At 34.9% G+C, this 72,089-nt stretch overlaps 1 protein-coding gene and 2 pseudogenes across 8 annotated transcripts; 1 reads left to right on the top strand and 2 right to left on the bottom strand.

Annotated features, from left to right (window-relative positions):
* Window positions 1-1,553: 1,553 nt before the first annotated feature.
* LOC129305456 (transcriptional corepressor LEUNIG-like) lies at window positions 1,554-35,924 on the bottom strand (annotated as a pseudogene).
* LOC129306171 (uncharacterized) lies at window positions 7,838-16,960 on the bottom strand. Of its 8 annotated transcripts, none has more exons than XM_054946596.1 (5): window positions 16,757-16,960; window positions 16,068-16,158; window positions 15,690-15,905; window positions 10,523-10,585; window positions 7,838-8,006 (listed from the first exon to the last, which is right to left on the bottom strand). In XM_054946596.1, exons 1-5 carry the CDS (start codon window positions 16,862-16,864, stop codon window positions 7,984-7,986), a joined length of 501 nt encoding a protein of 166 aa, XP_054802571.1. In that variant the 5' UTR covers window positions 16,865-16,960; the 3' UTR covers window positions 7,838-7,983. The 8 variants fall into 8 exon arrangements, with proteins under 8 accessions (XP_054802571.1, XP_054802570.1, XP_054802572.1 ...); XM_054946595.1 differs by lacking the exon at window positions 7,838-8,006 and adding an exon at window positions 9,935-9,975; XM_054946597.1 differs by lacking the exon at window positions 7,838-8,006 and adding an exon at window positions 15,213-15,311 and having other exon boundaries at window positions 10,330-10,585.
* On the top strand, window positions 16,974-22,839 carry LOC129306170 (transcriptional corepressor LEUNIG-like; annotated as a pseudogene).
* Window positions 35,925-72,089: the final 36,165 nt, after the last annotated feature.

Below are 72,089 nucleotides of genomic sequence, written 5' to 3' on the forward strand. Positions count from 1 at the left end.
TCCTCACCCTACTAAAAAAATCTTTTAAAGCCTTCTTAAACTTAAACCTCCAACCTCTATTACTTTAAGAAAGTGAAAGTTAAGTCTGATATTATTGAGTCAGTTGACAACACAAACTTAGGGAAAGCTTAGCGAAAGCACACTGATTGCATGGACAACAATTAATGAGAAAATAGGTGTAAAATATTGATTTTTGGAAGCTGAGCCATACACCACGGCATGTGACCACCTCACGTCACTTTACTTGCTCCCCTTCTCTACCCAATTTTACTTGCTTCTTTCCATGCTCACAACACATACTTGCACACTACCGCAATGACAAATTCATTCAGATACTTCTCAAAACCAATTAATTAATAAAAAATAATAATAATAATTTTTTAAATTATATAAATAATAATTTAATCTTTAAAAGTCATAATTTTAATAAAATTTTTAAAACTTCTTTGTCAATAATTCTTTCAGTAAAAAGAGTTTTATTATTATTGAAAATAATAAATCCAATCAAAACTTTTATTTTGTAAATTGTAAGAGTTGAATAAGTAATTACAACTTATCAATTGTAATTTTTGTTATTAAAAAATAAACCTCAATCACAGCTTTTGCTTTAAAAATAACAACTTTTATTATGTAAATTATAATAGATAAACAAGACATCACAATTTATTAAATGTAGTTTCTATTATTGAAAAACAAATTCTCAAAATAATAAACTTCATTTATAACTTTTATTTAAAAAATAACAACTTTTTTTAAAAAAAATTGCAAAAAAAATAAAAAATTAAAAATTGTCACTAATGATAAAATAGTTTTTTTTTTTCAATTTGAAATTTATTAATAAAAATTTTTTAAAAGACTTCATTAAAATTTTAACATTTTAAAAGATTAAATTATTATTTATATAATTTAAAAAAATTTTACTATTATTTTTTTTAATTAATTCTCACTACCCTTGTTTGCCTTGTTTAGGAAGAGATTATTTTACAAATATCTTGCTTCTAGAATGTAAAATTTCCGCAAAGCGTAGCTCAGGTCGGTGGATGAATTATCTGAAAGGAGAGATGGTGATTTTTTAAAAGACTCGACTCAGCCTACGTACCCTATTCGTAAGCTATTTCTAGTCATTCCCACTGCTAATACACATTGAAGGTACCTCTATGGCAACTTTTTTGGGTGCTTATCACAGTAATAAATATCATGTTCATCACTGTGATAAAATTTAAACCATCTGAACACACTCTGATAAAATTTAAATCATTCAAATTTTAATCTAAATGATTCAAATTTAAATCATTATTACATGTTATATTTTTAAAAATAAAAATTTATAAAAATTATAAAATAATTTTAATAAATTTTTTATTTTTAATATACTCTAGACTTAATTTGAAAAGTTTAATATAATATTAAAATTTTTATAATTGATACATATTAACTATCCAGATGCATTTTAAACTGCAATAATGACATAATATTCCCACAGGTTTCCACAAGAAAATAAAGTAACATCCCTCAAGCACATTCATGTGTAGCTACAAGATTAGCAACTCAGCTGAACGAACAGAAAATTCTATTAAACCAAATAATTTACCAACCAACTGCCAAAAGAGTTTAATGAGCAGCTGATGCAGGATGGAAATTTCTTGACGTGAATACTAATGCAAGAGCTAAACAGGTATATAATATGGATGGCAATAAAACAGGTTCTTATCCAAGAGAGGGAGAAGAGGAAGGTAGGCTTAATAAAGCATTTAAGGGCAAAATTGGTACAGCCTAGTCCTGTATAGGAAGTAATGCTAGTTGGAGTTGAACACAGAATCATTCAGTCTACTTCCAAAGCTTAACAAACTTGTCATGACTAGCTGAAGCAACCAAACCAGTTACATTTGAGGCTGCCAAGGAAGCAATTAGTCCTTCGTGTGCTGACAAAGTCATTGCCCTGTTCTCGGCCATGTTCCAAAGTTCCAAAGACTGCACAATATATTATGGATTTAAATATCATTCATCAGGGATATGAAGCAGGAAAAACAGAATTACAAGGGTTAGATTTAACCCCATAACCAGCCAGATGATGATATAACAAATACATACATGGCATAAAGTATAGACAGATTAAACTTGTTTGCCCTAGAAGCACCACCAGAATTGTCCTGCATACTCATTTTCTTCTGTGCTTTCTTTTCTTCAGATTAACCACATTACCAAATACAGGTGGTCAATGATAGCATGTGCTCACACAAATTTAAAAGGCATGAGAGGCACGTGTGTTTAATCCTTCAGGAAGGACGCCCCTAGTGCTGTGGGACTCAGTTTCTAGATGCTAACCCTCTAAAAGTTAGTTAGCATTTGACCCTCACTTTTTTTTAAAAGTTATTGTTTGTTTTTGTTGCATCCCAGACAGGATTAGATAAGATAGGTTTATTTAAGGGTGAAAGTTTTGCATTTATAAAGAGGATTAGATGGGTGGCTATGACTAACAGTCCTTCCTATTTATTATTATTATTTCGGGGGGGTGGGGGGTGGGGAGGCATCTTCCTATTTATACTTTTGCTTTCTGCATTTCAAGATAATATGACTTCAAAGTTTCAATTGCTCTGAACTCCATCTTCTTCATTAATAGTAACCAGCAGTCCATCATTCTCCAAGGAGTACTATATATTTTTGGGTTAAACTAGCAGTTAAAACTTGATAAATTTTCTCCTTCTAGGTACGATTTTTTTTAAAAGAATAAAGAAAAATCTGTGCATATAAGATTCAAGAAACTGTTAGCAAATAAGTAAAGACAAACACAATTAGCCAAATTCATGGACAAGGGTTAAAAAAAAAAAAAGACACAGAAAGGGTGTGGTTGACTTGCCTGGTAACATCCAACGACCAGCAATGAAAGATATGTTGGATGGAAAACACAAGAAAGAAATTTACTCCCACTAGAGCTTAGCTCATGGACACATTCCCCTTCACTCCCTGATCCAAGAGTCCAAACCCTGACAGAGTCCTCACTGACAGTTGCAAGCAACGCCCCAGAAGGGTCCCAGCAAACAGAATCTACTGGCTTTGTATGTCCCTACAATCATAATGCCACAACCAAGGGGCGTTTAAAAAATCCTCTTGGGACAGTTTGTAAAACATACTCAAATAGGCTGTTTGCTAAGTGAAATTTAAATATTACTAGAGCATTAGTATAGATCATTTACAATGAGAATAAATTTTTGCCAGGCTCAGATCAACTGAGCTATAACTCTGCAAACTGTAGTTTCCACACTCGAGAAATTACTATCTAGAATATAATGAAATATTAAGCCAGGCCAATCATCAATCTTAACTCGTTAGCCAAAAACAAAACAAAACACATTAAAAAACGACTTTGGAAGGATCACAAAAATTTTAGTTTATACCCAAACGTACTATGGTGTAAACCAACCTGTATGAATATTGGCATGTCTGTGTTTCCACATCCAGTATAGAGACAACGTTCTCCGCAGCTGCAGCAAGATATCTCCCTAGGCGAGGTTGAAACCTCACCTGGGCAGTACCACCCTAATCAGCACAAAAAATTGTAAGTATGGCAGACAGTGATACTAATAAAACCAATCATTTTCACAAAAAGAAAAAAATATCAATCATGGGCCTTTCACTAATTACTTGAGCTTTTAGTCTTAGAAATATCAGTGAAATAACCACAGGCCTTCTCCAAACAGCTTAAGCTTGTGGGATGAATTGGTTCCCAAGATTGGCAAACTAAAATGAATGTACAATCGCTCTAATGCACTCACAAAATAAAACAGATATGCTACAAAATGCAAAGGAAATTAAGATTCTACCCTAGAGACTCGACAACAGCTGCCATTATTCATGCTCCAATATCGTATTTCACCATCACCATCACAAGAGCAGATAAGATCATCTTTATTTGGATGAAAATCTAGAGACATAACAGACGCAAAATGTCCTGTGAAGGTGCGAAGCGTATATCCAGGCTGCATGGGTAAAATATCTAATAAGCTCAAGCAAAACAGCAAATAGAATAACAATGCAATAAGATCCAGACTTAGAAAGCAAACTATGCTAGCACACAATTATTGGTGTGCTAGCTCACAGGTACAGCTGACATTCAAAATGAGGAAAGCCTTTCTACAAGCAGTGTAGATGTGTAAATTAACTGTTGGATCTCTGTAATTCTGACAGATACAAAGAGAGAAAGAGAGGGAAAGAGAGAGAAGAACAGAAGGTAGAGAGAATTCAGAGAGAGAATAGAGAATAATAGATAAGGAGTGAATAGTGCAATCATTATCATTAGAATAGCATAGGATAAAAATGTGTCTCACAGTATTTATAGGCTTCTAATCCCCAAACTATCCTAACGGCTATATTATTTAATCATGACTAACAGTAACTAACTAACTAACTAACTAACAATGACAGAAACTAATATTTCAATATTACAATTATATAACATTAAACCCCATAAAAACTATCGTGCTAACAATCAGAAAATTGAGCTAAGAAGATACGATCCGTTACATGAGTTATTTTATTCAATGACAATGAAGTTTATGTTGTGATATAAATCCATGTCGGACACAATGCCCAATCAACAAATGATTCAAAATCATTCAGCAAAACTGTTCGAATGGTTGAATAGAAGAAAGTGGTTTTAGCTGTTAAGAGTCATTAATGACAAAATAAGTGTGAAAGAAGTTATTAAGAAGTTCTAATAACTAGTCCTTGTAAAGTTGTATTACACTATTACAGATTGAAGAAACTGTTATGCCAGTTGATGAATTCTGAATTCCGATTCTCCCTCTCTCTCCTTCCTATTCTTTCTACCTTCAATTCTCCTTTCACCTACCAACTCACAATCAACAGAAATTCCTAAGCTTGCGAACTTCTAAGGCTACACCCGATTAATCACTCCTATCATGCCTATCATGAAAGAATAAAGACTAGCTTCCTGACAAAGCTTGGGTGAAAAACAGTAAAGCATGCAAAGCACATGATCCCTGCCTCCCTGTTAACTACCGAGGAACTGAAATTTAATTTTTGAGGATCAGAAACCCTGCATCAACAGTCTTGAAGAACCAACTTCATTGTAAACTATCATAGCATTATACTGTAGAATGGTAAAACTGAATCTGGAAACTCCTCTCCCGGGAACACTATTATAAGATGATATATATCTTGAGGTACGGCATATTTCAAGCTTAGGCTGCTAAAGGATAGATTTATTTAAGACACTAAACTTCTTTTTCTCACTGTAACTAAAATCCCATGGAACAATCACACAACTCAATTTTATTATCTCATGTACAAATTTTCAGTGAAAGAGGAACATCCATACTTCTTCGTAACTTCTCAGTGAGTGTGTCACACACTTCAAAGACAGCATGAACTATATCCTTTGATGTGACCAATCCAAAATAGAATTAGAACCCACAGAGCGTACTTCTCAAAAAGAGTATACTAACAGAGTAAACGAGGAAATGAATCGACTAACATTGTCAACATCCCAAACCCTGACGGTTTTGTCAAATGAAGATGTTGCAAGGCGAGGCATGCTTGGACTAAAACGGACATCAGTTATCATAGACGAGTGTCCTTCAAGAGTAGCTTTTGCCGTTAGAGAATCTGTGAACCACAAGACAACCTGCAATGCAAAACCATAAAGAGAAAAAGGTCAAACATTCTATATATATAACAAATGATACAGAAATCAATCTTTTTCTTGTTTCTCAAGTCAAACATTCTATATATATAACAAATGATACAGAAATCAATATTTTTCTTGTTTCTAAAGTCAAAGACATAAAGCTGCAGACAATATCAAGGATTCGGTTGACCACTTGAAGTAATATATCGAATATGCCTCCAGACTAATCAACTAACCTTTTTGTCATGGCCACCACTTGCAAGCAATTTCCCGTCAGATGAGAGGTCGCAACAGACAACTTTGCTTGTACTAGCTCGTACAGAATTGAATTCAGCAAATGAGAAGCCTAAAACCAAAGCAAGTCATTGGCCTCAGAATAAATAGATTTTACTTCAGTTTCTGCATTGGCATCTTGTTAGGCTAGTCAAGAAATTAAAGGACAACAAAGCAGCCCCAAACAAAAAAGAATAGAGAAACATGCTCCTAAAATTGTCCGATAAAAAATGATACTTGCATGCAGAGGGAAAAAATATTCTGAACTGCATTTGGAGAAATATAATATGTTATTTGAGTTTTTAAGCAAGTCTCTGAGAAAAGAATTTTCCATTTCACTGCAGTCTAGGATTTAAACTACATCTTCATCCTAATTAATCAATAACAGAAGACATTTTCTAAAGAGACAAAATTGCACTCTATTGCACCTTAGCAATTCTTTAAAAAAAAAAAAAAACATTGACATACATCTGAAAACCATATAGCTAGGATGAAGCCAAAGAAAAAAAATTATGATAAAAAAAATAATAGTGTTTGCTGCACCTTTGTTTACATCCATACAACGACCAACACCATCTCTAAGGTCTGCATCATCATGGGATAAAAAAGACTGAACATTGTCATCAACAGATCCATCGCCAACAAATCGATCCATGTCAGCAGCCTGCAATTCAAGATCCTTATCATCCCACTGCCAAAACAGAATGGCCATGAGTCTTCATGCAAGGAATTTATTATTCCTTCCATCAATGGAAATGTTCAAAAAATATTCCAGTTACCAATTGGTTTGAAGGTGATGTAAGTAGAGATGGGAATCTGGACAAGCCTGCCCCTAAAGGCTTAGGCCTTAAATCTCGGTTACCCAAAATTTAACCTAATGAGACATGGCTCTTACCAATAGGGCTCAGGATCAGGCCTGTAAGCCTTCTTTCTAAGGGGAAAACAATCCAACATTTTAATTCAACAAGCATAAACCACATAATCAAAATAAAAAATAAGCTGAGGCAGAGAGACAATTAAAAAGATTATATGGAGAACTGTAAGAAAACAATTAAAAACCAAATATTAGATTATATGAAGAATTATAAGAAAACAATTATTTGCTCAGCATTTTGGCACAGAGCTTAATCAAAAAGGCAAGCTTACATCCAATGAAACAGAGGACAGTAGGCATCAATAATCACCTTCAATTTGCACAAAATCACACTACGGATCTAATTGAAAGAAGGTGGAAGCAATTGAAAAGCAAGCTTGGAATTTTAAGCAAGACAACAGTAACATTAAGGATTAAGTTTCAGAACCCACACAATTAATCTTAAGATCAAAATCCACCACTACTCAAAAATACCAATTGAACTTAAAGCCATAATAGCACTGCCGAGAGATCACTATTAAACTGGTCCCTCTCATAAACAATTCAAAATACAATGACTGAGAAAAGACGATATAGCGACTTCGTGTGAACGCCAAAACCAAAATCTTCGAAAGACCATAAGTCCAATTCCCAACTCGGACCAACTTGCTTTCCCTTCGTATTTCAGCTACAAACGAAATATAAAGGAGAATCAGAAGAAATATGTCAGAACCCATGAAATTTTACCTTCAAAGCTAACTCCAATCCTCTCGGATTTCTCTCCCTGGTTTGTTCCAGCAAGATTGCTTTATCGCCTCAGCCTATCCCGTAAGTCCTGAAAGAGAGCTCTCTCTCTCTCTCTCTCTCTCTCTCTTTTGACTTTGTGGTAGCAGAATCAGCTTTTACACATGCGAGAGGCGAGAAGGAGAGCAGAATCTGGTCCGTCGGAGAGACGAGATGCGAGACGGTGAGGGAGAGACGAGCAAGGAGAAGCAAGAGGCGATCGCAGGACCAGAGCTACTGGCAGGACGAGAAGAAGACACAGGCTGCTTTCTGTTTCTCCCAGTCTGGTTTTTAAAGCAGTCAGAAACACCCCGCAAGGATCGTATTAAAGAAAACTCTCAATGAGAGAATACAAAAATAGACCAAATAATGCCCAGCAACATCTCGGGAGACCAGCCATTACAGGGAATAGAATCTTCTAATACCTTTATTCAAGTGGGATGGCGTGCTCTACAGTACATAAACAGTCGTCCAGTAAATTACAAAACTTAATCCAATTCTAAACAGTAAGGGTTCAGAAATTTCAATATTCTATCCAATATAGTAGTTTAAATTGAACTAATGTAGTGGCTAAAATATTATACACTGTCGATTATTCGTGCGTTTTCACGAAATGGGATATGGGGGGGTGGGTTTTGATTTTTTTTTTTTTTGACCAAAAGGTAGGTTTTGATTGAGTTTTGCCAATTTCAATTTTATGGTCATCTTCGTGTTGTGAGTTCATGCCACCAGGGGTGAAGTTTCAAAGTCCTGGTTGCTCGGTTTGAGATGTTGCCCGATATGATTTTGCAGTGTGCGGAATATCATCGGAAGGAGTTTTGTCATCATTTTCTTGGGTAGTAAAAAGACTAAATATATATACCAAAACTACCAATAAATAGACTTTCGGATTCAAACACTAAACTAAAATCCAAATTTATCAATTTTAAACTAAAATCCAAATTTTTCAATTCAAATACTAAACACACACACACACACACACACACACACACAAACTACCAATAAATAGACTTTTTTTCAGCTATAAACATGCTAAAAATAAATGAAAATAAAGGGGAATCAATAGTGATCAAATTAAGAAATAAAAAATGCAATTAAAATACCATAACAAATTAGAAGCAACTCTTAATTAAGTTATCATTGAAATGGAAAGTATTAATTTGTTTAAAATGAATAATAAACGATCTCAATAAATGTTGCAAGACTTAAATTTAATAATGAAAAATATAATATTACTTTTAACCATCAACATTTTCCATAGGGTTAATTTGAAAGAAGAAATACCATCATTGTATAGGGTTATCAATAACTTTTTTGGTAATCAAGGTTAGTTATAATTTATTGAAACATAAAATTTACTACAATTGTGAGATATTTTAAATTAATATGCATATATAGTTTCCCTAATTTTTAATTAATATGTACATTTTAAATGTGAAATAATAAAATGCCTTCAAAAAATTTTTTTTAAAAAATCCCATCAATTACCAACAAAAGCAATCATCTATCGAATTTCGTTCAACATCGTCACTGGTAATAACCCAAAATAATCAACAAATTAGAAACCACGAAGACAAACTGAGCACTACTAAACAACCAAACACCACTATTGCATAAACCAAACTCTTATAAAAGACCTAGGTCCTCAAGCAAATTTCAGATACCTTGCGAAATTTTAGGCAATTTTCCCTTTAAATAATGTCAACAAATATGTAGATTTTAATTTTGGAAAAGTTAGATAACAGTTTCTCCTTAAAATAACAATAAATATGTAATATCCTACTCTAAAAGACCAATGTATATCAAATCAATACTACAAGTCGGACACGCCAAAAAATTATATGTAGCTACACTTTGATCAGCATTCACAAATTACAAGGCCTTCCATATGTCACATCAAAATAATTTTAATTTACTCTATAACAAATTGAATATATAGAATCATGAACAAAAAAAAAAAAAACACTGAAAAAACTTTCAATTACATAACTATATTTATTACAAGTCAAATAGAACGTGAAAGATACTTTTTTGAAGTTTAATAAGTCTGGTAAAGAAAGAAAAAAATATTCACTTCTAAAGACAGCCTAACATATTTAGTGATCATTTTAAAAATCTTAAAACTCTGGACTTGCAATAATCATATGATACAAATATATGAAGCCAAATTACCAACAGACAACACATGCCATTGAATAAGAGTAAATTATTGGATAACTTTGTAGCATCTTGTGGTATCAATATACTGATATCATATATATCTGGAGCATTAAAAACAGATCCGTTATATCATGTGAAAAAAAAAAGGTGGCTGTTGAAGATAATGAAATGATATTCCAGAAAAGAACATAAACAAAACATATAAAACTAAGCAGTGAGAGTTTTGGAGTATTTCATCTAATAGTGCACCAAGTCTTATCTGATACAATTAATAAAAGAAATGTTTATCAGCAAAATATATAGAGGAACAATAGGTAAAAAAGGACATTAATAGAGAAGTCATGTGATGAGTAGCAGGAAGAGGTAAGAAAGCAGGGGAAAATATCAAGTGCATAGTTGCCCAGATGCAACTTGAAAATTGCATAAAATTCCAGTTAATCCACGTGCAATTTGAACACAATTAAATAACCACATACATAAAGTGTTAATATATAATAAAACAACCACTAATAATTCTAGTTAATCGGCGCGTAACTTGAAAATTACATTTAATGCTGGAATTCAAACCCATTAGAGACAGTGAAGAAGAAGAAGAATGTGAGAGAAAGTGAAATTGAAACTGAAATTCAGACCCATTATTTTGATTGTGGTCAATTTCTATGCTCTTCGTAGAATAAGTTTGATTGTAGCTAATATGACTAATGCAGCCACAATGCTCAGCAACAACAATTTTCTTTTTAAGTATAAATGTAAAAAGAAATGCATCAAGAAGGGAGTAAAAACTGAGTCAACATCTCTTTCTTTACCATGTTCAACAACAAACCCGTGATGTGAATCTAGGGTTGCTCCACCAAGTTCTCCAAAGAAGTCTGCAGAATAATCTAATTAATTAATTGAACATGCATCAAGAATGAAAATTTTAATAGAGGATATTAGGCTTCTTTTGGCAAATATATATAAATAGCTCTTTTAACTTTCAATATAGGACGAATAAAACCTTCCATAAGCTTGTCAGGCATTGTCTCAAGGCCAAAATCATCAAGTACAGCACCATATTAATTCATTAATGTGTAAGGATACATTTCTCATTCACCCACTTATCAAAATTTTCAGTTTAGAAAGACAAACACAATTAAACATATCCAACTAACATTTACATGGATATGCATGTGCAGATTTAAAATTAAAGGAAGAATAAGATTGCTTATACCACTTCCAAGTGATAGTCAAAATGATTAAGTAACACAGATAACAATAACTCATAGATAGAAGCGAGGCTGGAGCATTTCAAATGTGAAAATGCTTGGAAGAGGCTAAAGCATTCTACTTCTAAAGCTTTGCCCTGTATTATCATTGAATGCTTTCAGAAATGCTAGGACGAAGAAGATTGTAGGGTCCAAAGTGTACAACTCACGGTGTAAGGATGCACAATGCCATAGAAACCAGTAACTCTCGCTTAAAAATAACAGAATACAAGAGACTATGTAAGATAGTCATCATACATCGGCATATCTGAAATCTAAACATAAACCATTTGTTCAAAAAGTCTTCTGCTTCAAATAAGATTATAGTTTTGCAACAGCAACATAACACATGTTTAGAGATAAATCACATTCATGGAGATATAAAGTTCTTCTCCCAGGTGAATTGCATCATACAAACTTTAAATCTGAACTTCTCCCTCCAGGGTTTGCATATTGACTTACAGTATAATCCTTTTGCACTCCAGATGTTGCTTGCTTGCTGTTTCAGCAACTTCTTCACTCAAATCTCTCTCAACGATCCTGAATTCTAGTTCCTCAAGTCTAGATTGCAGCTCAAGTTTAAGTCTTAAAATTTATTTCACCACAGCCTTAAGTCTAAGGTGAAGATCAGAACAAATTGATGCAGAAGATTCAGATTTAGTGGCTTGAAGTTGATTATGATTTTCAGTATCTGTTCCCATTGTAAGTTTTGTTCATATTCTCCTATTAGCATCATCTTTTAAGGGTTTATTTTGAGTTATGCTTAGGGGTTTGCTTCCAGTGGCATGAAAAGAGGTCCGAGAAACAGCACCTGAGACTGCTTCTTTAGCAACTTTAGCATGCTGCTTTACCATGTCTTATTTGGCCCTAATATTTTGAAGAGAAGAAGCATATCTTTTCTGTTAGAATATTATCTCTAATCTGTGATGGTATTCGCATCACCCATCACAGATTTGTATCCAAAAGAAACATATTTAGTGCCATTTTCCGGTTGTGCCACTGAATCTTTTGACACTTAAAATTAAAAATCAGAAAATAGGATAGAAACTCAGAAGTACGGACACGGCAAAATGGCCGACGTGTCCGTGTCGGATACGGACACGGCAAATGGCCGGCGTGTCTATGTCGGATACGTATCCGACACGGACACGCGTTCAGTACGCGGGAACGGCGCGTCCCTTTTCCCAGTTTCTGGCGGACGCGGGCAGACGCGGGTTGAGACGGGTTGACACGGGTCGGACGAAGGTCGGACGCGGGTAGACGCGAAACTCTGCGTTTTTCACTTCCTTTTACTCAGTCCCAGCTCCAGAAATCTGTTGCCCTATCTTTTCAGCTCCAATCGACAGCTGTTTTACTCAGACCGCTGTTTTCCACTGTAGCTTCACGGTTCACTCTGCGTCGCTGCCTCACCCGCTCACTGTCTGCTCTGCCTCAGTCTTCGTATTCGACCGTCTGCTCTGGCTCAACGTCTTCGACCGTCTGCTCTGCCTCACCATCGTTCTTCAGCTTCATTGGTAATTTATTCAGTTCATGTGGTCGGTCGACGGTCATTTTTCAGCTTCATTTTCAGTTCCTCTTGTGCTGCTGAGTGCTGATGGATATTTTATTATTATTATTATTGCATTGCATTACTGATTGAATTACTGATTTGAACGAGAGAGCTGATTGAATTACTGCTGAACCGAGAGAGCTGTCCAGAGCCTTGAATTATTGATTTAATTTTTTTTATTTAGATGGATTATTTTGTTGAGTTAAACATTGATTTATTTTAAATTTTTATTAGCTCTCTTCTTGTTAAAATTGCAGGATATTATTTAAAATTAAACCTGTAATGACTTCTAATTCTAGACTCGGTAGTAGTTCAGAAAGTGTGAATTCTCAATTTCAATATAATAATGAAAGACAGAAAGAGAGTACTCCTTTATAGGCTTATGTAACTTTGGTTCCTCAAGAAAATGAAGGGGATGGTGGAAATAGAAGTTGGAAGTGTAACTATTGTAATAACCAATATAATGGCTCTTATTCTAGAGTTAAATTTCATTTGTTGAGGATCTCTGGAAAGGGTATTGCTATATGCCCGAAAGTTGATGATAGTTGCTTAGGTGAAATGCGAAAAGCTCAAGAGGAGGCTGAGAATAGAACAAAACCAAGACATGTGCCATTGCCAACTCCAACTGAGAGCTTGTCTCCTTTATGTCAAAGGGGTTCTGCCCCTATTCAAAGTGAACACAATCAGGGAAAAAGGAGGGCAATAAATACGATAGAAAGAGCTTTCCAACAAGGAGCTAGAGATAATTTAACTGCTGAAATTGCTAGAATGTTCTATTCGGCTGGCTTGTCTTTCAATTTGGCACGTAACCCATATTTTATTAGTATATTTCAATATGCTACCAACAATATAATTCTTGGTTTTAAACCTCCTGGTTATAATGCACTAAGGTCTACTTTGTTGCAAAAAGAAAGGGCCAATGTTGAAAAGCAACTTGAATCAATCAAAGGGACTTGGAATCATAAGGGGGTAAGTATAGTTACGGATGGTTAGACAGATGTATACAGAAGGCCATTAATTAATTTTATGGCTGTCAGTGATGGAAGCCCCATGTTTTTGAAGGCAATTGATGCAACTAGTGAGTATAAAGACAGATTTTACATGGCTGATTTGATAAAAAAAGTGGTTGAAGAAGTGGGGCCTCGTAAAGTTGTTCAAGTAATTACTGATAATGCACCTGTTTGTAAATCTGCTGGTAAGATGGTGGAAGATGAATATCCTCACATCTTTTGGACACCATGTGTGGTGCATACACTTAATCTTTCCTTGAAGAATATATGTGCAGCAAAAAATACAGAGGCAAATGAAATTGTTTATGGAGAATGTCGTTGGATCACTGAGGTGAGAGATGATGCAGTCTTTATCCGAACATTTATCATGAATCATTCTATGAAATTGGCCATGTTTAATGAATTCGTGCCATTAAAATTGCTTGCAATAGCTGAAACAAGATTTGCATCAACAATTGTGATGTTGAAGAGATTCAGACTTATCAAAACTTCTCTTCGTACACTGGTTATTAGTGAAGAATGAAATGCTTATAGAGATGATGATGTTGGAAAGGTTGCTACTGTGAAGGACATAATTCTTAATGATCTTTGGTGGGAGAAGGTTGATTATATTCTCTCTTTCACTAAGCCAATTTATGATATGTTGAGATTTGCTGACACAGATAGACCCACACTTCATTTGATTTATGAGATGTGGGATTCAATGATAGAGCAAATTAAGGAATCAATTTATAAGCATGAAAGAAAATCACTTTCTGAGTACTCTTCATTTTATGAAGTTGTTTATAATATCATCATTGATCAATGGACAAAGAGTGCCACTCCACTATATTGTCTTGCCTACTCACTGAATCCTAGGTGTGTTATTCTTATTTTTTATCATGAAATTCTTTTCTTTATCATTTTTGCATCACAACTCCAATTAATGTTATTATATTATTGTAGGTATTATACAACACAATGGCTTGAAGGTGGACTAAATAGAGTCTCTCCACATAGAGATGCTAAAATATCAACTGAGAGGAAAAAGTGCATTAGAAGGATGTTTCCAGATGAAGAAGAGAGGAAATTGGTTATGAATGAATTTTCAAAATTTTCTGGATGTTCAGATGAGTTCTCTTTTGTTGAATCCATACAAGATAGATGTATATTAGAGCCTAAGGTTTGGTGGAGCAATCATGGTGCTGATGCTCCTAAACTTCAAGGGATTGCATTGAAACTTCTCAATCAACCATGCTCATCATCTTGTTGTGAAAGAAATTAGAGCACTTACTCTTTTGTTCATTCACTAAAGAGAAACAGGATACTTCCAAAAAGAGCAGAGAACTTAGTTTTTGTTCATTCAAATCTTCGTTTTCTTTCAAGAAAGAGTGAGAAGTATTCCATTGGAGAAAGTAGATTGTGGGATATTAGTGGAGATTGTTAGGAAATAGATGATGTTGAAAATCTTGAAGTTGCAAGTTTATCTCTAGATGAGCCAATTTTGGAGAGAGAACTTATAGAAGAAAGTGGTGATGTTAATGAAGATGAAGAAGTTTAGAATTACTTTAAGTTGATAATTATCTTTTGCCACTTGATAGTGTTTAAGCGCTTGACTATTTATTATATTATATTTTGTGATGACATTAGACATCTTGAAATTATGTTTTTAGACATCCAAATATTTAATATTTAATTATTTATATAGCCGTACCTGTATCCTAAAATTTTGAAAAATAGCCGTGTCCGCGTATCGTATCGTATCATACCCGACACTCATATCCATATCGGTGCTTCTTAGGATAGAAACAACCTGGTAAATCAGAAAGTGGGACTCATATTTACAACAATGGGCACTGCACGCTTGAGAATGGCAGTCACACTTGCTTTGTTATTGTTTTTTCCCTAAAACAGTGAATAACTGGATCCATTACATATCAAAGATGCAAAGTGATATGGTTTAATTGTTTTACGTAAACTGTAAAACATATAAAAATACAATTAAAATGAGATAGGAAAAAAAATTACTTAAAAACTGGGGTAAAGCTACAAACCCTAGTAAACCATTAGTAAAATCTAGTAGCATTGTTAATTAGACTGCATTAGAAGTGCACTTGCAGGACGCAAATGAGAGATGGGCAGCAAACTGGACTTGAATAGCAGAAGGAACTGGTAGTGGAAGCTACCTTACCTAATAAGCAAAGGACAAGGGAATAGTAAGCACAGCCAAGCAAATGACATGGCCGCATAAACCGTGTACGAGGACATTCCACATTAGTAATTCCCCCGAGTGGTGAGTGCCATGGAAAACCCTTATCGTTCAGCACCGGAGCCTCACCCAGCATAACCCCACGATTAGTTGCAGCACAGCCCTCATGACCAAACGTCAATAGCTGGCAATCTGAATCTACAGACAAAAAAGAAGAAGACAACACCAAATCATAAACTAATAAAGGCTAACAGTAACATCTCAGACTAAATCACTATAACAAATTAGGCACACGCCCATGGTAAGTAACTCAAAGGGTTAAATTCACCAGAACACATGAGAGACAAAAAATCAACACACTTGTTAAGAGGGAACCCATTAGCCGAAGATGACGTCGATGGATGACACCACTTGTCTCCTTGCCCAGAAGCAGAACCCTCACAATCATGATCTACAAGCAACAAATACAAGATCATAGAACAAACGTTAAGCCGAGCACAACAAACATAATAGTCAACAGATAATGAATACCGTCAACATTACAAACAATAGTGTCACCAACAGGGCAACCACGATGCCTCACCCGTTGCATTGTTTGGCTGGGGGGACCCTCCCCTCCCCTTGTCCCATTCAAACAAGGGGAGGGGAGTTAGGTGAAGGAGAGAAAAAATTTTTGAAACCTCTCCCCTAAATTGGAGGGAGCCCTCCTTTCCTCCCCTCTCCTCAAACCAAGTGAGAGAATTCTCATCAATTTGTTTGACCAGCAAAACACAGCAGCTAAGAAAAGGAAAAGAAACACAACTGAAACGACGTTGAAAAACAAAATCAAAACAGAAAAAAATGCCGTGGAGAATCACCCTCCTCAACCAAGCCTAGTCAAACCCCCCTAAGATCAATGGCAAGAACAATAAAAGGAGCATAAATGAAGATGACAAAACAACTACCAAGGAAAACGATGACAAAACTCCTTCTGACGATATTCCGCACACTGCAAAACCACACCGGGCAACAATATTTCAAACCGAGCAACCAGGACTTTGAAACTTCACCTCTGGTGGCGTGAACTGAACACGAAGATGACCATAAACTCGAAATTGGCAAAACCCAGCCAAAACCCACCTCCTCCAACTGTACAGAATTGGATTGATTTTTGTCATTTATTGAAACACTGTTCATGTACTGTAGCCAGCCCACTTTAATAAAGGTATTAGATAGATTCTATTCCTGCAATGGCTGGCATCCTTGGATGTTACTGGATACTATTTGATCTATTTTTACTCTCTCTCTCTCTCTCTCAGAGTACCCTGTTGAGCCTTTTCTTTAATACATTCCTTACGGGGTGTTTCTGACTGCTTTAAGGCATCCAAAAACCAGACTGGGAGAAAGAGAAAGCAGCCTGTATCTTCTTCTGGTCCTGTCATTAGCTCTGGTCCTGCGATCGCCTCTTGCTTCTCCTTGCTCGTCTCTCCCTCACCGTCTCGCATCATCCGTGTCTCGCATCTCGTCTCTCCGACGGACCAGATTCTGCTCTCCTTCTCGCCTCTCGCATGTGTAAAAGCTGATTCTGCTCCCTCAAAGTGAAAAAAAAAAAAAGATCTCTTTCAGGACTCACGGGATAGGCTGAGGCGATAAAGCAATCTTGCTGGAACAAACCAGGGAGAGAAATCCGAGAGGCTTGGAGTTAGCTTCGAGCGTAAAATTTCATGGGTTCTGACATATTTATTCTGATTCTCCTTTATATTTCGTTTGTAGCTGAAATACGAAGGGCAAGCAAGTTGGTCCAAGTTGGGAATTGGACTTATGGTCTTTCGAAGATTTTGGTTTTTGCGTTCACACGAAGTCGCTATATCGTCCCTTCTCAGTCATTGTATTTTGAATTGTTTATGAGAGGGACCGGTTTAACAGTGATATCTCAATAGTACTATTATCATTTTAAGTTCAGTTGGTATTTTTGAGGTGTGGTGGATTTTGATCTTAAAATTAATTGTGTGGGTACAGAAACTTAATTCTTAATGTTGTCTTGCTTAAAATTCCAAGCTTGCTTTTCAATTGCTTTCACCTTCTTTCAATTAGATCCGTAGTGTGATTTTGTGCAAATTGAAGGTGATTATTGATGCCTCCTGTCCTCTGTTTCATCGGATGTAAGCTTGCCTTTTTGAGTAAGCTTTGTTCCAAGATGCTGAGCAAATAATTGTTTTCTTATAGTTCTTCATATAATCTAATATTTGGTTTTTAATTGTTTTCTTATAGCTCTTCATATAATGTTTTTAGTTGTCTCTCTGACTCAGCTTATTTTTTATTTTGATTATGTGGTTTATATTGGTTGAATAAATATGTTGGATTTTTTTTTTTTTCCCCTGAGCCCTATTGGTAAGGCCGGGTCTCATAATTAAATTAAATTTTAGGTAATCAAGACTTAAAGGTTGGTCTTGTCTGCCCATCTCTACTTACATCACCTTCAAACCAATTGGTAAGTGGAATATTTTTGAACATTTACATTGACGGAAGGAATAATGAATTCCTTGCATGAAGACTCATGGCCATTCTGTTTTGGCAGTGGGATCATAAGGATCTTGAATTGCAGGCATGGACCGATTTGTTGACGATGGATCTCTTGCTGAATTCAATTCTGTACGAGCTAGTACAAGCAAAGTTATCTGTTGCGACTTCTCATCTGACAGGAAATTGCTCGCAAGTGGAGGCCATGACAGAAAGGTTAGTTGATTAGTCTGGAGGTATATTTGATATATTACTTCACGTGGTCAACTGAATCATTGATAGTGTCTGCAGCTTTATGTCTTTGACTTGAGAAACAAGAAAAAGATTGATTTCTGTATCATTTGTTATATATATAGAATGTTTGACCTTTTTCTCTTTATGGTTTTGCATTGCAGGCTGTCTTGTGGTTCACAGATTCTCTAACGGCAAAAGCTACTCTTGAAGGACACTCATCTATGATAACTAATGTCCGTTTTAGTCCAAGCATGCCTCGCCTTGCAACATCTTCATTTGACAAAACCGTCAGGGTTTGGGATGTTGACAATGTTAGTCGATTCATTTCCTCGTTTACTCTGTTAGTATACTCTTTTTGAGAAGTACGCTCTGTGGGTTCTAATTCTATTTTGGATTGGTCACATCAAAGGATATAGTTCATGCTGTCTTTGAAGTGTGTGACACACTCACTGAGAAGTTACGAAGAAGTATGGATGTTCCTCTTTCACTGAAAATTTGTACATGAGATAATAAAATTGAGTTGTGTGATTGTTCCATGGGATTTTAGTTACAGTGAGAAAAAGAAGTTTAGTGTCTTAAATAAATCTATCCGTTAGCAGCCTAAGCTTGAAATATGCCGTACCTCAAGATATATATCATCTTATAATAGTGTTCCCCGGAAGAGGAGTTTCCAGATTCAGTTTTACCATTCTACAGTATAATGCTATGATAGTTTACAATGAAGTTGGTTCTTCAAGACTGTTGATGCAGGGTTTCTGATCCTCAAAAATTAAATTTCAGTTCCTCGGTAGTTAACAGGGAGGCAGGGATCATGTGCTTTGCATGCTTTACTGTTTTTCACCCAAGCTTTGTCAGGAAGCTAGTCTTTATTCTTTCATGATAGGCATGATAGGAGTGATTAATCGGGTGTAGCCTTAGAAGTTCGCAAGCTTAGGAATTTCTGTTGATTGTAAGTTGGTAGGTGAAAGGAGAATTGAAGGTAGAAAGAATAGGAAGGAGAGAGAGGGAGAATCGGAATTCAGAATTCATCAACTGGCATAACAGTTTCTTCAATCTGTAATAGTGTAATACAACTATACAAGGACTAGTTATTAGAACTTCTTAATAACTTCTTTCACACTTATTCTGTCATTAATGACTCTTAACAGCTAAAACCACTTTCTTCTATTCAACCATTCGAACAGTTTTGCTGAATGATTTTGAATCATTTGTTGATTGGGCATTGTGTCCGACATGGATTTATATCGCAACATAAACTTCATTGTCATTGAATAAAATAACTCATGTAACAGATCGTATGTTCTTCGCTCAATTTTCTGATTGCTAGCACGATAGTTTTTATGGGGGTTAATGTTATATAATTGTAATATTGAAATATTAGTTTCTGTTATTGTTAGTTAGTTAGTTAGTTAGTTACTGTTAGTCATGATTAAATAATATAGCCGTTAGGATAGTTTGGGGATTAGAAGCCTATAAATACTGTGAGACACATTTGTATCCTATGCTAGTCTAATGATAATGATTGCACTATTCAGTCCTTATCTGTTTTTCTCTATTCTCTCTCTGAATTCTCTCTACCTTCTGTTCTTCTCTCTCTTTCCCTCTCTTTCTCTCTTTGTATCTGTCAGAATTACAGAGATCCAACAGTTAATTTACACATCTACACTGCTTGTAGAAAGGCTTTCCTCATTTTGAATGTCAGCTGTACCTGTGAGCTAGCACACCAATAATTGTGTGCTAGCATAGTTTGCTTGCTAAGTCTGGATTTTATTGGATTGTTATTCTACTTGCTGTTTTGCTTGAGCTTATTAGATATTTTACCCATGCAGTCTGGATATACGCTTCACACATTCACAGGACATTATACGTCTGTTATGTCTCTAGATTTTCATCCAAATAAAGATGATCTTATCTGCTCTCGTGATGCTGATGGTGAAATACGATATTGGAGCATGAATAATGGCAAGCTGTGCTTGAGTCTTTAAGGTAGAATCTTAGTTTCCTTTGCATTTTATAACATATCTTTTTTATTTTGAGTGCATTTGAGTGATTGTACATTCATTTTAGTTTGCCAATCTTGGGAACCAATTCATCCCACAAGCTTAAGCTGTTTGGAGAAGGCCTGTGGTTATTTCACTGATATTTCTAAGACTAAAAGCTCAAGTAATTAGTGAAGGGCCCATGATTGATATTTTTTTCTTTTTGTGAAAATGATTGGTTTTATTAGTATCACTGTCTGCCATACTTACAATTTTTTGTGCTGATTAGGGTGGTACTGCCCAGGTGAGGTTTCAACCTCGCCTAGGGAGATATCTTGCTGCAGCTGCGGAGAACGTTGTCTCTATACTGGATGTGGAAACACAGACATGCCAATATTCATTACAGGTTGGTTTACACCATAGTACGTTTGGGTATAAACTAAAATTTTTGTGATCCTTCCAAAGTCGTTTTTTAATGTGTTTTGTTTTGTTTTTGGCTAACGAGTTAAGATTGATGATTGGCCTGGCTTAATATTTCATTATATTCTAGATAGTAATTTCTCGAGTGTGAAAACTACAGTTTGCAGAGCTATAGCTCAGTTGACCTGAGCCTGGCAAAAATTTATTCTCATTGCAAATGATCTATAGTAATGCTCTAGTAATGGTTAAATTTCATTTAGCAAACAGCCTATTTGAGTATGTTTTACAAACTGTGCCAAGAGGATTTTTTAAACGCCCTTTGGTTGTGGCATTATGATTATAGGGACATACAAAGCAAATACATTCTGTTTGCTGGGACCCTTCTGGAGAGCGGCTTGCATCTGTCAGTGAGGACTCTGTCAGGGTTTGGACTCTTGGATCAGGAGAGTGAAGGGGAATGTGTCCATGTGCTAAGATCTAGTGGGAATAAATTTCATTCTTTTGTTTTCCATCCAACATGTCCTTCATTGCTGGTCGTTGGATGTTACCAGGCAAATCAACCATACCCTTTCTGTGTCCTTTTTTTTTTTTTTTTAAATTTTAACCCTTGTCCATGAATTTGGCTAATTGTGTTTGTCTTTACTTATTAGCTAACAGTTTCTTGAATCTTATTTTTTTTAACCCTCGTTCATGAATTTGGCTAATTGTGTTTGTCTTTACTTATTAGCTAACAGTTTCTTGAATCTTATATGCACATATCTTTCTTTATTCTTTTTTTTTAAAAAAAAAAATCGTACCTAGAAGGAGAAAATTTATCAAGTTTTAACTGCTAGTTTAACCCAAAAATATTTAGTCCTCCTTGGAGAATGATGGACTGCTGGTTATTGTTTATGAAGAAGATGGAGTTCAGAGTAATTGAAACTTTGAAGTCATATTATCTTGAAATGCAGAAAGCAAAAGTATAAATATGAAGATGCCTGCCACGCCCCCCCCCCCCTTTCAAATAATAATAATAAATGGGAAGGACTATGAGTCATAGCCACTCTTCTAATCCTCTTTATAAAAGCAAAACTTTCAAACTTAAATAAACCTATCTTATCTAATCCTGTCTGGGATGCAACAGAAACAAACAATAACTTAAAAAAAAGAGGGGGTCAAATGCTAACTAACTTTTAGAGGGTTAGCATCTACAAACTGAGTCCCACAGCATTAGGGGCGTCCTTCCTGAAGGATTAAACACACGTGCCTCTCATGCCTTTTAAATTTGAGTGAGCACATGCTATCATTGACCACCTGTATTTGGTAATGTGGTTAATCTGAAGAAAAGAAAACACAGTAGAAAATGAGTATGCAGAACAATTCTGGTGGTGTTTAATCTGTCTAAACTTTATACCATGTATGTATTTGTTATATCATCATCTGGCTGGTTATGGGGTTAAATCTAACCCTTGTAATTCTGTTTTTCCTGCTTCATATCCCTGATGAATGATATTTAAATCCATAATATATTGTGCAGTCTTTGGAAATTTGGAACATGGCCGAGAACAGGGCAATGACTGTGTCAGCACACGAAGGACTAATTGCTTCCTTGGCAGTCTCAAATGTAACTGGTTTGGTTGCTTCAGCCAGTCATGATAAGTTTGTTAAGCTTTGGAAGTAGACTGAATGATTCTGTGTCCAACTCCAACTAGCATTACTTCCCATACAGGACTAGGCTCTACAAATTTTTCCCTTTTTACTTGCTTCATTAAGCCCACCTTCCTCTTCTCCCTCTCTTGGATAAGGACCTGTTTTATTGCCATCCATATTATATACCTGTTTAGCTCTTGCATTAGTATTCACGTCAAGAAATTTCCATCCTGCATCAGCTGCTCATTAAACTCTTTTGATAGTTGGTTGGTAAATTATTTGGTTTAATAGAATTTTCTGTTCGTTCAGCTAAGCTGCTAATGTTGTTGCTACACTCATGAATATGCTTGAGGGATGTTGCTTTATTTTCTTGTGGAAGCCTGTGGGAATATTATGTCATTATTGCACAGTCCAGAGTATAGTCAATATATATCAATTATAAAAATTTTAATATTAAATTAAACCTTTTAAATTAAATTTAGATCATATTAAAAATAAAAAAATTTATTAAAATAATTTATAATTTTTATAAATTTTTATTTTTAAAAATATAATATATAATAATGGTTTAAATTTGCACCATACATATTAAAATTTAGATGGGTTCAAATTTTATGACAGTGATGTTTTGATGGTTCAAATTTTATCAGCGGTGAGGGGCATGATATTTATTACTGTGATAAGCGCCCAAACAGGTTGCCATTGGAGTACCTTCAATGTGTATTGGCAGTGGGAATGACTAGAACTAGCTTACGAATAGGGTATGTAGGCTGGATCGAGTCTATTGAAAAATCACCAACTATTTCTCCTTTCAGATAATTCATCCACCGACTTAAGCTACGCTGTGCGGGAATTTTACATTCTAGAAGCAAGATATTTGTAAAATAATCTCCCTAAACAAGGCAAACAATGGTAGTGGGAATTAATTAGGAAAAATAATAGTAAATTTTTCAATAAATTATATAAATAATAATTTATTTTTTAAAATGTTATAATTTTAATGAAGTGTTTTGAAATTTTTTTATCAATAAATTTTACATAGGAAAAAATTATTTTACCATTAGTGACAATTTCTAATTTTTTGTTTAGTATTTGTAATTTTTTAAAAAAAGTTGTGATTTTTAAATAAAAATTGTGAAGGGAGTTTATTATTTTGAGAATTTATTTTTTAATGATAGAAACTATACTTAATAAATTGTAGGTCTGTTTGGATACTCATTGAAAATCAATTCTAGGATCAAAATCATGGTTTTGCAAAAGTTTATCCAAACACCTTCATTTTACAAAACTCCATTTGGTTTGGGAAACTCCATTTTAGAGAAGCTAAAATTTCTTCCATTTGCAAAACTCCATTTGGCTCCTTTTCTTTATATCATTTATTTGCACATTCAAAATTGATTTTCAAAAAATCATCCAAACATATTCAATTTATCAAAATCAATTTCTAAAAATTCATCCAAATATCATCGCGTTCTAATAATCAATTTTTTCTATAATTAATTTTTTCTAATTAAAATCCAAACACATCCTGTGATGTTTTGTTCATCTATTGTAGTTTTACAAAATTAAAATTGTTATTTCTTAAGCAAAAGTTGTTATTAAAGTTTGTTTTTTAATAACAGAAATTACAATTGATAAGTTATGATTACTTATTTAACTCTTGCAATTTATAAAATAGAAGTTGTGATTAAATTTATTATTTTCAGTAATGATAAAGTCTTTTTACTAAAAAAATTATTGGCAAAGAGATCCTAAAAATTTTATTAAAATTATGACTTTTAAAGATTAAATTATTATTTATATAATTTTAAAGAAATATTATTATTATTTTTAATTTATTAATTGGTTTCGAGAAGTATACGAATGAATTTGTCACTGCGATTGTGTGCAAGTATGTGTTGTGAGCATGAAAAGAAGCGAGTAAAATCTGGTGGAGAAGCGAAGCAAGTAAAGTGACGTGAAGTGGGTGAGGGTGAGAGAGTTTTGTTAGCTTGAGTGTGAAAAGAAAGAAACAAAGTGAAAAAGTGATTGTGAATAAGTTACGTGGAAGACAGAGAGAGAAAAGTAAGAGCATATAGTCTTTATGGTTTTTTTTTTTTTTTTTGAGTAGTAAGCCACGGGACTAACTCATGTAGACAAATAATCTAACTCTTATCAGCATCCAGAATATTTATATAATTAAAAAGCAGATTATTGAAAATATGAATATTTAAATTGTTAATAAATGTTAAATGAGCCGTCCAATCAACGCATTTATTAGCTTATTTAAAGACGTGGTCAAATGTAACCGTTCAATTTCTCATAGTATGTTCTCTAATGTTATTGATAGCTGGAGCAAGAGAATGATTAGTGGAGAACTTTTTGCATATTAGCGTAAGCACCTCTGTAGAGTTTGAATAGACATTGATTTTGCTAAATTTCATTGCCCAACAAATATTGAGACCTTTTAAGATGCCCATAAGTTCAGCTGTCGTATTTGGTTAATAATCGATGTATTTAGTAAAGTCTTTAATCCAATTTCCTTGATTATTTTAGATGAGACCTTCGCAAGAAACTGCACATTGATTGTTAATAGAGCCATCTGTATCAAGTCTAACCCAACCTTTTTCTAGAGAGCATTATTTCACTTTAGATTTATCACTTTGTTGGGTCAAGAAGTTGATTCTAGATTAAAGGTATTGATCACTGTGAATGTCCTGGATGCTACTGAAAGCAAAGTCTCTATCAGCATGTTTTCTTTAGAGTAGATGTATTTGCATCTTTCTTTTCAGATGTTCCAACACACATGGGTGAAATGTCTCTGCCAAGAAACATTCCTTACTTTAGCAGTAACTGCATCTTTTTTCACATTTTAAATTATCCAATCCTGTAAGTGGAGAGAAAAGAAAATGTTTAGTTCAAATTTTTTGACTAATTTTAGCCATACCTTTTTAGATTTCTTGCAGTCTCTTAAGATATGAATAGTTGAGTTAGGAAAGTTACAACCAAAGGGTTAGTTCTTAATACAGGGATTAGCTCTATTAGAGTAAGTTAATTTAGGTTGGAGTCGATCTCAAGCCACTTTCCTAAGGAAGCATTTGATTTTCTCATAAGTTGGCTATTTTCAAATCATAAACCAAATTTTAGAGTTGTTGATGTTGCTATGATTATCGATAGCCTTGTAAACAGATTTGATAGTAAAGCTACTATCATTTGAAGGTCCCCAATATATGACATCATCATCTGCATTCAGGTTTGGTGGTTGCACAATAATGATATGATTGATGATTTCAGTTAAAGATATCTGCATAATTGATCAATCTTTCAATTTTCATTGATGGAACAGAAATTCAAAACTCTAACATGAAGAATAGAGTCAGCATTGAAAGTACCAAGAAAACGATCTTGGCATATATATTTAGTTTAAAACTCTACCAATATATTTAAAATCTTGCCTTTAATATCTACGTTTGAAATCCATGTATTTAAAATTTTTAATTTAGGTAATCAAGAAATTTTAAATAAAGAGATAAATTGGGATTTGAAAGAAAAAATGAAAATTTTAGACTTGGATTTAGTAGTAGTTCCTGTATATGTATTACTTTAGTGTTTAAATTAATGAATTTAAATTTGATTTTAGATTTAAAATTTTGCCTTTCATATCCACATTTAAAATCCATGTATTTAAAGTCCTTTATTTAGGTAGTTAAAAAAATTCCAAACAAAAAGAGAGATGAATTAATATTTAAAATGAAATAAAAATTTTAAGAGGACAAGTTTATTTTTATTTTTTAATCAACAAAAAATAACATAAAATTTGAGAGTCATGGAGGTATTAATAGTAAAAATGCTGAGAGAACAAAATGTTTGAAATGATTAAAATTTTAAATGATTAGAATATGAAAAAAATTTAAAATTATAAAAGAATTATTATTTATAAAAAAAGTTTGGACTTGAATCAACTTCAAATTCAAAAATTTTTATGTGTCTAAATGAGAAATTTAGTCTATATCTAATTTTTAATTCATATTCTCATTAATTAGACATATCATTAATTCATTTGAGTTCTCCTAATTAACTAATTCATTACCCGTGCAACGTACGGGGAAAACCCTAGTTTCTTGATACAGAAAGATGGAATTATGAAATAGCTCCTATTAGAATCATAAAAAAATTATTACATGACCTAATAACAGTAACATTCAAAACAAGACCAGCCATTAAAGGAAACATGTGCCATCAAGGGTCAAATATCACAAGACAGGAGGTTTCTCCCTAGAGAGAGAGAGAGAGAGAGAGAGAAGCCAAAAGTGACTATTATTTTGGGACCATGATATAGCATAGATGAAGCCACATATGTAAAACAAACATGTACATTCTATCAAAAAAAAAAAAAACAAACAAACAATCAATCAATCAAACAAACATGTACAACTCGATATGAGAGCTGAAAAATGTTCAAAAAATGTGTGTGTGTGTTAACACCAAAAATGTTAACATGACAAACTAAATGTTAAAAAAATTTCCAAGCTACTTATGTGTTAACAATTATTCCTTTGTATTACAAGTCACTAGAATTATGTTTCTCAGGAATTCCTCAGGGCATAATGAACCAAGAAAATGAATAGTGACCTGATCATTTCCTCTAAAAGAGTTTGACATGCTCCCATCCGCTGTGACACCGCCAATACTCCCTACTTTGTCTTGCTGATGCACGTTAGGATTCGAAGACTGAGATTGCTGATTTGAAAGAACATGTTATTAAAGCTGCCGCTGCCGCTGCCGCTGCTGCTGCGGATTGGTATTCTGTTATTGATAGCCAATTTTAGCTACACAGGTGGAAATTTTCACTTGACGTAAACCATGAAACTTGTGTTAACTCGTTGTAAAATAAATAAAAGAACAGCTCAACAAATATTTTAGAATTGATAAGTCGAGATGATGAAATGATAATTAAAGAGAACTAGCACCTTCATTAGCATGTCTCTATCTCCACGAGGCAAAAGCGGGCTGCCAGCTTGAACAGGTGACCCAACATTTGATACCACATCATTGAAAGACCACTGTTGCTTAGGCCCATATTCCTATTATTCAATAGCATTCTAAGTCGTCTATTTTCATCATTAGCAGATGATGATGCAAGATTTTGTTGAGCAAGCATAAGATGCTGTGGCGTCAACATTTGATGTTGATGAAAAGGCTGAGGGCCCTGCATAAAAGCTTTTTGTGGTTGGAGAATAACAGAGCATAGTTGATCCAACCCCCAGTAAGGGACAGAAAAATCTAGTAAATAGTGAAACATAATTACTCAATTATTGAGTTTTCTTGATTTTGTGACTGTAGATTACTAAGTACAGTGCTCGAGGCTTTAGATAATAGGTCACATTTTCTAACAGATGAAGATTTTGTAGGACACAGAGATACAGTAAGAGCAGAGTAACCTCCAATATATTGAAACTCTAAGGGAGGATATATCATTTATCAAATTTGCAAGACCAGATACATGGCCCAAACTAATATATCCAATTTAAATAAAAAAAAAAGAGGATAGAAAACTACTTACTTTAAGTGGCCACCCCTTGAGAGTCAAATTGTTGTCACCTTGATTCGATCCTAACAAAAAGAAATCTCCTGTTGACTAAATCTTTGTGTGAAGATGGTCAAACAACAATGTGAAAATGTACATGTTAAATTCCAAAACATTCTTCACCATAAGAGTAATGCAAAGAGAAAATTATTTTCAGATCAAATCATGCTCACTAACTACTTCAAGTAGATTAATGCAAGTCAATTGGAGCAAAGAAAGAATGCAACAAAAGATTACCAGGAATTCCAATCAATGATCCTTCAGGGCCAGCAACTCTTGGATTTAAAACATGATTTATCTCACTTTTTATATCCTGGTTGATTCATAATGGCAAGTCAGGGAAACCCTTTAAAAAGGAAAAAGTTTTGAGGTCACTCCGATAATAATATGGAAAAATATCAATCAAGAATCGTTGGAGAAAATTATATTAATCAAAGATTACTTATTATCAAAAGAGGAATGAATAATTGTTAATTTGGGTTATTTTTTTTTATCAACAAGTATCAATTTAAGTTTTAACAATAACTCATTTTAAATTAACAACAGTTTATTCAAGCTTTTTTTCCACTCAAATTTTATCAACTACTGTGTTTTATTTGACTTGAAGTTGTTTTGATATGGTGAACATATAGCTTTAATTTTAAATGGATTGAAAATTTTTAAATATGGTTTGTGTGTTGTGCCTCTCTTTATAAACTCTGAATGCACATTCTCTTATCATCTCAATCTCTTCGTATGTATAAATGAGGTTTCTTGATGTAATTTATTTTCTTAGAGAGGTCCTCTCATTGGCTTGGGAAGGACATAAGTTAGGTGAGTCATGCTGTGTCACATTTTAATTATGCTTTTAATTAGATCATAATATGCATAATTTTGTATAAGATACAATTGCATTTTATTTTATGTGATTTCTAAATTTATAAATCAAACCATCTAATCAAAATCTTAAGTCATAATACTGTCAATTAATAAACATTTGTCAAAACCTAGATCACTCAATTGTAGGTTCCACCAAAGTGGATACATCTAGGTTATCTTAGTGAGACAAGCGTGAGTAATGGTTCTACTCACAAAAATTCATTATCGTTTGACTTAATTGAGATTATCAAAATAACTTTAGATCTCAAGGCATTAGATTAGATTGAACATGCTAGATCATATGATAATTGAATCCCATAAAGATCTAAGAGTTACATGTAATATAATTGGTAAATGAGTTACCTCCCTAAATAACTTAATTTTAAGTGTCCTACCAAAGCGGACTTAAATTTAAGTGAAATATGGGTCTTAGCCCACTAATCAAATTTTGAGGATTGTTAGTTTTAGTGGGAGATATAAAATTAACTTTGTGTATTTTATTAGTATAGAATCATATCGACTAGTAACACTACTACACTGTTATTGTGATCGGTCCTTGAGAAAGACAAACTTTCTTGACTAGTTAAGAACTTGAGAATTGTTCTCAAGCAAAAAAAAAAAGGCATATGTCCTAGATGAATCCGTTCTTGAAGAGCCTGTGAACAATGCTCCAAGAGCTCAAAGGGATGCTTATATGACGCACACCTATGACTTGGTGGATGTAGGTGTTGGAAATTGTGCCCTAGGGCCAATCATTATACTATGCACATTGTTATTTAATGAATTTCTATTTTTTTATCATATCAATTACATGTTCAATATGATAATTGTATCCTTGGACAAACTATAGTGATTGTCCTAAATGTCCCTAGTTGGTCATCTTTGAGGGATCATAGATGAAACAAGACTAGTGTAACTTTGATTAGTTATAAAGATACAAATTAAAGTCATAGGCACTTGAAAGAGTACAAGGTGCTGGACCGACCCACTATGAGAAAGCTGCATGGTACAAGTCATAAGCTTATCTCATATGTAACTATATCACTAAACACTTTTACTTGAGATCATCATGGATTTCTACATGATGACAATTGAACTTTGACCTAGTTAAAAGTCACTTTTGATTGGGTGATCATAAAGGCTATGATTTAGTTTAGTGATATTTATGCAGAAGAATATGAGTGGTCAAGATGAAATTTATCCCTCACATTAAGTGAGAGCTATTACTGGGCCTCTCGATGAGTAAGACTGAGAAAATATATGACCATACTATAATGGAAAGAGTTTTTCCATTACTATTGTTAGTCTACTCAGAGATCGAGAAAGTAACGGTCGAGTAAAGGAGATTGACAATTCCATGTATCATACTTGACCGAAATATTGTGTGATAAAAGGGATGTAATATAGTTGCATGATAGTAACATTGAAACATCGATTCCCATGTGAATTGGGTAGTTGCAATGTTTTGCTAGAGGTTACTTGTGACTTGTGGGCTAATAGCGTAATTAGCCTACTGCCAATTTCATATAGGCTTATAGGTCGCACACAAGAACAACTCAACTCAAGCTATAATATCTAAGTTCATTGAATCTGGAATATGTCTAGATTCAATAAATGTAATATAGGGTGAATGAATTATATACATATATATATAAATATATATATATATATATATATTTGAATATTTATTTGATAAATATTTATATATATATTTATATCAAATTTAAAATATAATTATATATATATTTGAAATATATATATATATATATTTTCATATGTGTATATATATTAGCGATATATATATATATGATATATGTATATGATATATAAAATTAAATATATATAATATAATGTATATATATTTTTTCAAAATATGTATGTGTATATATATATATTCGTATAAATATAATATAATATGTATATGTGATATATATTATATTATATTTTATTATATTATATTAGTTTTAAATTTAATTTTATATGATAGATTAAATTTATTAACTAACATGATATGAGAGAATATCATATCAGTTTTATAATTTAAATTTATATAATAAATTTGAATTAGATATGATATTATAGATTAAATTTATGAGATAAATTTAATTATATTTTTGTGGGCCTTTTAAGTGGAAGACGAAAACCCTTATCTATATAATATATATAGATAGGGATGTCCTTGATGAAGGACGAGAGATTTAGAAAGGTTCTGATGGCAAAAACACTTTGAGAGCCATGAAACACCCTATAGAAAGAAAACTAACGTTCAAAGAAGAACGAACGCTGGGAGCGCTAGCATGCTATTCGAGTTAGTGAGCTATTCGTGTGAACACTAGTAGAGGAAGCAGATGTACATTATCAGCTCCTGAGATCCAAACTCTTAAAGAGAAGATGCGCCAAGTTTGAAGAATTAAAAGGTAACTCTTCTATTCATCTTGACTTAAATGAGTTTGTTCGGTCCATATCATGATAGGGATTTTAAAATTTTAATCTTCCACTGCGCCTCTCTATCTAATAGTAGGATGCCTAATGCTAGCTATCATGGTTCCAGAACTTCAAAGAGATTTTGAACATATGGAGGCTTTTGAGATGATTATACATCTTAAGGAAATGTTCCAGCAACAGGCAAGGCAAGAGAGGTATGAGATCATAAAGGGCTTACATTCTTGCAAGATGATCGAGGGTGCATCAGTTAGCACTTATGTCTTAAAAATGAAGAGCTACATTAATCACCTTAGGAGGCTCAAATTTCTCCTAAGTTAGGAGTTAGCTATAGATTTGATCTTAAACTCACTCCCGAAAAGTTATGACCAGTTTGTTCAGAACTATAACATGAACGACATGAAGAAATCCATTTTATAATTGTATGGGATGCTTAAAACTACTGAGTAAAACATTAAGAAAAAGCCTAGTACTATTTTGATGGTTCAAAAAGGAAAGGGTATGAAATAAAAAAGCAAAGGCAAGGGCAATGGAAAAGGTAAAGGCTTAGATGGTAAGACCAAAGAGTTAAACAAGCCCAAAACCAAGCCTCTAAAGGAAGGATTTTGTTTCTTTTGCAATGAACCTGATAATTGAAAGAGGAACTGTAAGCTCTAGTTAGAAGATCTGACAAAGAAGAAGGATAGGGGACTACTCCTTTAGGTATTTATGTTATAGACATTCACCTTTTTACTTCTTCTGTATGGGTATTAGATACTACATATGGTTCTCACATTTGTACAAATGAGTAGCCCAAAGACAATAAAAAGCTAATGAAGGGTGAAGTAGACCTACGAGTTCGAAATAGAGCAAGAGTTACTACTTTAGCCATAGGCATTTATGAATTAGTTTTGCCCAGTAGGCTTTTGTTAGTTTTGAACAATTGCTATTATGTCTCTACTTTGAGTAGTAACATTGTTTCTCTTTCTTATTTGGATAAGGAAGGTTATACTTCCATTACCAGAATGGTAAATGTTCTATTTATCAAAATGACATTTTTTATGCTCATGGTGATTTGCATTTTGATCATTATCTTTTAAATTTGAAACATTATAGTAATGAAAACATCTATGGCATTGTCATCTTGACTATATAAATGAGAAATGCATTTCTAAGCTCCATCAAGATGGACTTCTCAACTTATTTGATTTTGAATCTTATAACACTTACGAATCTTGTTATTAGAAAAGATGACAAAAGCATCTTTTACTAGGCATAATGAGAGGGCTAATAACTTATTGGGACTCATACATATAGATGCATGTGGACCAATAGGTACAATTGTCAGACAATGTTATCTATACTTTATTACTTTTATTGATGGCTATAGTGGGTATAGATATATCTACATAATGAAACACAAATCTGAATCTTTTGAAATGTTCAAAATATTCCAAAATGAAATACAAAACTAACTTGGCAAGACTATTAAAACTCTTTGATCTAATCGAGGAGGTGAATAGTTAAGCCAATAATTTATTGATCATCTCAGGAGTTGTGGGATAGTCTCACAATTAACTCCTCCAGGAATACCACAATGGAATGGCATTTTTAAGCAAAGAAATTAGACGCTATTAGATATGATTTAATCCATCATGAGTCAAGTAGATCTTTCACCATCCTTTTGGGGCTATGCACTAGAAACAGCTGCATTCACATTGAACTGTGTTCTATCTAAGGCCATTAAAAAGACACCATATGAGATATGGATTGGGAAGAAGCCTAGTTTATCTTTTCTCAAGATTTAGGAATGTGAGGTATATGTGTTAAGAAACACGCCTCAAACAAGTTAGCACCCAAATTCACAAAGTTTGTTTTTATGGGTTATCCTAAAGAAACAAAAGGATACTATGTCTACAATCCCATTAATAACAAAGTGTTTGAAATTTGAAATGGTATCTTTCTAGAAAGAGAATTTATCTCTAAAAGGATCGATGTGAGCAAGATACATCTTGAAGAAATTTAAGAACTAAAAAATAGCATAGAGTCATAAATGAAAAACCAAGAAGACTTGCAAGAAGCAATTAAGTTTGCTTAAACAACATAAGGCCCATGAAGGTCTAATATGATACGGTATTAGCCTCAGAGATATGGATTTCTAATTAATGAGTGTCGTGATGTGTTGCTTATTGAAAGCAATGAGACAACCACCTACTAAGAAGGAATAATGGGGCTAAATTCTAAGAAATAGCTAAATGCAATAAAGTCTAAAATGCAATTTGTATATGATAATAAGATGTGGACATTAGTCGATCCGCTTGCAGGTATAAAAACCATAAGACACAAGTGGGTTTTCAATGAGAAAACTGACATGGATGGCAAAGTAAGTGACTTCAAGGCATGATTGGTTGCAAAAGGATTCACCCAAACTCATGGTGTAGAATATAATGAAACCTTTTCTCAGTTGCAATCGCCAAATCAATCAGAATGCTCCTTGCTATTACAACATATTATGACTATGAAATATGGCAGATAGATTTTAAAACAGCATTCCTTAATGAATGTCTACTTGAGGAAGTGCATATGACATAACTTGGAGGTTTTGTGCATCCAAATGATTCTAGTAAGGTGTGCAAATTTCAAAGATCCATTTATAGATTGAAGCAAGCATCTTAAAGTTGGAATCAACATTTTGATAAAGTAATCAAAGAGTTTGGATTCATTTAAAACATCGATGAACCTTGTGTTTATAAAAGGATTGATGGCAGCATAGTTATATTTCTAGTGCTATATATAGATGACATCTTACTCATTGGGAATGATATTCCTACCTTACAGATGTCAAGCCTTAGTTAGAAAAATCTTTCTCTATGAAGGACTTAGGTGAAGCCACTTACATCCTAGGGATTAGGATCCATAGAGTTAGATCCAAAAGGCTTATAGACCTAAGTCAGGACACATACACAGACAAGATACTGCATAGGTTCAGTATGTAGGATTCAAAGAGGGGTTACATCACCATGTCTCATGTAATGCCCTAACGACATTACCATATAATCTTCCATGTGATCTATTCATTAAAATAACATTAAAAGCTTTAGGATCCTAATGTAAAACTTTTGAAAATCTCGTTATAGTAACCATTTAAGTTATTGAAAATAACACACAACGGAAGCATTCAATCATAGATAAGTAGATCTTAATAGAAATTAACTCAAAATATCAAAATTTACACAAAAAGTAGCCATATGTCATAGCTTGTGCAGCATGCACCATGACATGTGGCATAGGGATCTCAGCAACATGCTCTGTGCCATGCACTGTAGCATGTTGTCTTACGTTGATACATACGCTGCGGCGTACATACCAAAATTTTACTGTCAAATTTCAAAATTTGATGTGGATTTTGGATGTGTGCCATTTTTGCATCCGATGTCTAATTAGAGTGATTCTAGTGCCTACATGAAGCTGGTTTCATAATCTAACTAATGACATTAGTTTCACTTAAATTTGAGATTCCATTTAAAAATTAGACACCTAAGTATATTTTGACCATTTTATGTCTAAATTTTCCACTTAAGCATCACTAAATGAAACCACTAGTCATTAGCTACTTCTAGGGCCTTGATAATATCCAAACGAACAAATAACACTTGATCAAACAGTGACATACACTATATAATACATGTATACACATTTAGCCTGTAAATTACCCATAACACATAATTTGGGCAACTTCACATTTTTCATTTGCTTTCTGTAAATCAGGCTAAAACTTACACATAACATACACCATCACTTCTACACATACACATTCATCTACTAGCCTATATAGTCATTTCCATCACATACACACATACACACATAATGGGCTAGGATACCAAAACCACATGTACACAAACATTCACAATTTTACACATGCTCATGGATTATTTGTTCCTATGGAAACTTATACACATGTTCCATACTTTTAGCTAAAACATTCTTTACACTATTTTACAATGGGCTTTCAGTAGAAATCTATACTCTTGGCCCAAATTCTTTTCTTTTGCACCATTAGTACCAGAGCCTAAAAAATATAAATAAGCACAGGTGAGATCAAAATCTCAATAACCAATATAACTCATTTAATGCCCATTAATACAAATAACCACGTCAAAGTAATAGCTCATACATATATTTATCAAATACTTATAGAGTTTCTTCTTTTCAAAAATATTTTTGCATAATTTCCAATCATAGTATGTTCATCTATCCACCGAGCCTTCAAAGCTCTCCGACATGAAACCATAAGCTCTAATGGATTAACCACATATTGACCTAAGCACACCTTTAGTGGTAAAAACACCTAGCCAAAAGTAATCTATCCCACCTACGGACTATGGTTTTCCTTATCTCACACACTTGTGATAGAGGCATTATTGACTCATAACTATACCTTAACGGGTACTAAGGAGTTTCCAGACTACCTGAATGTCCCATGGTAATAGTCCTAATATAATGCTGTACCAAATTACCCATGATACCAGCCCGTATAATGCTATACTGGATGTCCCATGGTATCAGCCTGATTATACGGATTTGTTCACTCCCATCTCCATACAAACACATCCACAGATATCTTGGGTGAATTCACACCCTCTATGATCATGCTTTTTACATATGTTTCATTGCTTTTCTACAATTTACACCACACACACATATATATACATTTATATAGATCAATCTAAACTAATGATCATCAAATTTCTATATTACAAATCAATTTCATGATAAAACCATTTACAATGTAAAATCATGGATAGAAACTAACAAAAACCTCAATTTCACAATTATGCAATTACTTTTACACAGTTATAATAATTAATAAACATAATAAACTATATGGTTACCTCAACCCTTTTGTTCGTAAGAAAGGGTTACTCATTTATATCCTTACCCATGTCCCATTCCTACTAATAACAGTCACACACAAGAATCTACACTAAATTGACAACCAAAGTCAATTATTTTTTATTAACTAAAAGTGCTAATTATAATAAATTAAGCACCTAATCACTACTATTTTTCTTATTCATGTTCATTCACATGTATTACAACTAACTATCACTCAATTCAAATATTAACCTTTCCATAACCAAATTTCTCTCATTATTCTCTCTCTAGATTAGGATAAATTGAGCCTATAACTTTAAAGCTTTATCATTCTGATTCATACCAGTCATAAAGTACTAGTTTAGTTCTAGAGAACCTTTCTATTTCTATAGGGTAAGAAATCATCTCCTTAAAACTTTAGAATTCAATTTCTCAATAGTTTAAACTAAGAGAAAAGAGGGTAGAATTAGAGGTTAAGGTAGTACGAGACTTACCGGATAAGTAATAGGTCAGAAACATCATCCTTGTTCCCGAAATAGCTAGCCCTAACAAAGATCTCCTTCTTCTCCAACCTCACGCTCTTTTTTCTCTATTTCCTTCTGATTTCACAAGCTAGACATGTACTAATTAACCAAAATTCTATGCCATATGCTACGGCATATTCCTGCACAAGTCGCAACACGTAGCACAATGAGGGAACTGCTTATTGTACTCACACTCTCTACTTCGTAATGCCATTCTTCCACTCTTATCTGTTCATATAAAATCCCTAAAAGTGAAAATATCACTCCACCATCTAGAACTCTAATATTAAATTACTAATTCATTTCCTAATTAGAATTAATGCAAGAATAAAAAATTTGAGATGTTACATCACATGGCATTCATCTCAATAAAGACCAGTGTCCTTGTAACAGTCCTTACGCCACCCCACCAAGGGTCTTTTAGATTAGAGCCTTAACCACTCGTGCAGCGGGCCCAACTTTCCCTAAGGTAGTACTTGAGTTATTCTTCACCCTACAGACTTGAACCTCCAACATCTACCACCTTAAAGAAGTTAAGGCTAGGTCTGGTACTATTGAGTAAAGTGCCTTTCATGTTATAGCCCTCACCCTACCCTCTTGAGGGTCTTTTGGACTAGGCTCAATGACTCAATAATACCAGACTTACCCTCAACTTTATTAAGGTGGTAGAGGTTGGGGGTTCGAGTCTGGAAAGGCTCCAAAAGACCTCTTTGATAGGGTGAGGAATTACCTAAGTATCTCCTTAGGGAAAGCTAGCCTGTGCTGCCATGAGGTAGGTTGAGCCTAGTCCAAAAGACCCCCGGGAGGGTGGGGTGAGGGCTGTTACAGTCCTGGTAGATGAAATCAGTGATATCACATAAGTAAGGTTCTATATGCCTCAGCAATTAGATCTATCATGTATGGCACACTGTGTACTCAACTAGATGTCTCATATGCCTTGAGTATGACTAGTAGTGTAACATTCTAATTTTCAATCTTGAAAAAACTAGTTGCTAATCAAGGTTAAATTAGTAATTAGTGGATTGATTATGGTTTAGATGTTGAGTTAGTGTTTTGTGTTGATTGGCTATGGTATTGGTAGGATTGAAGGGTAGAATAGAAGTTCGAGGCATAACGAGTGAGCACAAGTGAAATTAACCTTACTATGCCATACGCCGCGGTGAAAGCTATATACGCCATGGTGTATTGCACAGATTTTACTTAAAGCTAACATGATTAGCTCCTGAAATTAGAAGAGACAGTGGTGGAAAACACATTTGAGAGGAGGAAGAGTTCTTCTTTATTAAGGCAAGAATTATCCGACTATCCAGAGTCTGCTGTGGTGGAAAACACATTTGAGAGGAGGAACAGTTCATCTTTATTAAGGTAAGAATTATCTAACTATCGAGAGTCTGCTTCTGCTAGTAAATTATTAGGTAAGTAATATACAGCCCTAAGCTCCATTTCTACCCTATTTCAATGAATTTAATTGGTTAAGAAATTGAATCAGGAAGTTTTAAGTTGTTGGAATCTAAACGAAAGGTTTAAAAAGGGCTATCGAATAAGGAATTCAGGTTTTATGACTAGTCTAGAATTAAATAGTTGAGCTTTAAGAATTTAGGCTCAATTAACCTAAAAAGTTAGGTTAAAATGGTAAAATTGGTTGGATAATTGATTTAGGATGTTATTATGGTCATTTGAGTAGCTTATAGGGCCAATCACTATAAATGGTAGACTTATAAATTCAAAAGGTGTTAGTTGAACTGTTTTACATGTTACGAGATTTGATTTAGTTGAATCAATAACTATACTAAGTGTTGAGAATTGACCTGAGGACATTATGTTTTGTAGATTGAGCACCTGTGATGTTGCTTGTGAGAATCTATAACTTAGAAGTCCTCTGTGATTGGTAACCTTTGATAGCAAGGTTAAAAGGTAACTGGAGTAACCTCTTTACTTGTTAGTTTCTGAAATTATTTACAAGTATTTTTATATAACTATATGTATTGTGTTATGAACTGATAGAGTAACAGTATTGTGAAAGAATATGCATGCGGGTGCATGTGTATTGATTGAAATGAATTTAAAGAGGCATACGCATAAACATACGTATTGCATCTGTGAGTATACCCTAAGGGTAAGGGGTTGCGGCCCTACTTTGGGTAAGTCTAGGAAGTCCTAAAGATCTCGAGCATAGAGCTTGTCTCCATTGAGACAGACCTAGGAGATCCTAAAGATCTCGAGTGTAGAGCATGATTCCGCCATGACAGACCTAGGATAATGAATGATCCATGAGTATACCTAAACTAGGATAGGGGGTCGAGGTCCTTATCTGTGTAAGGCTAGGACACCCTAAAGATGTCAAGCATAGAGCTTGACTCTACCACGACAGACCTAAGAGACCACCTATGCGTGAAAAGGATACCCGGTCTGAGCAGAGGTATGGTGGGCCCTGTTCTATGTGACCGGAAGTCTTGGTCCAAGCATAGAAATTGCTTAACTAGATGGAACTAGGAATGCATGAGCATGATCATGATGAGATTGATGAGAATGAATTCTTATATATGCATATGATATTGCTTTTACTAAAAAACATATTGCTTTATCTCTTGTTTATGATTTTGTTTACTAACCAATATTTAGGTTATATCTGAGTTATTAGGACGTATGTCTCACTCTATTACTTTTGTACACAGGTGAAAAGAGCACAAGAAGGCTGGGAAAGGAAGTGAGCAAAGAGTAGCTTCACTTGATAATGGTATGACTACATTGAGTGAAATGAATGTATAATATGTTGTTAAGGTTTAAGTTGCCAACTAGGATGCATAAGTGTATGTGAATATGAAAATATGAATTGTGAATGAAAACTTGCTTGGATGTGTATATATATATTTGAGATATTGTATCTCATTGAGGGTGCCCCAATAGTGGGTACATGGGTAAGCCTAGATGCTAATCAATCAAGTGTATGTCATTATGTAACTTATTCCACTTGTACATATGTGTTAAATGTGAAATTAATTGTGAATTGTATATATATTTGAGAATTTAACACAAATGGTGAGGCTAAGCTCCATTTGGAAGAGTTGAGTATATTATGATTTCCAACCATATGGTGAGGTGGAGACCTATATGTAAGAATTAGATAGTTGATAGTGGAACAGGTCTATGTATATTTGTGATTATTTGTGTATTCCTCATATAAGCCCATGATTGTGTAATGTGGCATTGGGAGGTCACTTTGAGTAAATGATGTGATATATGTGATTTAATGTGTTAATCAAGTGTATACAATCCTTTTGGACTTAGTTGAAGGCCCAAAATTGTAACATCCTAAATTTCTTAATCTTGTGATTTGATGTTGATTAGGGGTAAATTGATAATTAGTATAGGATTAGAGATTGGGTGATTAGTTGATGATTTGTATCTTGGGGATGTTAAATGAATAGATATAGGTGGAAGGATCACGTTTTAGGTTGAAATGTGTACGCATAGTAAGGATTCTTCTCATTGTGCCATATGCCGAGGCTAGTGCTATGTGTGCCGCGGTGCATGGACTAGAAAGTAAGTTTTTAAGTCATGAAATTTGATGAATTTTAGAAGGGAGAAATCAGAAACACATGGAAGGAGAAGAGAAGGGCTGCTATGCTAGGATAAGATATTTTAGAGTCGTGGAAGGTGCTTCTGATCAGTAACTTAGTGAGTAAGCTACGTATAACCCTTACCCTCCATTCTACCCAAATTTCTCTAAATATAAGTTATAGGGAAATTGAATCGGTGAAATTTTAAGGGTTTGATTCTTGCCCAATAGTAATAAAAAGGTTCTCGGGAGTTAAATTAGAGCTTTACGACTAGTTTAGAGTTGAATAATAGAATTTTAAACTCGTAGGCTCAATTTGGCCCTAATTCAAGGAGATTTTAGGGTGAAAATCTTGTTTAACTAAAATGAGATTGGTTAAGGTGATATAAAGTGATAATCGAGTAGTAATGGACTTAAAACGAATAAATAGAAAAGATTTTAAACTCGTATGATGAAATGAGTAATTTAGGGCTAAGATTGAATTGTGAATATGTTATGGATGTGATTATATGTTAATATGTGTTGAGAAAGTGCCAAGTTGTGCCACGTTGTAACAAATTGTGAAAAGTTGTGAAATGTGAAAATTGACCGTTAAGGGATCAAATTTTAATATATGTGTGTGTATGTGATATATTATGATTAATCAAGTGTAATAGGTCCTTTTAGACTTGGTTCAAGGCCTTGTGTGGTCTAATAAGAGAAAGAGATCGATTTGAGTGCTTGGGTGCTCAAAATTTCCAAAAAAATGACTTTTTACACCTGGGTGTCTAAATTTTGATCGAACCATTAGATTGTGTCCAAACCTTTTCTCATTAGCTAGATTATGAGATAAGCTTCATGTGGGCGCTTGAATCATTCCGATCGGACATTATATATGGAAATGGTGCACGCCAGAAGTTTAACATTTTGCTATCAAAATGATAGCAGAACTTTTAGACTGGCAAGTTGTAACATCCTAAAAATTTTAAGACTCAAATTTATTTAAAAAAAATAAATAAAAATAAAATAAAATATCTATAATTAAATTAAAATTTAGAATAATTTAATAGAGGCCCAGAGTTTGAATTTTACTAAGCAAAAGTTTGGTTTTATTTATTTTTAACTATGGGAAAAATTACCAAAGTTGACCCGGGCTTTTGTGCAATAATAAAAAATGTTGGGCCCTTTCTTGTAATTTTCCCCAAACTTTTTGACCAGCAATTTAAAGACCCAAATTGATGCAGAAACGCAGAAATTGAGTTGGAAAGGAAAGGAAAGGAAACGTATGAGAGGGAGAGAGGAAGAAGAGAAGAGAAAGGGAGGGAGTTAGGCTTGGATCTAGGAGTCTTTGCGACCGTTGCGAGCTCGGCTACACGATAGGTAAACTTCCTACTTCAATCCTCTTCTCTTTCTCTTGATTTTCTTCAATTTTTGGAAGAGGAAATTTTTTGGATTTTGATCCCAAAGGCTTTATTCTTGTAAGCTTTTATTTCTTTGGATCCTAGGGAGCATGTTTTGAGTTTCTAGATAGTGATCTAATATTTTGAGTGGATAATTGGATGAAAAGAGGTGTTTTGGGCACAAAATAAACCTTGAGAAATTGGGTTTTTGCTCTTCAATGGTTTAAGCTTATTGATTTAGTTATAATTTTGCTATTTGAGCCCAATAAGATTTAAATTAAGGTTTGGTTTTCATTATAAGGGCTAATGGTGAAAGTTGGTGACACTAAGTGAAGGTTTTTAATTGATAAAAAATTATATAAATTGAAAATTAGCCTAGTGATGGCTAATAAATGGTTTTGGTGGTTAAGTGATACTATGTGAATGGTTGGTTTAATATATGGACCATTAGGTTGGATTATGACTCATAGAGCCAAGTTGTGTGGTATGAGTTATAGTCTTCATTAATGCTATTTTTCATAATAAGTGATGTGGATCACTTATATGTTGTAGAAAATTGTTGGTGGAACTTATTGAGAAGTAAGGAACAAGCCGAGCCCTATTTTGTACAAGGGAAACCCTTTTGGTACCAAAGGGTTGAGGTAACAGGGGAATTTATATTTCTTATTACTTTGTTTTAGCTATTTTTGAATAAATATTACTAGTTATCATGCATTACATGTTTTAAAAGATTAAATGTGCTTTATAAGGGGTTATGGGGTACTACTTTGATTATAGTGCAAATATGTTTTCTAATTGTTTAATAACAATGTTTTTATGGAAATGAGATTTATAAATATTATACTACTTTAGAGTGTTGAATGGTCAATACTCAGGAAAGGTAGACAAGAGTAAAAGGCATGATCTCGGTGGGAGTTCACCAATGAGAAGGTGTGGATTTTTGATATTCTATGGCACACTGTCAGTACTCAGTGTTGTCTTACGTATTGTGGGCTCAGTGCACTAAAGTGGTTAGTGTATTGAGTGTTCGACACCTCTCAGTGGGGGAGGGAATCCGACATATGAAGTGTGAGGTTGAGTGCCTAGGCCAAGGTAGCCCTCACATGGAGAGTAAGTCGGGCTGGCTCTGGGAGGGAGTTAGCTTTGACTGCTCAGGATTCACGTCGAAGGGGCATAGGCGGTTCGGTGGATTAGATCATGCCTTAGATTATGTTTTGTGCCTGTGGAGGTACAAGTAGGTATAAGGTTTACCTGCGAGTTAAAGAGTGCCAAGGGGCATTCTGTTGGTCATGAAAGGCCATACCGGCCTAGGTCATGCATTCATGCATTTTAAATGGCTAAATTATATACTATGTTGAATTTATTATTCATTTATTTAATTATGGCTTACTTTGTAATAATCAATATAGATTTCACTGTTACTGAGACTGTGGTTGTCTCACCCCTTTCTTTTCAATATTCTAGGTCCAGGCGAAGGATCCAGTGGTGGACGGGGAAAAGAGCAAAGCTAGGGGTTTGCTTGTGATTTGTAAAGAACTGCAACCCCTTTCTTTTGAGCAAATATATTGTAATGTATTTAAGATTAGGGTGCCAGTAGGATATGATTATGTGTGTGTGTGTGAATATGTGTGGATTGTGTGCTTGTGTATGAATTTTTGTCTGTTTGCAGACTTGTGGCTAGGAAACTTGGTTATGGTGTGTGGTTTTGATGGATTTACTTAGTAGACCAAGTTTCTATTACAAGCAGATCTTTATTTTGATATATATGTGATTTTATAAGCAAATGCAAAGTGGTTGCATTGCAAATGGTGTGCTATGGGAAAACATACAGCTTGGATAGAGAGAGTGGGTGCGTGGGCCCCACAAGGAGCTCTGAGCCAAGTGAAAATGTTTAGCATATATATTTATATAAATACATGGTATTTGGATTGATTTGTGACCACTCTTGTATGATTTGTGCATTTTGGGGGTTTAGGGTCCATTTTGGGAAATGGCACCCGGGTGGTCAAATTTTGATGTATGGGGTTTTTCCATCATTTGAATGTTCTATCAGGTGTTTTTAATCTTATTTGACGTGTCCAAAGTGTTCCCACAGGTTTGTGACCATTAGGATGAGATTTGGACAATTTTGAAAATGGTTTTTACCAAAAAGCTGCACTTTTGCATCTAGGTGTCCAAATCTTAATCCGACCGTTGGATTTCTCTAAAATTTGGGTCACAAGTAAAACCTTTTATAAGCTTCGTGTGGGCTTTGGAATCACATCGATCGGATATCGGACGGAGAAACGACGCACTTCGGAATTTGGTCTGGAGGTGCTGTCATGACAGCATTAAATTGCTGTCATGACAGCTACAGTGTTGATTTTGTAACCTGCACAAAATTCAATCCGTCCGTTGGATCTTTTCAAAATTTAGTATGCTAATAGTATTCTTTAAAGTGACATGTGGGCTTTGGAATCACTCCGATCGGAGGTCAGATGATGAAATGGTGCACTCCGGAAGTTGATCCGGAAGTGCTGTCATGACAGCTTTTTTAGCTGTCATGACAGCAAAAATAGTCAATCTTTTAACATGTCTAATTTTTAATCCGACCGTTGGATCTTTTTGAAATTTGGTACACTTATAGTACCCTTTGAATGTGACGTGTGAGCTTTAAAATCACTTCAATCGGAGGTCGAATGACGGAACACCGCCTCCTGGAAGTTGGCCCAGGAGGGCTGTCATGACAGCAATAAATTACTGTCATGACAGCATCTTTTTATTCCATTTTCGTCTAACTTGCTTCCGTGCGCTATAGGTAGAACCTATAATTATTTTTAAGGTTTTAAATTATTTATTTCTTAAGTTGGTTAGAGGATCAACTCCTTAACCACACTTAGTTTGTTTGAATTATGTGATTTTTGGATAACACTCAAGGCAAGTGTTACATTTGGTATCAGTTTTAGGTTTATGATTCCTTTTTCCTACTTGGCACCTTAAATACATTACTTTTATGCTCTTTCCCTTCTACCACTAACCTGGACTAATATGGTTTTTCTTTCTCTGGCTTGTTCCTTTAGGAGGGGAGAAAGGTCCGTACGCTTGTAGCCATACACCTTTCAGTTCTAATATGGCTCGAAGGGGAAGGGGTAGATCGAGGAATGAGGAACGACCACCACCTCTACCTCCTCCGCCTCCACCTCCGCCTCCACCTCCACCACCACCACAGGGGACAGATGCAGTCATGGCTAGGCTGCTTGAAGTTATGGTGGATATACAGCAAAATCTTAGAAGTCATACTGTTCCAGATCAGCATGTTGACCTAAGTGCTGGGCAGGGATCTTCTAGTACTATGGGAGCTCATGCACCAGTTGTTAATAATCGAGAGGATGACATATCTGAACCTTGGAAGGAATTCTCTCGCTCTAATCCGACTACATATGATGGTAGTATGCTTGATGGGAAAGCTGAAGAGTGGTTGGATCGGATGGAGCAGTTATTTACTGTTGTGAGGTGTACATCTGAGCAGAAGGTTATCTTGGCTACGATGCAGCTTGTTGGTGAAGCCAAGCATTGGTGGGATTCTGTTAAGCCCACAGATGGAAGATCTATGTCTTGGGATGAATTTAAAGAAAGATTTTATGATTTTCACTTTCCGCCAGCTTTCAGAGATGAGAAAGAGGCAGAGTTTCATGCATTTCAGCAGGGGGACTTAGACGAGGAGACTTTTATAAGAAAATTCAATCAGCTGTCTAAGTTCTCAACATATCTGAAGGCTTCTAATGATAGCAAGTGGAAAGCAAAGAGGTTATTAGAAAAGATGAGGCCAGAATACCGCCAGCAGCTATCTTTGTTAGGCGAGGCGACATATGATGAGATGTGCAATCGTCTGAGGATTGCCGCTCGTCGAGGCCGAGACACAGAGAGTAGCCGGAGTAGGGATACACGAGGTCGATTTTCTTTTGGGTTAGCTCCTACTGGTGGTGTATCCAAGAGAATGGGTTTTAGCTCTGGTTCTTCTTCTAGTGGCTCCTTTAGAATCGGGTCTTCTTCTGCTTCTGGTAATCGAAATTTAAATAGGGGTTCAAGATTTCAAGGTAATCGGGGTGGTAATATGAGATCTGGGGGTTCTCGTTTCTCTGGGAATGCTCCAGCACGTTCTTCACAGACCAGTCAAGCCCCAATTCTAAGTACAGCGAGGTCACCTTGCAATAGATGTGGTAGGGTTCATTTTGGTCGCTGCTTTGCTTGTTATAAGTGTGGAAAGTTAGGCCATTTGATCCGTGACTGCCCTGATTTACATGAGAGCTCGGACCGGAGGAACGTGATTCCTGGTAGAGTGTATACAGTATCTCAGGAGGAGGCTAGGAAGTCATCGAATCTAATCACTGGTATGGTTTCTATCTGTGGCCTCGATTTAGAAGCTTTGTTTGATTGTGGTGCGACGCATTCTTTTATTTCTGCCGAGCGCTTAGATAGAATGGCTATGCCTGTTGACCAGTTGCCCCATGATATAGAAGTTTCCTCTACTTCTGGTTTGGTTGGTCGATCCAGTATGGTATGTAGGACTAAGATGACTTTTAATGGGCAATCGACTTGGGTAAATATGATCAAATTACCTATGCAAGGAATTGATTTAATTATTGGTATGGATTGGTTGACAGCTTATGGTGCTGTCTTAGATTGTGTGGCTAAGACAGTGACTTTGGTAGAAGTACCGGAGGTGATCAAAGAATACCCTGGTCATTCTTGTTTTCTTTCTTCTTTACAAGTTGAAAGGTTGATTGAGCAGGGATGTGAGGCTTATGTGGTAGTGCTCGCTACCCAAGGGTCTGAGACAGGTATAGTGGATGAAATTGAGGTTGTTAGGGAGTTCCCAAGGTGTTTTCTGAGGATGTATCAGGATTACCTCCAGAACGTGAGGTTGAATTCTCAATTGACCTGGTACCGGGGACTCAGCCAATTTCAAAGGCTCCCTATAGAATGGCTCCTTCAGAGTTAGCTGAGTTGAAGAAGCAACTTGAGGAGCTGTTAGATAAGGGATTTATTAGACCTAGTGTTTCTCCTTGGGGATCTCCTGTCTTATTTGTGAAGAAGAAGGATGGTAGTTTAAGATTGTGTATCGATTACAGGCAGTTGAATAAGGTTACGGTGAAGAACAAGTACCCACTGCCTCGCATCGATGATCTCTTAGATCAGTTGGTTGGTGCCACGATTTTCTCTAAAATTGATTTACGTTCAGGGTACCATCAGCTAAGAGTTAGTGAGAAGGATGTGGCAAAGACTGCTTTCAGGACTCGATATGGTCATTATGAGTTTTTGGTTATGCCATTCGGGCTGACTAATGCGCCTGCGGTTTTCATGGACTATATGAACCGCATTTTTCGACCTTTCTTGGATCAGTTTGTGGTAGTTTTTATTGACGATATACTGATCTACTCTAAAGATGAGGAGCAGCATGCCAGACACTTGAGGACTGTCCTAAGGTTTCTGCGAGATCATAAGCTATATGCCAAGCTCAGTAAGTGCGAGTTTTGGATGAGAGAGGTTAGGTTCTTGGGACATATCGTGTCGGCAAATGGTATTGCAGTTGATCCATATAAAGTTGAAGCAGTCATGCAATGGGAGAGACCAAAATCGATAACTGAGATCCGTAGTTTTCTGGGATTAGCAGGTTACTACCGGCGTTTTATCAAAGGTTTCTCTCAGATTTCTATGCCTTTGACTAGACTCACAAGGAAGGATAGGCCATTTATCTGGGATGATAAGTGCGAGACAGCTTTTCTTGAGTTGAAAGAAAGGTTAACAACAGCTCCAGTATTGGTGATTTCGGATCCTCAAAAGCCCTATGATGTGTATACTGATGCCTCTCATAAGGGTCTTGGTTGTGTTCTAATGCAAGATGAGAGAGCAGTGGCATATGCATCTAGACAACTTAGACCGCATGAGGAGAATTATCCAACACATGATCTCGAGTTGGCTGCGGTGGTCTTTGCGTTAAAGATCTGGCGTCATTATCTTTATGGAACAGAGTTCAGGGTCATGAGCGACCATAAAAGTCTCAAGTACCTGGTGGATCAAAAAGAGCTGAATATGAGACAGAGACGTTGGATGGAGTTTCTTAAAGATTATAATTTTGAATTTAAGTATCATCCGGGGAAAGCAAATGTGGTAGCAGATGCTCTTAGTCGCAAGACCTTACATGTAGCCTATTTAATGGTTCGGGAGCATAGATTGATGGAATCTTTGGTTGAAATTTTTTTGGGTATGACTAAGTTCTCTTTGAATGGTCTTAATACTATGGTTATTTCTAATGAATTTTGGAAAGAGATACGAGATGCTCAGCTTCAAGATCCGATTTTGTTAAAAATAAGTCAAGACATCGAGAATGGTGAGATAATGGACTATTGGTTTAGTGATGATGGGTATGTGGTTTTCAAGGATAGGGTGTGTATTCCTAACAATGAGTCTATTCGAAAGAAATTGTTGGATGAGGCACATCGAAGTAGCTACACCCTTCATCCCGGTGCTACTAAGATGTATCATGACATGCAGCGTCATTGGTGGTGGCCAGGCATGAAAAAGGATGTCACAGAGTATGTTAGTAAGTGTTTGACCTGTCAGAAGGTCAAAATAGAGCACCAAAAGCCATCGGGGTTATTACAGCCTTTGGAGATTCCTAAATGGAAATGGGAGAGTATTTCAATGGATTTTGTATCTGGTTTGCCGAGGACCCAGGCTAGTTTTGACTCTATCTGGGTAATTGTAGATCGTTTGACTAAGTCAGCACATTTCTTACCGGTCAAGACCACCTATACGGTTGATAGGTATGCTGAGATCTACATTAAGGAGATTGTGCGACTACATGGGGTACCGAGGGATATTGTTTCAGACCGTGATCCTCGGTTTACATCGAATTTATGGCAAGCTATGCAAAGGGCTATGGGTACAGATCTGAAATTCAGTACGTCTTATCATCCACAAACGGATGGACAAACTGAGCGGACGATCCAGACATTAGAGGATATGTTGAGGTCATGTGCCCTAGAGCTTCAGGGAAGCTGGGATAAGCATTTACCTCTGGCAGAGTTTGCTTATAATAACAGTTATCATGCCAGTATTCAAATGGCTCCTTATGAAGCATTGTATGGAAGACGATGCAGATCGCCTCTTTGTTGGTATGAGTTGAGTGAGAGGACAATGATGGGACCGGATGTGGTAGATGAGACCACAGAGAAAATCAAATTGATCCAACAAAAGCTTCTTACAGCACAGAGTAGACAGAAAAGTTATGCAATAATCGTCGTAAGGACTTGTCTTTTGAGGTTGGGGATCATGTCTTTCTCAAAGTTTCCCCATTGACGGGCGTTGGACGCTCAATTCGGGCTAAAAAGTTATCTCCTCGATATATGGGTCCTTTTGAGGTTTTGAAGAAAGTTGGGCCGGTGGCTTATCAGTTGGCATTACCGCCTCAGTTAGCGGGTCTACACAATGTGTTTCATGTGTCACAATTGAAGAAGTACCAGCCAGACCCGTCGCATGTGATAGAACCTGAGGAGGTTGAAATTCAAGAGAATTTAACCTACCGGACTGAACCAGATCGTATTGTGGATGTTAAGGATAAGCAACTCAGAAATAAAACAATCCGGTTGGTAAAAGTGATTTGGAAAGGGACAGCTCCGGGAGATGCAACCTGGGAGACTGAGGATCAAATGAGGAAGGAATATCCACAGTTGTTTCCCTAGGTATGTTTATCTCTTTGGTTCATGTATTAGCTTGGATTTTGGGGACAAAATCCTTTTTAAAGGAGGGGAGAATGTAACATCCTAAAAATTTTAAGACTCAAATTTATTTAAAAAAAATAAATAAAAATAAAATAAAATATCTATAATTAAATTAAAATTTAGAATAATTTAATAGAGGCCCAGAGTTTGAATTTTACTAAGCAAAAGTTTGGTTTTATTTGATTTTTAACTATGGGAAAAATTACCAAAGTTGACCCGGGCTTTTGTGCAATAATAAAAAATGTTGGGCCCTTTCTTGTAATTTTCCCCAAACTTTTTGACCAGCAATTTAAAGACCCAAATTGATGCAGAAACGCAGAAATTGAGTTGGAAAGGAAAGGAAAGGAAACGTATGAGAGGGAGAGAGGAAGAAGAGAAGAGAAAGGGAGGGAGTTAGGCTTGGATCTAGGAGTCTTTGCGACCGTTGCGAGCTCGGCTACACGATAGGTAAACTCCCTACTTCAATCCTCTTCTCTTTCTCTTGATTTTCTTCAATTTTTGGAAGAGGAAATTTTTGGATTTTGATCCCAAAGGCTTTATTCTTGTAAGCTTTTATTTCTTTGGATCCTAGGGAGCATGTTTTGAGTTTCTATATAGTGATCTAATATTTTGAGTGGATAATTGGATGAAAAGAGGTGTTTTGGGCACAAAATAAACCTTGAGAAATTGGGTTTTTGCTCTTCAATGGTTTAAGCTTATTGATTTAGTTATAATTTTGCTATTTGAGCCCAATAAGATTTAAATTAAGGTTTGGTTTTCATTATAAGGGCTAATGGTGAAAGTTGGTGACACTAAGTGAAGGTTTTTAATTGATAAAAAATTATATAAATTGAAAATTAGCCTAGTGATGGCTAATAAATGGTTTTGGTGGTTAAGTGATACTATGTGAATGGTTGGTTTAATATATGGACCATTAGGGTGGATTATGACTCATTGACCAAGTTGTGTGGTATGAGTTATAGTCTTCATTAATGCTATTTGTCATGATAAGTGATGTGGATCACTTATATGTTGTAGAAAATTGTTGGTGGAACTTATTGAGAAGTAAGGAACAAGCCGAGCCCTATTTTGTACAAGGGAAACCCTTTTGGTACCAAAGGGTTGAGGTAACAGGGGAATTTATATTTCTTATTACTTTGTTTTAGCTATTTTTGAATAAATATTACTAGTTATCATGCATTACATGTTTTAAAAGATTAAATGTGCTTTATAAGGGGTTATGGGGTACTACTTTGATTATAGTGCAAATATGTTTTCTAATTGTTTAATAACAATGTTTTTATGGAAATGAGATTTATAAATATTATACTACTTTAGAGTGTTGAATGGTCAATACTCAGGAAAGGTAGACAAGAGTAAAAGGCATGATCTCGGTGGGAGTTCACCAATGAGAAGGTGTGGATTTTTGATATTCTATGGCACACTGTCAGTACTCAGTGTTGTCTTACGTATTGTGGGCTCAGTGCACTAAAGTGGTTAGTGTATTGAGTGTTCGACACCTCTCAGTGGGGGAGGGAATCCGACATATGAAGTGTGAGGTTGAGTGCCTAGGCCAAGGTAGCCCTCACATGGAGAGTAAGTCGGGCTGGCTCTGGGAGGGAGTTAGCTTTGACTGCTCAGGATTCACGTCGAAGGGGCATAGGCGGTTCGGTGGATTAGATCATGCCTTAGATTATGTTTTGTGCCTGTGGAGGTACAAGTAGGTATAAGGTTTACCTGCGAGTTAAAGAGTGCCAGGGGGCATTCTGTTGGTCATGAAAGGCCATACCGGCCTAGGTCATGCATTCATGCATTTTAAATGGCTAAATTATATACTATGTTGAATTTATTATTCATTTATTTAATTATGGCTTACTTTGTAATAATCAATATAGATTTCACTGTTACTGAGACTGTGGTTGTCTCACCCCTTTCTTTTCAATATTCTAGGTCCAGGCGAAGGATCCAGTGGTGGACGGGGAAAAGAGCAAAGCTAGGGGTTTGCTTGTGATTTGTAAAGAACTGCAACCCCTTTCTTTTGAGCAAATATATTGTAATGTATTTAAGATTAGGGTGCCAGTAGGATATGATTATGTGTGTGTGTGTGAATATGTGTGGATTGTGTGCTTGTGTATGAATTTTTGTCTGTTTGCAGACTTGTGGCTAGGAAACTTGGTTATGGTGTGTGGTTTTGATGGATTTACTTAGTAGACCAAGTTTCTATTACAAGCAGATCTTTATTTTGATATATATGTGATTTTATAAGCAAATGCAAAGTGGTTGCATTGCAAATGGTGTGCTATGGGAAAACATACAGCTTGGATAGAGAGAGTGGGTGCGTGGGCCCCACAAGGAGCTCTGAGCCAAGTGAAAATGTTTAGCATATATATTTATATAAATACATGGTATTTGGATTGATTTGTGACCACTCTTGTATGATTTGTGCATTTTGGGGGTTTAGGGTCCATTTTGGGAAATGGCACCCGGGTGGTCAAATTTTGATGTATGGGGTTTTTCCATCATTTGAATGTTCTATCAGGTGTTTTTAATCTTATTTGACGTGTCCAAAGTGTTCCCACAGGTTTGTGACCATTAGGATGAGATTTGGACAATTTTGAAAATGGTTTTTACCAAAAAGCTGCACTTTTGCATCCGGGTGTCCAAATCTTAATCCGACCGTTGGATTTCTCTAAAATTTGGGTCACAAGTAAAACCTTTTATAAGCTTCGTGTGGGCTTTGGAATCACATCGATCGGATATCGGACGGAGAAACGACGCACTTCGGAATTTGGTCTGGAGGTGCTGTCATGACAGCATTAAATTGCTGTCATGACAGCTACAGTGTTGATTTTGTAACCTGCACAAAATTCAATCCGTCCGTTGGATCTTTTCAAAATTTAGTATGCTAATAATATTCTTTGAAAGTGACATGTGGGCTTTGGAATCACTCCGATCGGAGGTCAGATGATGAAATGGTGCACTCCGGAAGTTGGTCCGGAAGTGCTGTCATGACAGCTTTTTAGCTGTCATGACAGCAAAAATAGTCAATCTTTTAACATGTCTAATTTTTAATCCGACCGTTGGATCTTTTTGAAATTTGGTACACTTATAGTACCCTTTGAATGTGACGTGTGAGCTTTAAAATCACTTCAATCGGAGGTCGAATGACGGAACACCGCCTCCTGGAAGTTGGCCCAGGAGGGCTGTCATGACAGCAATAAATTACTGTCATGACAGCATCTTTTTATTCCATTTTCGTCTAACTTGCTTCCGTGCGCTATAGGTAGAACCTATAATTATTTTTAAGGTTTTAAATTATTTATTTCTTAAGTTGGTTAGAGGATCAACTCCTTAACCACACTTAGTTTGTTTGAATTATGTGATTTTTGGATAACACTCAAGGCAAGTGTTACATTTGGTATCAGTTTTAGGTTTATGATTCCTTTTTCCTACTTGGCACCTTAAATACATTACTTTTATGCTCTTTCCCTTCTACCACTAACCTGGACTAATATGGTTTTTCTTTCTCTGGCTTGTTCCTTTAGGAGGGGAGAAAGGTCCGTACGCTTGTAGCCATACACCTTTCAGTTCTAATATGGCTCGAAGGGGAAGGGGTAGATCGAGGAATGAGGAACGACCACCACCTCTACCTCCTCCGCCTCCACCTCCGCCTCCACCTCCACCACCACCACAGGGGACAGATGCAGTCATGGCTAGGCTGCTTGAAGTTATGGTGGATATACAGCAAAATCTTAGAAGTCATACTGTTCCAGATCAGCATGTTGACCTAAGTGCTGGGCAGGGATCTTCTAGTACTATGGGAGCTCATGCACCAGTTGTTAATAATCGAGAGGATGACATATCTGAACCTTGGAAGGAATTCTCTCGCTCTAATCCGACTACATATGATGGTAGTATGCTTGATGGGAAAGCTGAAGAGTGGTTGGATCGGATGGAGCAGTTATTTACTGTTGTGAGGTGTACATCTGAGCAGAAGGTTATCTTGGCTACGATGCAGCTTGTTGGTGAAGCCAAGCATTGGTGGGATTCTGTTAAGCCCACAGATGGAAGATCTATGTCTTGGGATGAATTTAAAGAAAGATTTTATGATTTTCACTTTCCGCCAGCTTTCAGAGATGAGAAAGAGGCAGAGTTTCATGCATTTCAGCAGGGGGACTTAGACGAGGAGACTTTTATAAGAAAATTCAATCAGCTGTCTAAGTTCTCAACATATCTGAAGGCTTCTAATGATAGCAAGTGGAAAGCAAAGAGGTTATTAGAAAAGATGAGGCCAGAATACCGCCAGTAGCTATCTTTGTTAGGCGAGGCGACATATGATGAGATGTGCAATCGTCTGAGGATTGTCACTCGTCGAGGCCGAGACACAGAGAGTAGCCGGAGTAGGGATACACGAGGTCGATTTTCTTTTGGGTTAGCTCCTACTGGTGGTGTATCCAAGAGAATGGGTTTTAGCTCTGGTTCTTCTTCTAGTGGCTCCTTTAGAATCGGGTCTTCTTCTGCTTCTGGTAATCGAAATTTAAATAGGGGTTCAAGATTTCAAGGTAATCGGGGTGGTAATATGAGATCTGGGGGTTCTCGTTTCTCTGGGAATGCTCCAGCACGTTCTTCACAGACCAGTCAAGCCCCAATTCTAAGTACAGCGAGGTCACCTTGCAATAGATGTGGTAGGGTTCATTTTGGTCGCTGCTTTGCTTGTTATAAGTGTGGAAAGTTAGGCCATTTGATCCGTGACTGCCCTGATTTACATGAGAGCTCGGACCGGAGGAACGTGATTCCTGGTAGAGTGTATACAGTATCTCAGGAGGAGGCTAGGAAGTCATCGAATCTAATCACTGGTATGGTTTCTATCTGTGGCCTCGATTTAGAAGCTTTGTTTGATTGTGGTGCAACGCATTCTTTTATTTCTGCCGAGTGCTTAGATAGAATGGCTATGCCTATTGACCAGTTGCCCCATGATATAGAAGTTTCCTCTACTTCTGGTTTGGTTGGTCGATCCAGTATGGTATGTAAGACTAAGATGACTTTTAATGGGCAATCGACTTGGGTAAATATGATTAAATTACCTATGCAAGGAATTGATTTAATTATTGGTATGGATTGGTTGACAGCTTATGGTGCTGTCTTAGATTGTGTGGCTAAGACAGTGACTTTGGTAGAAGTACCGGAGGTGATCAAAGAATACCCTGGTCATTCTTGTTTTCTTTCTTCTTTACAAGTTGAAAGGTTGATTGAGCAGGGATGTGAGGCTTATGTGGTAGTGCTCGCTACCCAAGGGTCTGAGACAGGTATAGTGGATGAAATTGAGGTTGTTAGGGAGTTCCCAAAGGTGTTTTCTGAGGATGTATCAGGATTACCTCCAGAACGTGAGGTTGAATTCTCAATTGACCTGGTACCGGGGACTCAGCCAATTTCAAAGGCTCCCTATAGAATGGCTCCTTCAGAGTTAGCTGAGTTGAAGAAGCAACTTGAGGAGCTGTTAGATAAGGGATTTATTAGACCTAGTGTTTCTCCTTGGGGATCTCCTGTCTTATTTGTGAAGAAGAAGGATGGTAGTTTAAGATTGTGTATTGATTACAGGCAGTTGAATAAGGTTACGGTGAAGAACAAGTACCCACTGCCTCGCATCGATGATCTCTTAGATCAGTTGGTTGGTGCCACGATTTTCTCTAAAATTGATTTACGTTCAGGGTACCATCAGCTAAGAGTTAGTGAGAAGGATGTGGCAAAGACTGCTTTCAGGACTCGATATGGTCATTATGAGTTTTTGGTTATGCCATTCGGGCTGACTAATGCGCCTGCGGTTTTCATGGACTATATGAATCGCATTTTTCGACCTTTCTTGGATCAGTTTGTGGTAGTTTTTATTGACGATATACTGATCTACTCTAAAGATGAGGAGCAGCATGCCAGACACTTGAGGACTGTCCTAAGGTTTCTACGAGATCATAAGCTATATGCCAAGCTCAGTAAGTGCGAGTTTTGGATGAGAGAGGTTAGGTTCTTGGGACATATCGTGTCGGCAAATGGTATTGCAGTTGATCCATATAAAGTTGAAGCAGTCATGCAATGGGAGAGACCAAAATCGATAACTGAGATCCGTAGTTTTCTGGGATTAGCAGGTTACTACCGGCGTTTTATCAAAGGTTTCTCTCAGATTTCTATGCCTTTGACTAGACTCACAAGGAAGGATAGGCCATTTATTTGGGATGATAAGTGCGAGACAGCTTTTCTTGAGTTGAAAGAAAGGTTAACAACAGCTCCAGTATTGGTGATTTCGGATCCTCAAAAGCCCTATGATGTGTATACTGATGCCTCTCATAAGGGTCTTGGTTGTGTTCTAATGCAAGATGAGAGAGCAGTGGCATATGCATCTAGACAACTTAGACCGCATGAGGAGAATTATCCAACACATGATCTTGAGTTGGCTGCGGTGGTCTTTGCGTTAAAGATCTGGCGTCATTATCTTTATGGAACAGAGTTCAGGGTCATGAGCGACCATAAAAGTCTCAAGTATCTGGTGGATCAAAAAGAGCTGAATATGAGACAGAGACGTTGGATGGAGTTTCTTAAAGATTATAATTTTTAGTGTTTGTATGATACAGTATTGGAGTCAACAACACCCCATTGTGTGTATTGGGAAAACCATAGTTTAGAAGTGAGATAGAACACCTTTGGTCAAGTGATTCTACTACTGAAGGTGAGCTCAAGGCTTATGAGATTATATATTAGTCTAAGATGAGCCTATCGTTTTGAGTTAGGATGATTTGGAAGTTTAGATGGTAGAGATTATGCTTGTGTTAGTAAAGAGGTGAAATGTGAAACATTGATGTGATTTAAGTGAAACTTGTGGTATATGTTATGTTAAATGGTATATCATGCTTTAATTTCATATAGTTGCATGTGATAGTTAATAAAAGTGAGTTATTTTATTACTAAAATTATTATCTCACCCTTGTGGTTATATGTTTATAGGACAAGGTAATGATCAGGGAAAGGAAAAAAAGTCAAGATCAGCTTATATTTGTGAAAGCCATGTGAACTCAGAGTTTTGTGTAATGAATTGAAAACTTGTGTGTATGTGTAGATAAGTTGCCTTAGGGTTGCATACATGCTTTGAATGTTTAGAGTTGCAAAATGTTGTGAGTTTTGGTGAATCTCAGTCTATGTGTGAAATTATAATGAAATGAGTAATTTGAGGCTAAGATTGAGTTGTGACTATGACATGAATGTGGATGGATGTAATTTTTGTGGTGAAAAAGTTAAAATTCACCTTTGACTAGGTGATTATTGTAACTTCCTTGAAGTTAAATCATAATTAACTCCAAATCATGGTAATCTAAGGTTTTACGCTCAAAGATTACCAAACTGCAAGGTTTTAAAAAGAGAATTTCTCAAAAATCTTTTAAGGGAATCCTAATCTCGACAGTTCAAATCTCAAACATGATTTAATAAGCCCAAATCAAAGATTTGACAACAAAGCGAAAGTTTGGAAATCCATTGGGACCCAAATAATAAGTTTTAAAACTCAAAAACAAATTCTATGTAGAAATTGACACATGCGCCGTGGCTTATGGCTCGTGTGTCGTGGCGTGTCCTCTCTGTGCCATGCTCAATGGTGTGAGGCACCTTGCACCGCGGCGCATTGCATGAAATTTGACAGATCAGTGCTGTCATTTGACAGTATAGGGAGTGAACTTCTGACACGTCTAAAACCTCTATTCGACGTCTGATTGAGGTGGTTTCAGTGTCTACACAGAGCTTTCTCTTAGCTCTAGCTAATGGCATAGGTTTTATGTTCAAACTCATTTTCTATAAAAATTTGGACACCAAAACTTATTTTGACCATATTTTCACAAAATCTCACAAATGGGGTGTCCTAACTCAACCACACGTGCCAACAGCTTACACCAACCCTCCGATCACACTCAATGGAATCTTGTGGACTTGTGCAATGCACCATACTCAACCAAAAGTGCTTATTTCATAAAATCACGACTCAACCTCAATTTTCACAAAACAAAAACGGGGAGGAAAAGTTGCACAAAATCAACCATTTCATTCATATTTCTTAAAAATATATATGTTCGTACTTGCACAAGTATTTTGGCCCTATCCACAGGTTCACAACAAAAACTCACTAACCCATGGCACAAAATACACTAGTCAAACATAAAATCATGCAAGTAGTGCACCAATCATGACAATTAATCCTAGTTGAAAATTACATTAACAAATACATATGTAAGTAGTAAAAGAAAGGCATATAGAGGATTACTCCACCAATCCTAAGCCTCTATATGTTTACCCCGACTCACACCCAATAAGCTAAGTCCTAAAAATATTGAGAATTGAGGGATGAGTACAATCACTCAGTAACCAAGTTTCACTTAACGCTTACAATTACATATTAATTGTAAATAGATGCAATTTGACAAATAAACACATATTTCACATAGCACTAGCCATAGTTCACAAAACTAACAACCTTGTGATCGGGCTTGCCACAAAAAACTATATCATGTTATTTCATAAAAAAATAACATAGGGTCGCAAAAATAATAACCATGCGCCCTCAACACATGTCGGACCACAAAAGTAACAACCATGTGGTCGGACTTATACGCATGATCATATGCCAACCTTATACCCTCCTGTTACCTTTGACATAAAATCAGTGGCTATCTTGTGGCTACGTCCTTCATGGACTAACCCAGCTTTTCACTTGTGAGGAGCTATCAGGCTAGGGTTAACTCACTCACTTATGTAAATCTAGTTTCCCCTAATACTAACAACTATGATGTGTCGTACCCCTGATCTAGCCTCCTCATGAACTGTTGGAGACTAATTAGGTTTGACTCCCTCTTAGAACAAGTGGAACAGTCTCGAATCAACCATGAGACAAGGGCTACCTCCCGATTCCAACAGGTGGTGCCAAGGCTAGTTCTCGATTCCAACGATCTTTGCCAATACCACATAGATTTTCAACCAATTTACTCCTCTCCTTAGGTGAACTCCCGCTAATGATCATGCTATGCACAATTCACACGTAATATGCATTTTAACAATCATTTCTCAACACATGAACTCACATAACATATGCTTCATAATTTAACACATAATTCATCATAATTCTCCACCCATAGTAATAAATCACAAGTAATTTCATAAAACATCAAGGGTAGTAGAATCAAGGTTTTCTTTCTCAAAACCATTTCACAATCAAGCACTTGCCAACATGCATCATTAATTTAACTCACAAATCACATTTCACAAACATAATTAACTTTCAACTATAAAAATTAAGTTTTCCCTGGTTATCTCAAACCTTTGATAAGTCAAAGATTTACCCCTTATTATACCAACTTCCTAAAGCTTCAACAAGCTCGAGTGGTGCCAAGACGAATCTCTATACATCCAAACCACAAGAACATCATTATTGTCTAACTCTTGAAGCTTCATCAACATAAAACTCCACATACACTATTTTTATCAACTCATAATTGCTATCCATTTATACCTAATGGGCTCATTAAATTTCATTAATTCACATTATCATTAATAACATCTCAAACCATCATTAATGCACATTAACTACTCCTAACTATCATATTTATGCTTTCATGGGCCATCCATTCTAAAATCATCAATGAGGTGTTTCACTACATCAAACCACTCTCATTAATCTCATTTTAACCAATGGAATCAGATCGATACTCTTATGGACCGAAAATCCATCTTCCAACTCAAACCTTATCATAAATAATTACAAATGAGGGAGAGAAAGGAAGAAGACACTATAATCTTACCTTGGGTGTTTAGGAGCTTCAATCTATCAACAATATGACCAAATTTCGTGCCCTAGTAGAGCTAAAATTGAGCTCTTCGTTTTCCTCCTCCTTCTTTCTTCTATTTTCACACAGTTCACAAACTAATTTATCTTATTTTTGGCTATGCGCCACGATGCACACTGCCTTTTGCCATGGCAAAAGGCACAGATCAGCCCATTACATTTAAATTGTCTTCGTGCATCGCAGCGGACCAACCACACATCGCAGCATATGGCATAGAAAACAAATCATCACTTTTTCATCCTCTTTCCTTACTCAGTGGCCCCTCATCGATCCGGACCCACTTCTAGGTTCGAAATCACATCAGTTATGCCAAGTTAAGCCCTTCTAGCCACACACCTCATTAACTCACTAACTAGCCTTATTAGGTTAATAAATTAGGGTTAAAAATTTTCAGATGTTATAATTATAACGGCTATGATTGAGTTTAATGATATTCATAAAGAGGAATATGAGTGGTCAAGATGGAATTTGTCTCTCATATTAATTGAGAGATATTACCGGGCCCTTCTATGAGTAAGACTAAGAAAATATATGGCCATGCTACAATGAAAAAGGTTTTTCCATTATTATAGTCAATCCACTCAGAGATTGAGAAAGTAATGGTCAAGTAAAGGAGAATGACAATTCAATATCTCATACTTGACCAAAATATCACGTGACAAAAGGAATATGATACGATTATATGATAGGTTGTATCGGATCATCGATTCCCATACGAATTAAGTAGTTGCAATGTCTTGCCAGATGCCACTTGTGACTTATGGGCTAATAGCGTAATTAGCCTACTGCCAATTTTAAATGGGCCTATAAGGTTACACATAGGAACAGCATAACTTGAGCTATAATGTCTAAGTTTATTGAATTTGGAATATATCTAGATTAAGTGAACGTAATATAAGGTGAACGAATTATATATACATATATATTTGAATATTTATTTGATATATATATATATATATATTTATATAAAATATAAAATATAAAATATAATTTTATATATATATTGTCAAAATATGTGTGTGTGTGTGTGCATAAGATATATAAAATTTAAATATAATAATATATTTTTTTCAAAAAATATATATATGTACCTATATGTGTATTTTCGTGTATACATATATATTATATTATATTATATTGTGTTATATTGCGTTAGTTTTAAATTTAATTTTATGTAAATTAAATTTAATAACTAATATGATATGAGAGAATATCATATCTATTCAGTAGTTTGAATTTATAAGATAAATTCAAATTAGATATGATATTATATTTTTTATTTATGAAATAAATATAATCCAATATTTTTGTTGGCTCATTAAAAGAAGGCAAAAAACCCTAACCTATATATAATATAGAATAGGGACGTGCTAGCTTAAGGTTTTGAGAGTAAGAAAAGTTTTGACGGCCAAAACACTTTGAGAGCCACTAAACACCCTAAAGAAAAAAATCAACGTTCAAAGACTAATGGGCATTGGGAGCATTAGCATGCTATTCGAGTTAGAGAGTTATTTATGTAGATACTGGTAGAGAGAGTAGATCTATGTTGTCGGATCCCAAGATCTAAACTCTTGAAGAGAATGCACGTGAAGCACGAAATAAAAAGATAACTCTTCTTCCTACCTTAACTTAAACAAGTTCGTTCGATCCATATCAAGATAGAGATTTAAAATTTTAATCTTTCGTTACACCTCTTTATCCAACACTAACCTTGTGCAAAGGCCAACACACATGGAATAGAGGACTGGTTATTCAGGAACATTGTACTCATGCTTTTTTCGTAGGCCTTGTGCCTGCACTTGTTTCATGGGTTTTATGCCTGCACTTGTTCTCGTGGCCTTAAGCTGTGCTTGTCATTTGTTTTAACAAAGCTCTCCTAGACTAGATTTGAAAACTTATTGTTTTCTTTTGGTTCCTTAAAAAGGCATTGTTTTGATTTATTACTTTTTTCTGTGTGTGTGTACTTTTAGGATTGACGTGGCTTTTGAAAAGTCTATTCTATTTCAACTTTAGTAATCAATTCAATGAATTTTTTATTAAGCAATTTTTTTAATTATAGATATGTGATTGAAATCTTATTGATTTTATATATCTAAACTTCTTATATTGTTGTTCTTTATTTTGTAGTAATTTTAATTAGAACACTACTTATCGAAAAAAAATTTCTATTTGGTCTCAGATGTTGTAGCTAATCATGTGCCTCCTACTGATCATTGAGGGGCAATATTGCTTTTTAGATAGTGGGAGCACTCTTAGACCACTTATTTTGATGTAATTATGAATTATCTTATAAAATTATGAATTTACTGCTCCACGTACACTGTAATTTGGTTCTAGTTTTATTTGACTAGTATGAAATCTATTGGTGTAGAGATAGTTTTCTTTGCTGGATTGGCTGACAATTTTTGCTATTGTAGAAATTTTAGAAGGTTTAAATTACAGGGGAGACTCTACTAAAATTTCTACAAAATATTTAAGACTTTGAAAACTTTATAATTATATATAAATTATTATTGATATTTTAGCTTAATCTCTTGTTAATTAAGACATATGGAATGTGAGCTTATCTCATATTCTGTAATTTCCTCAATGATATTACTATACAACCTTCCATGCTTTCTTACTAATCAATTTAAAATCATTTATTTTGAAAGCTTAGGATTCCAAGATAAATATTTCCAAATCATCATAAAATACTTGAGTTAATAAATAGCACACAGTAGAAGCATTCAATCATAAATAAGTAGACCTTAATAGAAAATAATTCAAGACATCAAAATTTACATAAAAAGTAGGCCATGCACCATAGCTTATGCCACATGCACCACGGCATGTGGCACAGAGGCCTCAGCATCACACTCTGTGCCATGAGTATGTTGTCCCTTGTTGACACATGCGCCGTAGTGCACACATCAGAATTCTGCTGTCAAATTTTAGAATCTGATGTGAACTTTGTACGTGCACCATTTTCGCATTCGATATCCGATTAAGGTGAAGCACCCACACGAAGCTTGTTTCATAATCTAACCAATGAATTGGTTTCATTCACATCCAATACTCCATTCAAAAAGTGGACACCCAAGTGTATTTTGACCGTTTTATGTCAAAATTTGCCACTTAAGCATCACCATTTGAAACCACAAGTCATTGGCCACTTTTAGGACCTTGACTACATCCAAATGGACAAACAACACCTGATTCAACAGTTATATACACATCATAACACACATATACACTTTTGGCCTATAAACTACCCATCACATGCCTTTGGGCATAATTTCATTTCTTTCTCATTTTCATTATTACACTAGGCCAAAGTCCATAATACATATGCATTGCATTTCCACACACACACACACACACACAAATACAACCATTAAACTATATTGCCATTGCATCACTTACACACTTATACACAACCTCATTAGGCTAGAACTCAAAAATCACATATATATATACACATTCACAGGTTTATGCGCAAGTATGGGTTCCTATGGAAACTTATGTACATAACCACTACTATTTATACTCAAATTCATTACACCAGCTTATAATGGATTTTTCAAAAGAATCTGTACTCAACCCATTTCCTTTTCCTTTGCACTACTAGTACCAGAACCTAAAAAATATAAATAATCATGGGTGAGATCAAAATCTCAGTAACCAATATAGTTCACAAATGTTCACAAACACAAATAACCGCTTGAAAGTAACCAAAAACCATTTTAATAGTTTATATAGTTAAAATACATAATTTATCTTTTTATCACAAAACATCTCACACATTCATGTCCACTAGCATGATCATCTATCCACTGAACCTCCAAGCTCCCCGACATGAAACCATAAGCTCTACTGGATCAATCACATATTGACTCAAGCACACTTTTAGTGGTAGAAACACTCGGTCAAAGGTAATCTATCCCACCTATAGACTATGGCTTCCCTCATTTTACTCACTTGTGATAAAGGTGTAACACTTTCCCCGAGTGTTATCCAAAAATCACACAATTCAAATAAACTAAGTATGGTTAAGGAATTAATCCTAAAACTAACTTAGGAAACAAACCATTTAAATCACTAAAAAGATACATGATTGCAAAATAAAAATTTAAAACCTTTTTTTAAAAAAATTTATAGGTTTTACCTATAGCACACGGAAGCAAGCAAGGTGAAAGCGGGGTAAAAAGATGCTGTCATGACAGCATTAAATTCCTGTCATCCTGGGCCAACTTCTAGGAGGCGCTATTCTATCATCCAGTTTCCAATCGAAGTAATTTTAAAACTCACATGTCAAATTCAAAGGGTACTATAAGTGTACCAAATTTTAAAAAATCTAACTGTTGGATTAAAAATTAGACATGTTACAAGTTTGGTCATTTTTTCTATCATGATAGCTTTTTGACAACACCTCCAAACTAATTTTCAAAGTGCACCATTTTATTATCCGACCTCTAATCAGAGTAATTTTAAAGTCCACATGTCACTTTTAAAGAGTACTATTAGCATACCAAATTTTGAAAAGATCCAATGGATAGATTGAATTTTTTGCATATAGCAATATTATCACTGTTGCTGTCATGACAACTCCTCCAGCCCAAATTTCGGAGTGTGCCGTTTCTCCATCCGGTGCCCGATCGATGTAATTCTAAAGCCCACATGAATCTTATAAAAGGTTTTACTTGTGACCTAAATTTTAGAGAAATTCAACGGTCAGATTGAAATTTGTACACCCGAATGCAAAAGTGCAATTTTTTAGTAAAAACCATTTTCAAAATTGTCCAAATCTCATCTTAATGGTCACAAACCTGTGGGAACACTTTGGACACGTCAAATAGGACTAAAAATACTTGATATAACATTTAAATGATAGAAAAACTCTTTATACCAAAATTTGACCACCCGGGTGTCATTTCCCAAAATGGATCCTAAATCCTCAAAATTCACAAATCAAATAAGAGTAGCCAAAAACTATTCTAAATATCATATACATATATGAATACACATGTTAAATATTTTCAATTGGCTTAGAGATCTTTGTGGGGCCCACGCACCCACTCTTTCTATCCAATGTGTATATTTGCCTATAACACACCATTTGCAATGCAACCACTTTGCATTTTCTTATGGAATCACATATATACCAAAGTAAATATTTGCTTGTAGTAAAAACTTGGTCTACTAAATAAATCCATCAAAATCACACACCATAGCTAAGTTTCCTAGCCACAAGTCTACAAGCAAATAAAAATTCATACACAAGCCATATAATCCACACATACACACACACATATACATAATCACATCCTACTAGCACCTTAATCCTAAATACATTACAATAGATTTGCTTAAAAAAAAAGAGGTTGCAATTCTTTACAATTCACAAACAACCCCTAACTCTACTCCTTTCCCCGTCCTCCACTGGTCCTTCGCCTAGACCTGGAAATATTGAAAAGAAAAGGGTGAGATAACCATAGTCTCAGTAACAGAGAAATCTACATTGATTATTATAGATAAGTCATAATCGAATAAATGAATAATAAATTCAACATAGTATATAATTTAGCCATTTAAAATGTATGAATGTATGACATAGGTTGATATGACATTTCATGACCAACAAAATGCCCCCTGGTACTCTTTAACTCATAGATAAACCTTATACCCACTTGTACCTCCATAGGCACAAAACATAATCTAAGGCATGATCTAATCCACTGAACTGCCTATGTCCCTTTGACGTGAATCCTGAGCAATCGAAGCTAACTCCCTCCCAAAGCTAGCCCGACTTACTCTCCATGTGAGTTCTACCTTAGCCTAAGCACTCAACCTTATACTTTATATGTCAGATTCTCTCCCCAACTGAGAGGTGTCGAATACTCAATATACTATCCACTTTAGTACACTAAGCCCACAATATGTAAGGCAACACTGAGTATTGGCAGTGTGCCATAAAATATCAAAAGTCCACACCTTCTCATTGGTGAACTCTCACCAAGATCATGCCTTTTATTCTTGTCTACCTTTCTCGAGTATTGATCACTTCAACACTCTAAGGTAGTATAACATTTATAAATCTCCCTTAAACGGTTCCTTAGCCTATCTAAGGTACCTTACTTAGTTACACTTCCTTAAGTGCAACCTCTATTCTTTATGATTACAATACATGCAAACAAATCTCGTTTCCATAAAAATATTGTTGTTAAATAATTAGAAAACATATTTGCACTATAATTAAAGTAGTACCCCATAACCCCTTATAAAGCACATTTAATCTTTTAAAACATGTAATGCATGATAGCTAGTAATATTTATTCAAAAATAGCTAAAACAAAGTAATAAGAAATATAAATTTCCTTGTTACCTCAATCCTTTGGTACCAAAAGGGTTCCTTTTGTACAAAATAGGACTTGGCTTGTTCCTTAACTTTCGAACAAATTCCACCAACAATCCCTACAACATATAAGTGATCCACATAACTTATCATGACAAATAGCATTAATGAAGACTATAACTCATGCCACACAACTTAGGTCAATGAGTTATAATCCATCCTAATGGTCCATATATTAAACCAACCATTCACATAGTATCACTTAACTACCAAAACCATTTATTAGCCATCACTAAGCTAATTTTCAATTCATATAATTTTTAATCAATTAAAAACCTTCACTTAGTGTCACCAACTTTCACCATTAACCCTTATAATGAAAACCAAACCTTAATTTAAATCTTATTGGGCTCAAATAGCAAAATTATAACTACATCAATAGATTTAAACCATTGAGGAGCAAAACCCAACCTCTTGAGGTTTGACTTTTTCCCTAAAACTCTATTTTTCATCCAATTACTCTCTCAAAGCATTAGGGCATCATGTAGAAACTCAAAACAACCTCCCAAGGACTCAAGGAAACTAAAGTTTACAAAAATAAAGCCTTTTGAATCAAATTCCAAAAATTTCCTCTTACAAAAATTGAAGAAAATCAAGAGGGAAGGAATAGGATTGAAGTAGGAAGTTTACCTATCGTGTAGCCAAGCTCGTAGCGGCCACAAAGCCTCTTGGATCCAAACCTCACTCTCTTTCTCTTCCTCCTCTCTTCTTCCTCTCTTCTATTCGTTTCTTTCCTTTTCTCTTTGTTCTATTTCATTTCTGTGTCCAGTTTGTCTTTAAAATATTGATCTAACACTTTGGGGGCAATTACAAGAAAGGGCCCAATATTTTTTATTATAGCACAAAAGCCCGGGTCAACTTTGGTAATTTTTTCCATAGTTAAAAATCAAATAAAACCAAACTTTTGCTGAAAAAAATTCAAACTATGGACCTCTATCAAATTATTCTAAATTTTAATTTAATTATAAATATTTTATTTTATTTTTAAAATAAATCTGAGTTTTAAAATTTTTGGGATGTTACAAAAGGCGTTTTTGACTCCTAAGCACACTCTAATGGGCATTAGGGAGTTGTCAGGCTGCCTGGATATCCTATGATAATAGTCCCAATATGATGCTGTGCCGGATTGCTCGTGGTACCAACCTCTATAATGCTGCACTAGATGTCTCATGGTGCCAACTCAACCATATAGATTTGTTGACTCACATCTCCATCCACACACATCACACATACCCTAGGTGAACACTGATCCCCTATAATCATGCTTTTCGCACACAATTTTTTTACTTTTTCACACTCTATACTGCACACACACACACAAACACAAACACATATAACACCAATATATGTCAAATAAAGTCTGAAATCATTAAACTTTCATTTCACAATTCAATTTCATGCTAAACTTATTTATATTGCAAATTCATGCATAAAAACTTAGAAAACCATAAATACAAAATCATACATTTACTTCTACACAGTTATAATAGCTAACAAACATAACAAATTTTATGATTGCTTAACCCTTTTGTTTGCAAGAAAGGGTTACTCATTTTATATCCTTACTCAAGTCCCCCTTCTGCTAATAACATGTCACAAGCAAGAATCTACACCAAAATGGCAACCAAAGTTTATTGTTTTTTATTGACTAAAAGTGCCAATTACAGCAAATTAAGCACCTAATCACTACCATTTCCCTTATTCATATTCATTCACGCATATTACAACCAACTATCACTTACTACAAACACTAATCTTTCCATGACCAAATTTCTCTCATTACTCTTTCTCTAAACTAGGTTAAATTGAGCCTATAGCTTCAAAGCTTTATTGTTCTGATTCAAACCAGTCATAGAGGACTAGTTTAGTTTTAAAAAACCTTTCTATTACTATAGGGTAAGAAATCATCTCATTAAAACTTTTGAATTCTGTTTCTCAATAGTTTAAACGAAGAGAAAATAGGGTAGAATTGGACGTTAAGGCAGTACAAGACTTACCCAATAAGTAAAAGTCAAAAACATCATCCTTACTCTCGATATTGGATGTCCTAGCAAAGCTCCCCCTTTTCCTCACTCTCCCATACTCTCTTCTCTGTTTCTTTTTTGTTTCTCACAAGCATACACGTCCTTATTTAGCTAATTTCTGCATCATGCACTGCGGCGCATGACATAGTAAGGCAATTCCTCATTGCACTCACCTATTCTAGTACACAATGCCATTTTTCCACTCATATATGCTCATACAACATTTCAAAGAGTCAAAATAGCATTCCACCATTCAGAATTCTAATCTCACATTAAATTACTAATTCATTTCTTAATTAGCATTAATGCAAGTATCAAAAATTCAAGATGTTACATATTCCATGCCGGTCATACCCTTAGAACTAGGGGTCTGACACAACTGGACCCCACAACTTTGAAAGTAATGACCATTTTTTTCAATTTAATAGCAAGGTTTCAGGCACTTGGAATTTAGAAGTTGACGGGATGCTTTTACATATTTAGGTGTTGAAGGTCTAAGATGTTATTTGTACAATAATTTAGGATCTATGATACTCATTAACTCTATATTTTATAATCATTTTGGATGTGGGCTTTATCATTATTCATGCTTTTATTAGAATGTGAAGTTTATACTCTTCGGTGCATTGTATAAGTGTTAAAATCTAATAAATGAGTTAGATGCATACATAATACATTTGTACACGTAATAAATGAGTTAGGCGCACACAAACAAGTTCTTGTTCACTGATTTATTATAAATTAGGTAGAAACATGACAGAACAATCTTGGTTTATCCAATCCAAGATAATAGATTCTTCAATACAATTTCCTCTTTGACAAATTCTTCAAGGTAAAGTAGGATTGTCAGTAGGCGTAGCGAGTTATGAAAATCCTAATGAAGAATCAAGACGGTTAAAAAAAAAAAAAAATTGCTGCAAGTTGTATTTTCAGCAAAGGCAAAACGCGGGATTTTTGTGAATTGCTATTTACTTTCCTTCAGACCCTTACAGCTGCAGTATAATGAATGGTAAGTTTGGGAAAAATTCTGTTTTGTACGTGCAGTGATTTTAATGTGGATGACGTACAGTACTGGATTTCAGGTTTCACATGCAAAAAGTAACCCGCTGAACACATACACGTGCTTCTTAAATTTGCGTTAAGTTTAGCTCGGAGGTTGTCAGATTGGACAGGGTAGTCGTTGTATATTTCTATCAAACTTATTAACATTAATATAAAAAACAGTGAAAAAAATACAGTGTATAAAATTTTACAAATATTTTTATATAATAAATTTAAAAAATAATATTATACTCACATCATCTTAAATTATAAAATATTTTTAAACAAAATTTTACATATTAATAAATCTCATTAAATACACTTAATAATTTTATTTTTTAAAAATAAAAATATAAACTTTTTAAAATTCCCATCATTTAATATATTGAAAAAAAGTGATCGAAATTAATCATAAAGAGAGAAAGAATAATATCAAAATTGATGTATTTAGTGAAACCTTAATCTACTTAAAGTGTCTTATATTTTGGGATGAAAAAATTCTTTAAAAAGTATCCTTAATTTAAGATAGAGAAAATATTATTTTCTTTCTCATAAAAAATAATTTTACAAAATTTTTCAAATATTTTTTTTGACAAAATTTTTTAAAATATTATTTAAAAAATTACAATAGTCCTTCTAGATATAAGACCGGAGGAGTACAGGTTATAATATGAAAAGTCAAAACGAACCACAGGTGGCAGAACTGCTAATTCCAAACATTACCTAATTGGATTGCAGACAACTTTTAGAATGAGAAAGCAATGATGTTGGCTTGATACGAGTTCCATTTCGCTGGTTTAAACAAATTGTTTTAGTTGATTTTGGCAAATCAAAAGTTGTACGATTCTTAGCACACACCCCCTGTACAAGTCTATAACCATATTTATTTCATATATTTTTTTTATTTATTTCGTTTATCTGATTTTTTGCTAACAAATGCTTTAGGGGTTTGGAGTTTTGCATGACAATAGTAACTAGCAGTACTCAGGACCGAGATAGAATAGAGTAGTCTGTATTCTATTTTCCCTTATGGTAGATTATATTTAGGGATTTACTTTTGTTAATTCATCCTTTTGCAATGGATCATGCCTAGGCTTATTATTTTTGAGTTTTTCTACTTTCAATTTTCTTTGTTATTAGTGAGTGTAATTTTTTTAAAATATCAATAAAAATGACTTTAATTTTATGCCAAATAAACAAAGCAAATAAGAAGAAATTATATATATAATATTATGTCTGTACCATTTATGTAATTGTTTTTGTTAGTTTAATTTGTTGCAGTAATAACTCGTCCGTACATTGCATGGGAGTTAAAATCTAGTTACTCTTATATTAAAAAAAAATGAAAGTATTGTAACACTTAGTCCCACATATTGAATGGGTTTACCTACATATATTGGTAGTTGGCTTGCAAGCTGCAACAAGAATTAATGGGCAAAAGGAATCAATGGTCTTCCATTTCAAAATACCCCTCCACTCCATAATATAAGATACTTTAGATATGTATCATGAATATTAAGGACATTTAAATTTTTTATAAATCTCATGAAAAGTTAACTTATTTTACCAATTTTACCTTTTACACAACTAATTAACACCCACAATTTCCCATGCATAATGACTCAACCTACATTAACTAAGGTAGGGGTCAAAGTGTAGAATATTAATTCTTGAAACTACAAAATCTTGTATATATTTTCAACCAACAATTACTTGGGAAAATGTCATACATTATAAGGACATTATGGATCGAAGGGAGCAACTATTTAAGGTTGTGATAACAATTTAATACAATTTTTTTTTGTACCAAAAGAAATTTAAAAAAGTTTTCAACCAGTTTATATTACAATACATTAGTAAACCATTTAAAAATCATTTTGCAATCAGACATTTACATACAAATGATATTTCACAAACCATTTCACATTTTCATTCACAAATAGAGAATTACCATTTTCACAACAAAATCATTTATTATAAAATCAAATAACAAGTTATGCCAATCTTGACACATCTTTATTTTCTGCCCTATCAGCACCTCAACAATTAGACTCTCCTCCTTAAAAGTAAGTGTCCCTTATATGCCACAATTTCAAACAAGGGGAAAAGGGCCCCACCTTCCACCGTGCACCTAGTGGAGGCATACTACACATGAAATAGTTAATTACATCATCATATCAATCTCCCCATCACATCTACCATAAAAATAAAATCCTTTCTTATACTCCTTACAAATCACATCACATTCTAAAATAGTTTCAAAACAGACAAGGATGCTTGAATAGATCTAACCAAACCATGTCATTTAAAATTGTCAAAGCAACCAACACATGCTAAACAGTTTCAAATGCCAATTCTCAAATACAAAATAAGAAACAAATTAAGCCCTCAATGGACACAATAATCCAATGGAGTTTATATAGATAAACTTTAATATAAAATGGATTTTCTAGTATATAGAGAATAAGCCATTGTTATCTCTACTTCAAACTCACAAAAATTACTACTTGCATGTTTGGACCCAACAATAGTAACCACAATTAATTTACATAATAATTTCATAATATAATACGTCAATATATCACAATTCAAAATATTAATTTACAAAGACACTCTAAAAATCTCATTTTTTCAAACTTAACTCTATTATAAATTTAGTCCTTGTTCTATAAATTGTTAACCAAAATCAACTTATTTGAATCATTTCCATACCCCAAAACCTCCACTATCCTCAATAATTATCAATCATTCCATTCTCTCTCTCTAATTCAACAATTCCAACCCGAACAACATTCCAATACATTTAGCACCTTGATATATTTCTAATAGCTATTTCCAAACCATAAAAATCATAGTTAAACCCATAATTCCCTAAAATCATCAAAACCCCTCATTTAAGTTACCCCTTCAACGTTTTGGATCATTATTTCTCAAACTCAACTAATATGTTAGAATCGTATGTTACTAGCACACACTCTAATTCATCAAAATCTTCATTTCCTTCAATTAAGATTTAAAATTCAATATTCATCTTCAAAATTCATCATCAAACTCCCAATTATTCTTTTGCTAAAAAAAACCCAATTATTCTTTTTTTATTTTAATTCAAGCATACTAAACATACTAAATGAATTTCACAATCCCAAGCTTCCCATAACATTTTATCCATGTACACTCAATTCGCTTCTAGAAACCGCAAAAAGGCCAACAAAATCTAACTTTTATAATTATTCATTTTCAGAGTAAGAATCTCGAGTAATTACTGAAAAATCAAATCAACTCCAACTTCTATGAAAATTTAATCATAAGATCCTTTTTACGTTAAGTTTTTAATTGAAATAATTTCTTAGCCAAACAATATCTTGA

Source organism: Prosopis cineraria, unplaced genomic scaffold (assembly GCF_029017545.1).
Source record: "Prosopis cineraria cultivar Desert tree isolate PC_DT_omini unplaced genomic scaffold, ASM2901754v1 PC3, whole genome shotgun sequence".
NCBI classification, from domain to species: Eukaryota; Viridiplantae; Streptophyta; class Magnoliopsida; order Fabales; family Fabaceae; genus Prosopis; species Prosopis cineraria.

Coding starts and splice junctions, on each gene's coding strand:
- LOC129306171 (XM_054946589.1), bottom strand. CDS start 16,864: ATGACAAAAATCAATCCAATTCTGTACAGTTGGAGGAGGTGGGTTTTG. Junction 16,159..16,756: donor TTCAGTTCACGCCACCAGAG/GTGAAGTTTCAA, acceptor TGTTGCTTGTAG/ATCATGATTGTGAGGGTTCT. Junction 15,906..16,067: donor AATGGGTTCCCTCTTAACAA/GTGTGTTGATTT, acceptor TTTTGTCTGTAG/ATTCAGATTGCCAGCTATTG.